Raw genomic sequence first — 71,942 nt, 5'->3', positions numbered from 1 at the left:
CTGGTGTTACATGTGTATTAGGTAACTCAGTTATTGTGCTTTTGGATAAATAAATACCATAATTTCTATTTTGAATCCTGTCTGAAGCAGGGTGTTAAAAGACTTGATATATACTTGGGGTTACCTTGGTATAACTGACTAGTTAAATCTTTATTTACTTATTTATTCATTCATTTGTTTAAGTGATCAGACACCACCAGTAATCTTTTTAATGGTAAGCCGTGTATTTATATCTACTGTCTACATTCTCTTCAATCCACATTTACCTCCATGAGTTTAGTCTTCATTCATTTGCAGCGTCATTTACTTTTAGTGTCAATGTGATGAATGGCATGTTTCAAGGCCTTTTCCTTATTCTTGGCAGGAAAACCTGAATGAACTGCAATTAATTTGCATTTATAACAAGATAATGCAAAAATGAGGTTGTTACAATTACATTTAAATAATATTATTTCTTTCATTTGCTTTATTTCAATAGAGTGATATGGTGAACACTCCCTCCCCCTTCAAAGGAAGATCCTCATCTCTGGAGCAGGCATTCGGGCTGTATGAAGCAGCTTTCTCCGCCACCACAGGACTCTTACCCGATGTTGACTCTGTAAGCGTCGCTCTTCCTCCCACACATGGTCCGGTGAATGTTTTCGAAAAGCAAGACCCGACAACCCAAATAGACTGCGCCACTTCCGCTCCTCCGTTAAAAAGGTCCCGCCGCTGCCCGCAAGCCCCCCCTGAAAACAAAGGTCCTCACCGTCGGCTCGGCCGCCCCCCCAACAGAAGCCCGACCCAGAAAACACCTCCCGGCAAAATACAAAGCGAGCAGTCCCAACAAACTCAAAATAGAGAAAGAAGCTCCTCTGACGTGTCCTACCACAGCAACACGACGCTGCCTTGTGTGTGTGCTGAATCCTAGAAAGTGTTATTACCCTAATACTAAAATAATAATCTGCATTGTGTCGACTTTATTCATGTTCCTGGCGTATTCCTAGGTGTGTACTTTTTTTTTTCACACAGAGCCTTTGTTTTTGTAAATACGGAGATGGAGATTGTAAATGTGTTGCTCTTTCGACTTATTTTTTTTCCCTCTTCTTCTGCCCATCTCTAAAATGTAGTGTCGGCAGAAATTTTACATTTTTAAATGGTTTATCTTACCCTATTTTCATACTTTTAAGTATGTACAGTATATCTAAAAGATGTATTTTGAAGAGAATAGATCACTGCAATCCGACCTAACGCCACTTCACTACAATTATGACCCTTATAATCTTCCACATTTTTACCTGGGTTGTATGACATGCCAGTTTTTCCTTGACTGGGGTTAAAACCTCAAACTAATTGTTCGGAATCCGTCATCTTAGATTAAATGTGCTACTTTTGCATTGTCCGGGTTAGGTTGATGGTTAATTTTGCATGACACGTTGTGGAGTTCCATACTGTAGGGTTCAAGCAGTGGTTTGAGGTAATTATGCGGGTATTAATTTTTGAATCTGTATAGTTTGTATTTATGTGTTTGGGCAATTATGATCACAACTGTTCCTGAGCTCATTGATGACTTTTATACATGGCTTGCAAGGAGGCGGTAAAGGGTCACTTCACTCAGCTCAGAAGAAAATCGCATTATACTGTACATGCTCTCACACTGAGTGGTCTGACCCTTTAATGGTGTTTTCCTTTCTCGACATTTGTATCGTTCCATTCCAAGCGCCTTCATTTCATTATTATTTGTCATCTTGTCATTGAATTGACAGTTTTATGTTATTTTAAAAACCTCGGACCTCTCTAGAAGTACATTTAAGGCGGGAGTAGAGGTTGTTGGCCGTATTGGGTGTCTACGTACTAGAAAAGCTAAGATCAGTACTTATTCACCAGAACTAACACGACTCCAACATGTCTTCCTCTTTCTAGTCATATACTGTATCCTTTGTGTACGATTAACATCCATACCTTGTGTTTTAAACGGCACAGGCAACACTTAATGGTACGTATGTTGAATACAGCAAGTGCCACATTCATGGCGATCAAACTTGTGTTAACATGGCAGCTCAGTTCGTGTTCTACAGCTGACTCGTCGCCTTCTTTTTGCTTAAAACATGTCATGGATGCCTTAGCACAGTTCCACACTGTTTCACACACACTTTCATATTTGGGACCCAAACAGTTGAGGATTTCTGGAATGTGTTGATGCGAGTCCGGCCGTGGCCCGGCCTCGACCGTTTATCATGCACCTTCGCCTCTCACTGCAGCACACTAATCCTGCCCCACGTGGTTGATGTTTTCCAGTTTGCTTTGAGCAGTTTTGTTCATTTTTGTACAGTACGTCAATATGCAATAGAAGTTTGTACAATACATTATTATGCAAAGTGATGGAGTCAGGCATGCTCAGATCTACTCTGTATGTTGTGAAGTTTCCAGGCGTAGTGGATGTTAATGGTGTCTTTTGACAATTACAATACTTTGGACTTTGCATCCACTGCAGCCAGTTTTCAGGACTTACTGTAGGAGTTACATGCTTTGAAAGTTGCAGGAAATACAGTGTCTGTGTGTTGTAATAAAGTTCTCTTCTTTTTTTAAATGGTCCCATCACGTCTGTTGTGGCGTCTGTCATATGACCCGTGACTTCTTTCAGCATGTTTCTGTTTTATAAAGTAACCTGTGGATCAGCTTTGTCATTCACATTATATTCTTTTGGATTATTCTGTAGCTGTAGCGTAGAGGTTTTACATTTGTGTTGGTGCACTGGATGTCTGACTATTTCCAGTAGATGGCAGCAGTGTTAAGGGATGAAACTGTTGCATCTCTACAGCATCTCTTCAATAGACTGTACCAGAAAATGTCAGATTCCACAGGTATGCCAGTAACATAAATAGGCAGACATTATTTTAGTCCGCAAACGCAAAGCCCGAATTACATTTTAATTTTAGTCATACTGCATTTTTGAGACCTAAGAATGTTGGATTTGAGAAAGATCTATCAAGCTCACCATCAAACTCAATGCACGTTCTTAAATGGAAATCAAATATGTACGGTTGCATGAAATTTTTTAAAGCGCAAACGGTTTTGCAGGCAAATGGGAAGCATAAATTATTTCTTAATCGTAAGCTGCACATTCAAATTATTCACAGATCTTTGGACTATTTCAATGTAGACTCTAGAAAAGATGTAAAATGATCATATTTGAAAAAAAAAGACACATATGGCCTCAAATATGTCATATGCATAAAGCTTTCCTCCGATGTCCCTGTGAAATGAACTGTACTTTTACTTCCCCTTACCCATAGTCTGCTCTTGAGACATTGCAGACATCAGATCCATGATAGCTGTGTCTTCACTTGAATATTTCATTGACTGTCAGCACAGCATCTGCTGACCTGCCTGACACGCAACATTCCCCTCTTACTGCAGACAGTCTGTCACTCCACATCAGCGAGCGAAGCGTGAGCACAGTGTCCACATTTCTCGCTGCTGCCCCCCCCCCCCCCCCTTCTTGAATTTCCTACAAATAAGCACTATCACAGCCATCTAAGGAGGAGCCTGGAAAGCAAACCGAATATGACAATACATCTATGGAACAGTCATGCGAAAAAGTAAGAACATCTCTTGGAAAGTGAAACATCAGCTCGCTGAAATATTTAGACCATATTTCTATGCAAAGTCCCTTCACTTGCAAGGTGCTGGGGGATTTTCTTGCATGTACTGACATTCCAAATCCCCCCACAACATCAGTGGGATTCAAATCTGAACAAATTCAAATCTAATCTATCCCGTAACCCTTCTTTGCCTCTTGAGGAGGAAGGATCCTCATTCATTTACTTCACCTCACAGACAGATGGCCTTGTGTTATTTTCGAACACACACTCACTTCATGCAGAATTCTTAGCTGAATCAATCATTGCAATGCCAAACCAGAACATTTTTACCGCCGTGCTTCACAGTTGGAATGAGGTTCTCCTCCTTAAGAGCTGCTTTGATCTGCTCTTGCTGTTGCCAAACAACTCTATCTTTGATTCATCTGTCCAGAGCATGTCATTCCAGAAGGCCCGGTCTTTGCTGTGATGCTCTGTAACGGCAACTGTAGTGTCTCCCTTATGTGCTTTTTGGACGGAAAAGGCTTTTTCCAGGCAGTCATCCCATCCAGGACAAATTTGTACTATCACTCTCTGACTGTAGGCACTTACACTTTGACACCAGCAGTCATCTGAAGATCCCGTGATGAGATTTTTGGATTTTTTTTAGACTTATTTTTGCATCAGATGCTCTGTTGCATTATTCTAAAATCTCTCGCCTCATCCACAAAACTTTTTCTGAGATGTTGGGGAGCTCCTCAGACTTTTTGGAATGAGGACAGCACTGTTGTAACAAAGCAAACAGTAGAGCCCTGTGTGGTGGTATATATATCTTGAGGACGTTCTAATCTGAAATCTTAATTTTATGAATTTAAACATGTAACGTGTGACCAATTTATTCTTTTTTTTTTGTTTACTTGAATTTTAAAAATGCATTTATCCTCTTCATTGAGGAAACAGGATCAAGGCTCAAGTGTTTGCTTGTCCAAATATGTCAAAAAATGTACTTACCTTTTCACTATATGTGCCAACAGTGTAACACGCTTGAGTAGTGTAGGAGGCCACCAAACACCAGTTTATATATCTTCAAAAAACGTGATTTATGCTTCTGTGGTTGGTACTACACTGCAGATACAGCAGTGCTGTGTGCATTGTAACCTGACGTGCACCTCCACTGAAACGCGACTGGTCCACAGCGCCTCTACATCCTTCAGTGGCTGGACATGCACAGAAAATTCCCCCTCCTTCTGCCTCCTGCACATCATCTACTCAGACGTCGTCCCTCTCTTGTGTGTTGCAGTGATTTCAGTAAAAGCAACTGTTGGTCAGTGTTTAGTAGCTCCAGCTGCTTACTTCCAATCCCAGCGGTTTGAAGTATGCAGAGAAACTCAACACAACGCTTGCGGCAGCGTAGGCAGAAGCTAGCTTGTGTCTGACCACACACAGAGGTTGATGTACGTATAATGTTTTCCACACTGTGAATTCTAACACGGTGTTTAATCAAGAAAATTTATTGGCCCTAACTTTTGTCAACTCTGCGTTTGCAGAGATTTGGGATCGAACAATTGGACCAACTTCTTGTTTTTAAGTACAGTCCCCTTTGGCAAAGTATGTTCATTGGCATCCAAGCCATGCTGATGATGTTGTATCGTTGTGGAAAATAAAAAGTACTTCTCTATAGTCCTCTTGGGGTCATATGGTTTAAGAGACACAACAAGTAAATCTGGATCGCTGTCCCCTGTCTCAACTGGTGTTGACAGAAGATGGTCTTCACTGTGGTACACGTTGGTTGTCATTAATATCAGAGCCGTCTATATATTCAATCGCAACATCCCACTGGTTTATTGTTCACTCCTGATCTGTTGTGTTTCAAGTGATCATGATAAATATGATAAATGTCGGCATGCAAATGGTGTGAGAGTATTGTTTTTAGAGGATTGTGTAGATTCAAGCCTTTATTGGGTGAGTATAATTAAATGTGAAGTTAATAGCTGATTTGAGAAGGGTGCAATTTGTATCAAGTAGCGAACACTAAATGAAATGAATTTAACAAACTCAATTAATGTTAATAATACTATATATTCATGTGGTAATAGTTAAGTAGTACTTAAACTGAACAACTTAACTCTAACTCACTATGTTATGTTTACTTAGATGTTTGAGGAAATGAGTTTGCATACTTTTTATAGGTAAAGTCAATTTACTAGATTTTAAAGTGCAGCCAACAGTCACCAACACAGTTTAACACGTTAGACCAGAAGGGAAGCCTTTTTTGTTGGCATGTTGGCTATCTGTTCATAAACCAACATACTGGAATACTGATGAATATGTGGAACAAATTTCACGTCAAGCCCTTCAACGGATGAGATGTTCCATTCAGAATCACGATTGTAACGGTGCTGCTGGTGGAAAATAATGGACGCATAGTGAAGACACTATGGGTCCTTGTACCGTATTCCTTACATTGAGAGTCTGTTGGACTCGAGAAAGATTACAAGATTTCAAGATCGCAAGGTCATGATGTCCCACGAGGAACTACAGGAACAACTATTATACTGTATGCATGGCTCCAATCTATGGTAATGCTTATGATTAGCTGAACTAAGCTTGTGTGCAAGCTTTGTTGTGTTATACCATGATACACAATGACTGATAGATGGTTCTCGTCATTTTCCAAACAGTTTTCAAGGACAAGTTCCTAGATGGTTTTATAGGAAACCCTCTTAGATCAGGTTCCCATATTCCAAGATACTCCAGTTAACATTTGTTGAGATACGTCTGTCTGGAGCAAATTTATAGATTGACTCACTGACTGACCAAAGTTGCCATGCTGTTACATTAAAGAGAAGAAGATAGCTGACTACAAGCCCACTCTTTCATCACCTTAACCATGCTTTCTAGGAAGATCAAGAAAATACAGGTCTCTAATTTAGAAAAAGACTGAGTGTGGATGCATTCATATGTGCAAACTCAAGTTGACACTTCATGTTTTCCTTTAGTCTGCTCCAACTGCTCCTCTCACCATTTCATATGTCAGCATAACTTATACAACAAACCTTTCCATTTCGATTTTTCCGGCCGTGCCACCTCCTCTAAGAGCGTCCCATGAAAGTTCGATGAAATAAATTTGACTGATGCTCATCTGGTGCCTTCACACTCTTAGGATGGGCTGGCGCAGTGAGGGCTGGGAGTGTGTCACAGCCTTCGGTGGAGTCTGTCTCCCTTGTTTCTCTCCTCGTCTCCTGTCTCCTTCTGACAGTATCAGTAGTGTTTCAACAGCCTTTTAATGGCCTGCCCTCTGCCACTCATGGGAGGCTCTAGAGTAAGTGTTAAGAAGAGAAAGACTTCTCCAGATGATAGGACATGACATGCCCTCCTTTTCTCCCCTTGCTCTGACTCAGAGAAGACAGTGATCAAATACTTCTTCTGTGTATATGTTTTTCATTTTCCTCTCTTGTTCAAATTTAGAACAGTTCACCAACAATCCTCCTTTGTTCACCGTGTGTCCTCCTGTAAATGATGTCTGCCTTTCTGGTTCTTCTTTGTATGCTTTGTACAATGAATCAGAATGTTATGTTGATGGCTAAGCTTGACAATATCTGCTGAACAGTGTCTGGCTCCATAGTGAATACCTCATATCTGGATTATCTGCGCTGTTGGCTATGATTGTCATGGATCTTCCCGGCAGACAGGGCACTTCCAGGATGTACTCTTTTGATAAGCCGGGAGTTGCTCATTTAGACGGCATCGTCCCTTTGCATGCACTCACCACCCTCCACTTCTGCTGCGTGACTAGTTCACAATCCAGTGCCTTTGCGCCACGGTTTCTCCACAGTTTCTGTTAAACCCCGTTTCCTGTTAAATCAATCCAGTCACTTCTTCACTACTTTGCTGCCGCTCAAAGTTGAAAGGTGAATGTCCAACAATGGATAACAGTGCTGATTATCTAAATTTTGTTTCTGTGCATTCATTCATCATTCATTCATCTTCTGTAACCGCTTATTCCTGTGAAGGGTCGCGGGGTCTACTGGAGCCTATCCCAGCTGTCATCGGGCGAGAGGCGGGGTAAACCCTGGACAGGTCGCCAGTCTATCGCAGGGCTAACACAGAGAGACAGACACATGCACACCTACGGCCAATTTAGAATCACAAATTAACCTAACCAGCATGTCTTTGGATGGTGGGAGGAAGCCGGAGTACCCGGAGAGAACCCACACAGACACAGGGAGAACATGCAAACTACAGAAAGGCCCAGTCAGCCCACTGATTCGAACCTGGGACCTTCTCGCTGTGAGGCATCAATGCTAACCACCTCGCCACTGTGCCGCCCGTTTCTGTACATTTTAGTAAAAATAATAATAATAATTTATACTGTATTGATCTGTATTGGCCGTGCGTGGGGAGCAATTTGGGGGTTAGGTGTTTGCTCAATTAACCTCAGTCATGGACACAGGGGAAGGCGAACCTGTAGTGTATTGTTGCACACTCTATGAGGTGTTTTAAATCACTCTGACTATTAGAACTCTATTCAAGTTTAGATTGGGTTGGAGCTATACTGCGAATTGCCTGATGTCTTCAGACAAGTGCACCTCTCTAACAGGTGTAAGAAAGCTTGAAGTAGTGAGGGTGGTAATGTCTCCTCCGTTTGATCAGGTGTTATCTAAACCTAATGTAACACCTGGATGTGTGGCCTTTTTACACTTGGTTCCAGTAATCATCGCTGTTTTCTCAACTCTGGCAGAAGCCACAAAAGCTTTTTGTTCTAGGAAAGACTTTGCTGCGGTAAATTGGATTTGGTGAGGCCTGCCCTCCAGCTGTTATAGGCAACTTCTTAGTACGTAAAGGAATGCATTACTGACACTGACACGTGAATAGGAAAACATACCTGACATCCTCACGGATAAAAATAAAAATCTCCAACAAGTAAAATTTTACTGATTTCTCTGAAGCAGCTTGATTTGAAAGATGACGGTTTGCTGCCCTTACATGAGATTCATAAAGACATATACACAAACGGCAGCTTCCTCGGGCTTATTCAACTTTCCAGGAACAACTCTTAGCGTAGATAAGATTTGTCTGTTGATCACTAAATCCATTACACTCTGAGCCAGATCAATGTGCTGAGGTGTCACAACACCAAAGTTAAGGCTCCCTCACATTATGGCCTGACAGGCTTTGGCTGAACTCAAACAAACAGCTTACTGCAGTCGCTAGATTAGTGGGTACAGAATATTGATGAAGAGAAATGTTTTAAACGGAACATCAAATGAAAACTTTACAAAGGCCTGTAATAGTAGTACATCACCACAAAGGACTTTCTCACAGTAGACATTCTGATATGTTGAACACAGGTAATAAATAATAACTACAGCTGCATTACATTTTCACAGTTGTGACGTGCCAAATGTCTCGTGTGAGACAAGTCTACGCTGCTCTTTGAGCGTGTTGTGTTAGACAAGTAAAGACAACTGTTGTGACAAACAAGTGTCAGTTGTGCGCATGTGCCCCATGATTGTATATTCTCATTTTGGAGCTGGATTTAAGAAGTTAACATCCTTGACTGACCTGTGGTTATTTCCATCTAAAATCTATTTGAACACCCCCCCCCCCCCCCCCCCCCGCGAGGGCCTCCACAGGACAAGCGGTTGCAACATCAGTCGGACCTACCATAGCTTGTAAGGCTCTTACTCTAATGAAAACTCTGAAGCTCGGATTGTAATGCCAGAGAGGGTCACCACCGAGAATCTAAGGTGTTGACATTCTCTGTGACAACTGTGCGGCCGTAAGTAATCCAGCTGACCTAATTAAACCGTGCACAAACCTTAATCTCATTAATCAGTGGCTGTGATAGAAAAGTTCTGTTGCAATTTCCAATTTTTGCATGATCCTCATCCTAAATTGAATGTGGCTCTTGTGCCCTAAATATACTGTAGTATTCCAAAAGATGTGGACAAACTCAGTCTTTCTGTTAGCACTGTTGTTGTCACGGCAATAAAGCCATTTTGGCTAGGATTCAAGTCAGCTTGACAATCAACCAGTTAACATTTTCTGGTTTAACCACAGCTCTTTTTTAAGGGTACGCAGTGCTACCGTGCTTTTTATTAATGGCCAGACATTAAGAATTAGGAAACTGAGATGAAGCTAATCCATATTCTAATTTTGTAGATGCACAGAAGAGTGAAATATATTGCAGCATTGCAACTCTTGGTCTTAAAGGAAATGAAAAAGGGAGATTTAGCAGAAGGGTAAATGCAGCCAGGTTCACTGTTACACAGTGAACACTGTTGCACAACCATGCCTAACATTATGACTACCTTCCTAATATTGTGTAGGTCTCCCTTGTGCCTCCAAAACAGTTGTGACTCATCAGAGAATGGACATGGGCCTTCTGAGGGTGTCCTGTGGTGTCTGGCAACAGAATTTTGTTAGTAGGGGTCTTTGGGTCCTATGGGTTGAGGGGAGGGGCCTCTGTGGATCATCCCACAGATACTTGATCAGTTTGGGATCTAGTGAATTTGAAGGCCAGGTCAACACCTTGTGCTGTTCTTCATGTTTTTTGAGTTGTTCCTAAAGTGTTTTTGTGTGTGTGTGCCTGTGTCAGGCTGCATCCTGCTGGGGATGCCTGCTGACATCAAGGAGTGTCATTGCTATGGGGTGGGGGTGCCTGGTCTAGTCTAGGTGGGTGCTACATGTCTAAGTAACATCCACATGAATGCCAGGTCCAAAAGTTTCCCAGCAGGGAACACTGTATTGTCACAAGATGGTCAATGTTATTTACTTCACCTGTCAGTGGTTTTAATGTTGTGGCTGACCAGTGTATACTCTATACTAGGCTACAGTTTGGTATAGTGTAGGAAGGAACTCTAAGAAGCCACTGCTCTTTGTCATCCACTGTTGTGCACAAACACGCAGAATCTCACAGAAGCAAAAAAACACAGAGAGGAGAAATGAAAAGAAACAGCTGACTCATCTAATTCCTAATTTCCTGCTGGCGACGGAGGCCGATCTCGAGTGATGTGAGTTTGTATCTCCACAATGTGTTGTCTTTTCACTTTGGATTACGGTGAGGATGAAGGCAGGAGGATGTGCTTGAAGCCTAGGAGCCGTCCAACACCTCCTCTGTCACTGCCAGTTTGTCTGCTGTTGTTAATACCAACGGTTTCACATCAAAACTCCAAACTGTATAAAACTGACTCAGCTGCACAGAGAAAAACAACATACTTATCCAACCACACATAAAACCTACAGGCCATTAAGAAACTGGAAAAGCTTTTTGCAGATTTGTCAAGTATTTGATTTGCTAATATTATCCAACGTTCCAAAGGATAATTTACAATGTACTTCATTCACTTTCAAACAACTGTTTGAAAGTTGTTGTTACATAATGGACACTTCATGTCTTACCAGGGCTAATTTATGACCTACTGCGACCTACTGCTCCTTGCTGAAGCATGCCCTATAATAAAGAAGGTGGGGGCGGCACAGTGGCGTGGTGGTTAGCACTGTTGCCTCACAGCAAGAAGGTTCCGAGTTCAAATCCATGGCCCTTCTCGCCCAATGACAGGTGGGATAAACCTGTTGTGGATATTGCTAGCACTTGACTGGAGCAGGGTCACCATGGCAGGCGGGATGAGGAGCGAGTCCAATTAGTCAGGACCACAACTTAACATGAGGCAGGCATGGTCACCACCTTTGGCAAGGTTAAGAAGGGTTTACCTGGACTGAAGTCAGTCCGAGGCCACTGATATACTGGCAAGAAGTCTGTGGTCAGCAGTGGTCATTCGACTGAGCCCATGAACCCTGACGTGTGCACACGTTAAAAGTAGCAGTAGGTCGCAGTAGGTCATAAATTAGCCCTGGTAAGACATGAAGTGTCCATTATATGTCCGTTATGTAACAACAATATAGTTAATAGTTAATATAGTTTCTATATTTTATTTTATTTTATTTTATTTTATTTTATTTTAGGCGTAACAACACCAAAGCAAATTCCTTGTATGTACGATCATGCTTGGCAATAAAGTCTTTTCTGACAACTAAATGTTTCCGCTAGGAGCAAAGACAATACACCATTCTCTACCTAGGTATCCTCAAATGAACCTTGTGGATGGCAGGTCATTTCAGTTTACTGAGCTCTTCATCCAATAATAGACAAGGTGCTCAGGAACACAATAAATACATCTACTTTTAACTTGTGTCGGTGATCTTATTACATCCAATCCCAAATAATGTTAACTTGGAAGATGAGGTCCCACTGTGGTCAGCGTCACTGTGCCCCTAATCTGCTACTTTGAATCAATATGAATTGACACCTCAAACTCTTGTTGTGTTTGTAATCTGGTCTGGTCTAGGTGGGTGGTACATGTCTAAGTAACATCCACATGAATGCCAGGTCCAAAGATTTCCCAGCAGACACAAGATGGTCAATGTTGTTTACTTCACCTGTCAGAGGTTCTAATGTCATGCCTGAACGATTTATATTTCTGCTTGCCACGAGGTGTTCAGGTAATTCAATTCAATTCAGTTCAATTCAATTCAATTCAATTCAATTCACCTCAGTTTCATTTATATAATGTCAATAATGTGGCAAAGAAAAACTCCAGCTCATATGGAGGAACCCATCTGCCTAAGGCGGGGAGGGAGATGGAGAGAGCGACACACAGCAGTTAACATGCTATACAGTAGTAGCACACAATTGCATATGTAGTAATGGAGAAGAAATTAGATAAGAAAATTAGAGGACAGGGGTTTGAGAAGAGAAATTAGAGAATAGGTGAATCATCCCCCAGCAGCCTAGGCCTATAGCAGCATAACTAAGGAATAGTTAAGTCCAGCCCTTACAATAAGCTTTATCAAAAAGGAAAGGCTTAAGTCTGACATTTGAGTAACTCTAACATCCTAATAACCCTAATAAGTGTATTCTTCATAGTAATGTGCTGCCCTTTCACTAAGAATCATGCAAGAATAGACAGCAAGTATCTGCATTTGCTGTATGTAACAGAATAGGCAGCATAATCAGAGGCTGTAACATTGTCGCTGTTCTATGAGCTGGAGTGCCAAGCAGCTACTGTCATGTAATATTGAGTATTGTGGAGCCCTCTTGTCCTCTCAAGTCCCATCTACAACTGTCAGATGCCCTCAGGCATGGAGGCAGCCTTATTTAGCTGTGAAAGGTCCCTTCTGCTTTCAGGAAAAAAACCCACACAGAAAGTGTTGAAAGTGCTATGCGCAGAGGACACTTAGGGCCCTCATACCGCTGTAAGGAGTTCCACAGGAACTGAAAGATGATGCGCAAAAAAAAAAAAAGTTTAAGGTGAGGCAGAGTAGAGAGGAGTTTAAAGCCAGCTCTACAAAACGCTCCTGCTGGCTGCCTCTGATGGGATTTCTTACACTTCTGGATCCCGGAAAATGCACAGGAGTGGCAGGATTGGCAAGACAAGGGGTAAATGATTTAACACCTAATGCAGCATAGCGACCAGAGAGCTGCAGCATCCGTCGGATATAAGAATCAAGCTTTGTCACTAATAATGTAATCAGACATGACCTATTTTATTCTCACTCAAAATTATTAACATGTTTTTGTCCCACTCAGTATCCAAAGTTGGCTTTGTGGCTTTACAACTGCATATTCTCATGAATAGTACAACACAATACATTCATTTCAGTATTAAATACTTCCAGCTGTCTGTGTTTAGTTCCATCATTATAAGTTTATACATTTAAAGATAATTAAAAAATACAACAGAAGCAAACAAACAGCATCTGTCTTTCTTTACTCTTTATTATAATTCAACTAAGATGTAATTTGAGATGAAGTGGGATAGTTTTTGGAGTTAAAACACTGACATATTTCTTTGAAAAAGAAAAACAACAACACAAGGAAGCCAAGTCGTCTTGACTGAGACTACATTAAGAACATATGCTTATGCTCAAAACTCCCAAAGTCATACTGTAGATGTTGGTCGCTAGTTATACTTTCAGTCCCACTGAAAGCTCGCTAAATTAATTTGTAGGAAAACACATCTTCCTGTAAATCCAATAAATCTAAGCGAGTAAAGTCAAAGTGGTGCGACAGTGCCTCAGCAGGGAGTCAGCTCTATTAAGAGCTGGGCTTATTTCCAGCATAAGAAGCCTGTCTGCCATGCCAACGAGTTGAGCGCTTAACTTGTTAAGGAAGCAAAAATATTTCTTAATTTCATTAAGTGAACAAAAGATGTGTTTTTTCAATGGCCACTGGACATTTTGCAGTCAGTGCCACTTTGCACGGGGGGCTTGCGAGGATTTAAGATGGTTAGAATTGACTGGCGTCTCTTACGGCGTGTCTATTAGGCCCTGATTAAATTTGGGGATGTATATTTTCAGTCCCTGCAGCAACAACAATGACTTGGCCCTCTCTTTATAATTAGTTGTGTCTCTGCCTCTGTGTCATTAGATTAGGTTGGAATCCCAGACGCTCCTAGTCCATGCTTGAAACACCACTGTAAATGGGTTAATGCAAGCCAAAATTCATTACTACAGCATTAGGTTTATCTGGTAGACACAGCGTCTCGCTGTCTCAAAGGTCAGCTGATGCACACAGAAGCCATTCACACTCAACATGTAGCTGTCAAAGCTTCTGGCTGTTCCTGTCTTTCCCTAAAATATAGGATGATTATCATTTTGGTAAACGTTCATTTTGATCTCATCTCTCTATCGCACATGGCTCCAGACCCTTTCTGTAATTTGATGTCTGCACTCTAGATTGCCATAGATGTCCCTGTTCTGATGATGACACTTAAGGCATCATGAAGTTCTTTAAACTTCAACCTCTAGATAGACTGCCATACAGTCTATCCAAGGGTTTTGAGATGTTTCACTCAAAACCATGAATGTCAACCTCTTGGTTGTATTAGAGGAAAGGTCAAGGGAACGCCGCAGTCAGTGCAACTCATCCTCTGGGAAGCCAGAATGTCCGTAGAAAATGTCATAGTTATCCATGCAATATTTGCTGAGATACTTCCGTCTCGACCAAAAAGGTGGACCAACCAGTACACCTAACAAGGCCACAGTGCTGGCTTAACTGGCTAAACCCTCACGATGTAATAGAAATCCTGTACAACACTTCAGCCTCCAAACTCAAAGCCTGGTTGAGTTGAGTTGCAGGTTGAATCTTTAAAAATAGCCTGTATGTCTTATTTATTACATGAGGATCTTGAGTATTATGCTTGTGGTAACAGAGGATGCTCTAATTCTTCATCCTCTTTTTTTTTTTATCAGAGTAGGTAGAACTAAACAAAACCCTCTGTAATACAGTGCAAAATCACACACTCATTTCTTTACATTCATCCTGCAAGTCATTGTATCATTCAACTTCGCTTTCATTCTGCCATTGAGCAGACTATGTAAAGCTAAAGTGGTGCGTGTAAGGATGCCGGTCAAGTGAGAGTAATAACCTAAGGCCGCTGGGCTTCAGTGTTAATGACTATGGACAGGGCTGATAATAGTGTGCTTCAAGCAGGATGCCCTTTAGTTTAGAACAAAGGTAAGAGTGTGTACATGACTGCGTGTATTCCATGAGTTATCATTGTTGGAGCGTACGTGTAAGAGAGACCTTCACTTCAGTGCATGCTAAGTGAACTCGCTTCTCTTGAAATTGAATGGGTGAGATGTGCGTGAGGCTTGGATAATTAAGCACCCTAAGGGCTTGGCAGATTCAAGAATTATTATTGAAAAAATATGAGTAAAACATTTGTACGACTTTTACGCAGTCAGGCATAGACTTCATTTAGTCATTACTTGACTTGCAGCCACACACAGTTGTGATTAAATGCGCTCTAACAAAATACAGATGGCACAATGGTGAATTGCTGTTTGCATTTATTGAGCAGGTGATTTTTCATGCTTTGCTGCAGAAGACTTCCAGCGCAATGGATATTAAGTCTGACCTGTAACATAGCCTTAGTACAGTTTAAAATCATGCAGCATTTTAATCTTGTAGTCATGTTTGGAGAAAAAATGTAAGTACGGTATACGCACTGCTCCCACCATGATCAGTGGGAACAGTGTGACTGAGATCAGAACTTTATCTTCTTTGTCACTGTTTTTGGATCCAAATATCAATACTTGCCTCCTCCATTGTATTTTAGAGTTGTTGCTGTTTTGATTTTTTTTACTTACAGTAGTTAAGATCTCATTTACAGAATTGCTCTTCATGATAAATCCAGGGTAGACAGCTGAGGGTCCTTCGCAGTATCTCAGCTGTTCTTAGTACTGCACTCTTCTGGACTGAGATCTCAGATGTTGTTCCTGGAGCCATTCTCCCAGTTTGGGGGGTCACAGCCCCTTGTGTTTGGATCACTACAGAGACCACTGTTAACTTCACCTCCACATCTTTTCTAGTTCTTCTTTAAGTTTCTCATGTTCTGTCTTCCTGAAGTATCATCTATTATTATCCTCTTCTGCTGTTTGTCCACCGCTACTATGGTTCGTTAGCTAACACCATCTTGTCATTGTGCGTGTGGAAGTCCCACAGGATCTTGACTTGGTCATTCTCCACTACCTTAGGAGGTGTCTCCGATTTTGACCTTATGGACTGGACTTCTAGTCCATACCCTGCACAGATGTTTCTGTACACTATGCCGGCAACTTAGTTATGGCACTGCATGTACGCCCTGTCTGCTAGCAGCTTGTCACTCTGCTGTTATGTCCTGGATTGTCTCAGGAGCTCCTGGAGTGGTAGACCCAGGCCTCTATTGATCTTGTACTTAGAGGCAGCCCTACAAGGGTTCTGTGTTTATACTGTAGGTCCTTGTAGACTTAACAACAAAAGAATTATATGATCTGCTTTTAATGTATGAAACGCTTTGAAGGTAGTCTATAAGCTAGTTGTACTACTCGTGTAGAAAGTATGAAGTAGTTTTAGAACAAATGCATTAACTGTGTGGATCATCCTATGCTCTTTGTAACATTGACCTGCATTCACATTCCTCTCTGCTGGAGCTCAGGAAGACCACTGAGAAGGTGAGACCATCATGAATCTATCAGACAAGAAGGGGCACACATTTCCATGTAAAAGCACATAATGTGGTTGCATTATGTTCAGTTGTTGTAATGAAAAATACAGTCTGTCAGAGGGTAAAGCAACTCCCTAATCGAATACATATATTAGCTTTTTTACTGTAAGGCAGCTTCCTGCTTTTTGAGCCACTATAACCCCAGGATCTAGATCTTTCAGTCAAGATAAACAGATCCATGTGTCGTGTCTGTTATGTTGCCAACATGATGTCATACTTAAATCAAGACAGTGCAAAGCCCAGACAACACTTGAGGTGACCGATCTGTAGACCTCTCTGCTCAGTTTTAAGTCCACACCTCAGTTATCTTCCTGTCTCCTTCCTCCCGTTAGTCATTGCTCTCCAGCTTTCAGGTGTACTTTACTGCCTTGCCCTTTAGATGACTTGCCAGGAACTCTCAGTGGCCTAACATTCTTCTGAATTTGTCCCAGGTGTGGACTGTGACCAGAGAGGTGAAATTCATGCGCCATCACTCAGATTGATTGCCTCCTTCCTGTTCTGGTGCTCCTCTCATGCCGCCAGCTGGAGCCGCACAAGAGGAAAGTGGGGGCGCATCATAGACCATCCCTCACGATAGTGCTGAGTGAAGGAAAGCAGAGCCAAGCAGCACCACCGCTCCCCTCTTCAAATCACTGTGCTGTTGATGGCCGCGTCAGACAGGCAACCGCAAACTTGCCTTCTCTTTGAATATTTACAGAAAGGAATGGACAATGATGTCTTCCCAACTTTCTTCTCTTAATCATTCCCCTCTGATCTCATCCCAGGGCCATGATTGCGAGTTACCATTCTCTATCTTGGGAGCCGTTCATCATTATTTTGTGGGATCACTTCCTGCTCTCAGCCTTTTCTTCCTTGTAACTGTCAAGCAACACTCCACTTCACCTTGCACTCATTGCAGATTGGCTCAGCACAGAGAAGAGTATTTTTTTAAAAAAAAAGGCTAACATCACAGACAGTGCAAAGACCATCCTATATCTCCATATCTAACTTTTTGTACGTATTAACAAGAGGGTTCATATATATCCACATTAACACATTCTTTTAGGAGGGGAAATGAAAAATACAGGAAAACACTTTGGAAATAGTGCAAATAACACGCTTGCCACCACAACTGCTTTATTTATATGATTGGATTTGAGGATTTAAGATAAATTACTTTATCCTAATTTAATTTAGGTTGTCTACCCACATATTTGACATATTCTGAAATAACCTCTCAAATGGTATTCTTCTGACATTAAGTATGTGTTCAACCCACAACATATAAACATGTAGCCAGCGTTACACATCTAAGTTTGATGGCAACCTAATGCACTTTGCAAAATGAAAATAGACAATAATAAAAAAAAAAAAGTGTGACACGAGAGGAGACGAGAGGCAATAATGTGTTTAGACACATCAGTATTGTCAGGTTTTGTCATGATCAAGAGAAATAAAAAGTGATCTGTAGCTCAAACTACTGTAAAAAAAAAAATAAAAAAAAAAATGTATGTTTAGTGTATTTGAGCAGGTTTTTTTTAATTTATTTTTTTTATGATTCTTATGGTCATAGAATCCTAAAAGGCCAAGGGATAGCCGGGGCCTACTGGTTCATTCATCCATCAGGGCCGGGGACCCACAGTACTGTTGCTGAGGGTTAACAGGCTGCTACGGTCTTATTTCCTCGGTTTATAAAGGTGAAAGCAGGGCAGTCTCTAGGCTACAACGAAAACGGGAACGGGCAACTTGAGGATTTGGAGAGCCTAAATGTGAAGTGACAGGAGAGAGCTCTTGGTTCTTTGTGGGACGCCAGCAAACTGGCGCCAAGTCTGCCTTAATTAATAGAATCACCATACATGTAATATTTATGTGTATTTTGAAGTGAATGTAGTAACTTTTAGATACAAGTAGTTTTGCACTAATACTGATTATTATTGTAATAACAATAATAATCAGTATTGATATTATAATTATTATTACATAATTTAAATTTATAATTTAAAATCTAAACATCTAAATTCAAGGGTTTTCTCTTATTTTCTAATAGGTTATTATCATTATCATAACTTTTATTATAGTTTTTATTATTATTTAAATAATATATACTAGCCGTAAGGTAAAGGAACTTTAGCTATTAAGCCATTCATATGTTCTTCTTATTTATACTATTTATGCATGCTGTCCCCATCTAGCCCTGAAATCCGTCTGTCTTCTTCCCGTCTGAGCCTGAAACCACGCCCAGTGCTCGGCAATTGGCACAGAGAGTGAAACGCTGTCCAAAAATAATTTGTCTCATTAGACTTCCATGTGCAGGGGAGGACAGGCGCGTTACAGTGAAAAAGACATCACTTTGCCTCCCTCTGTCTTTTCTCCTTGGTGCCATTGCATTTTTTTTTTTCTTTTTTCTTTTAAAAAAACAAGTTTTATGCATGATCCTAAAGGGCGCTGGAGGTCCAACCAGCGGATCCTTGATTCTGCCCCAAAATCTGCAGAAATCTGGAAATTTAAATTCCCTCTTTAGACTTTCTTGGTCATGACACAGAACTCACAAACTGGGTATTTTTGGACGTAGACGCCCGTTGCGCCTGCAGCAAGTGCGCTGACTGGTGCTACCTGTCCGATCGGATGTCCCGATGAGAGATCCAGTTGACACAGCGGCTCCCATGGCTTACCACCCTTTCCATCTCCATCGACCGGGTGCCTTGTCATTGTCCGCCTTCCTTGCCAGCCCCCAGCCTTCGCTTTTCCCCGCGCTGACTGTCCCGGACGTCGCCTCGCTCTCAGAGCCTCTGTCGGGGCAGGCTGCCTTGGACGCGGGGCTGCACGCAGCTCTGGGACGCCAGACTCGGCCGGTCCACCCGGACTCCTTGAAGAGCCTGCAGCCGGAGCAGTGGTGCGACGATGACCCGAAAGTTACCCTGGAATCAAAGAATCTATGGAATGAATTTCACAAAATGGGAACTGAGATGGTTATCACAAAATCAGGAAGGTAAGAAGATGTTACCAAGTAGGCTACATCAGTAGGCTATGGATAAATAAATCATTTAGTTGTACCTGTACCTTTTGTGATAATTATGTAATCAGGATTATAGATGCCATACAAAACAACCTAAGACTAACAGTAGCAGGTTACAAACATTTCAGTACAATGGTTATCATGTTCACCAATCCATATTTAGAGGAAGATACCACCAAATCATGGGCAGTGCCAATTCACTTAGTTCCACTAGTCCTCTTTCATCCAATAAAATCTGTTAAAAATCTCACTCTGATTACCTTTTTAAATATATTTCTACAGCACAATAACTGAAACGGACAGCTGAATTCTCCCTGAAAAAATAACTGTCACAAATGTTGACCCATGTTAATTAAGCCTCTCTGCTACAGGAGGATGTTTCCGCCTTTCAAAGTGCGAGTGGACGGCCTGGATGAGACAGCAAAGTACATCCTCCTGATGGACATTGTCGCGGTCGACGACTGCCGCTACAAGTTTCACAACTCCCGCTGGATGGTGGCTGGGAAAGCCGACCCGGAGATGCCAAAGCGCATGTACATCCACCCAGACAGCCCGTCCAAAGGAGAGCAGTGGATGAGCAAGCCAGTTGGCTTTCATAAACTCAAGCTCACCAATAATATTTCGGATAAGCATGGATTCGTAAGTAGCACTCGCTGACAACTGCATCAGGCCTCATGAAATTGTCAATATTCAACTCCAGTATTAATTTTTTTTTGCTTTATTAACCTAAAGGACAGTGGTTCACTTTCAGATTTTGTGTCAGTGTGGTGAAAAATTCATTTATGCTGTTTTTATTTTCCAGACAATCTTGAATTCCATGCACAAGTACCAGCCCAGGTTTCACATTGTGAGAGCCAACGACATCATGAAGCTTCCTTACAGCACCTTCCGCACTTATGTTTTCCCAGAGACGGAGTTTATCGCTGTCACTGCCTATCAGAATGAAAAGGTAAGTCCTCTCTCACACAGGACACCTGTCTAGTCTTATGAATTATACCATACTCGGTATACACTGGACGACTACTTCACACCAATGGGTGGTTTATTTGTGGAGGAAATAGGAGTCTGACACCTGCTGAGCTGATTTACAATGCACATTTTAGAATCATAGGGCCTGACATCTTGCCAAATTATATGGATTAGTCCCACGGTGCTTTATGGCTACTGTGCAAGGAGCAGAATGTTTGCAACTTTGCAACTTGCAACTTTTTTTTTATTTTATTTTGCTTTCTCCATTAAGATCACACAGCTAAAAATTGACAACAATCCATTTGCCAAAGGATTCAGAGACACAGGAAATGGAAGACGAGAAAAAAGGTATCTGCCGGAACACGTCAGAATATCAGGGCGCACCTGAATGGCTTTGTATGTGATGTCTGTGTGTGCTCCGCAGGAACAAACAACCAAACGCTTCGTCGTCGCACGAGAACCAGAGCAAAGCGGACCAGGACTGTGATGACTCTGACGACTCATGTGAACAGCCCAGCACAAGTGAATCTTTTTATTCGCCTCTAGAACTGGTGAGCAGCCCGCTGATGTCCACACCGACCTGTCAAGGTGGGTTAACTTACTTTGTCATTATGCTGCCGTTGTACACTGGAGTGTGTATGAACCCAAATGATGTAACTAAGCGTTGATCTAATTTAAAACTACACACAGGCAAAGTTCATCTGTGCTTTAAGAACTCAGGAAACCTTTGAAACCACAATTTATGATTTAAGCAATTGGTAACAGAATATGACTTAGACTAGCCAGGGACTGTGAGAGAATTACTGTTGTTGGAGGAGTTAAGTCTTATATTCAGAGAAAATTGAAGTTTTCTCTGACAAAAAAAAGAGAATAATAATAATAAATAATAATAATAATTGATACTGTATTGATCCCACATGGGATAAACTTAGTGCAAAACTACTTGTATCTAAACTGGTAGGTAGGTTCATCTCTAGTGTACACTAATCCATCAGGGTGTGACTGTAAGCCAGCATCCTTAATACATAAAACTCTTATACAGAAGCAGCTACATGGGATTTGGCCATCATTCGCCTTATTATTTACATCTTTTATTTCCTACTGTGACATTTCAGACTGTCTAAATAAACTGCAGACAAGGCAGAAATTGTGTTTTTGATTTTGACTATAAACATAAATAATGGTCTACTCCCACAGATGACAACACGATTGGAAGTGATTCAGATATTGATCTACAAGAGGACGCCATCGCCGTAGCCGGCTGCTCCAGGTCTGAGCAGACTTTGAGGCTGAAAGGTGAGGAAATACTGCGGGCCAAGTCTGATCTCAGAGAGGGCGACAACAATCAAGATGCACCGAATGAAAGAACGATATTTATAACTCCAGAGGACAGGTTCCCTGTGGAGATGGACTGCTCAGAGAAGCACATGGATGAAATAAAAGATGGCCCCGTGGTGCTGCCATCTCAGAGCTCGCCATCCCTCAGTTCTGGTCAGCGTCAGACTTTGGATTTTTCAAGCGCATACAGTCAACCGTTTCTTAAGCTTGGGGCACCTTTTTTGTTTCAGCCTGGACAGCTGTCAATGAACCCAGAGGCTTTTTCCACCATGGGTATGGGAAATGTATTCTCCTCTTTGCCTGGAGTAAATGACTTAGAACATGGAGGCCCGTCGTCTCGAAGCATCACAGCTTCATCTCCCTTCATGTTTCGCCTGTCGCAGCACATGCTGGCATCTCAGGTACATCTTCAGCCGAAGCACTGTATGCCAACAGTACACACTGGTTTATACACATAAATATAGTAAGCTGAGGGTGATGTCTCCAATAAGAGCACTACAAAGATTTTGTTGTACCTGTAAGTAAAACATTTATTTGTAATTTGAGAAAACTCAGCCCTTAAAGGTTTCTAGAGATTTTTTCTTCTTTTGTGATGCAATAATACCAACCTCCTACCAAAGACACAAGATCACACTCTTCATTAAGTGTTAAGTACTTCCAATTTAGACTGTGCAGCCTATGGAGGAATCATTAAGTATAGCTGAGTTGATATCCTAACATGACATTTAATAAAGAGATTACTACTACTACTACTGTAGGGTTCAGAGCCCAGGTAAAATCAACTCCTGCTTTATGTGAAGAAGTCACAGTCAGAACAGAGTTTTGATCCCTATCTAGTTTTTCCACTGAAAGACTATTGAATTGTGCAAAAAACAGTTAAAATATATAACATGAATAAGTGCGAAGTGAAAGCTCTTTAAAGTATGCGGGGCAGTGTTTGTTTAGCGTCAAGCATAGTAGGTGCTGATTCCTCGTTACTTAATAGGATTATCCTTACTGGTGTCATTCACTAACCCTTTAGATTCCCGCTGTAAAATCACTTGAACTAAATCAAATGAAAGAAGCATGCGTGAAGCTTTGTGTTTTTATATTTTGGTTAATGTGAGACACTTTTTTATTAGTCAAGGCTGTTTATTCCAATATAAGGAGATAAGAAAATCTGCGGGGTGGTATTAGGAATTCTGACAACTGTCACTTTTCCATACAGGGAATCTCACTGTCACCTTTCGGAGGACTGTTCTCATACCCATACCGCTACATGGCGTCTCCAGGTGCAGTTGCCCCAGCTCTCCCCACCTGCTCTGCAACCTCCTCGCTCTCCAGAAACCACAGGTACAGCAACTCCCAGCCTTGGTTGCATTTCAGCCCTTATCAGGTCCCAGCATCCGTCACCTCAAGCCAAAATGCTCTAGCAAACAGATTAACAGGGAGGTCGCAACCTAAGCCGTCCAAATCTGGGAGCAGAGAGCCAAGTCCCTTGTCTGACAATCACGGTTACAAAACTAAGGCCAAGAAGAGAACTGTTCCGATCACAAGCATTGTTAAGGGTTCCACTGATGAACTGCAAAACATGCATAATCCTGCAGGAGGACTCAATGAACCACTTCCTCCACAATAGACTCTACGGTACCTTGTTTTTATTTAGGAAGTCTCCTAAATGAATATGTAACTTGCCATTATATGAACTTAAACCTGCCTAATAAATACTGATTTGGTCAGACTTGACTATATTTCTTATAGAGTGTGATGTAATAATATACAACTCCCAATTCTTCAACTAAACCTATCCCAGTTTTGATCAGCAGATATGTGAGCGTATTTTGATTTGCAAAAACACCAAATCAGTGCTTACTTACATTAAAGAAAATCCACTGAAATGAAAGCTGCTCATTGGTATTCATTGGTGCTAAATGAGCTATGCAAAACTTAAAGCCCAAAGTGGAACTCTATAGGACAACGATGCGCTTTAAACATAGTTAAAACACTTTTCTTTTTTACTGCTTTATTCTGTACAGTTGTGTATATATTTTACTTCTATTATTCTGGTTTTCACTTACTTTAAATGTGACTATTGAAGCCTTCTGAGACTCAATGCTGTTACTGGTCACTATTAAACCTGCCAATGAGATGCTAGGTAGGTTGTTTAGCCCTCGTGCGCAGTTTCACATTTTGTATGACGTACCAAAGTTGCACAGAAGAAACTCAGGATATATATATATTTTCTCCCCCCTGCACTCATGAGAAGTGTCTTCAGTAAATGTAATCTGACAAGCTGTCTGCCAGACTGTTCAGTAAAATTATTGTTTTTGTGCTCCACAGTTCAAATAAAGATGTTGTTCACGCTTTCTGCAGTTGTCTTCATATTATTAATGTTTTAGTTTCTTCCTTTTTGTAAAGTTGCTGCACAATACACTCTTAAGAGTTCACTGTGCATGGACTCCAGAAGAGGTTAATGCACAGACACAGGTATTTGTCTTAAAGGTGACATCGTACGCCCATTACCACCTAGTCGATATGTATCTTTCATGACTTGGTGGAATCTCTGTTACATGCTTTGGTTAAAAATACTCAATGACTGTCATCAGGGAGATACACCCACACAGATACAACACCACTATAGCTAAACACCATACACACTAACATACAGACACACTGAAAGTGTAAGTTAGCCAAATAACAGTAGCATGTTTAACACGGCCTTAGCATGCTAACTTAGCCCTGTGTTTAGCTTCACTCCACTACAGTAACTGCCATGTTAGCCCTGCTAGTCTCGTTTAATTTTAGGGTCAGTTCAACGTGTCCACAACAACAAATTCATACAACATACAGATAATGTTAGGAAACCATACCGTGGACTGTTAATCTCACAAAGTCTTGTGAAAATCACGTCGTATTGGTCCCAGTTGGTAAAACAGTTTTCGCTTGTGAGCCTTTACAGCCGAGCAGAGCAGTTTACGTGCCAGGACCACTTCTTTGTTGATGTATATCCAATGCTTGCTGAAACGAAATGTGGCTTCACTTTGCTAGCGCCGTCGCTACCTGTGTACACGGAAGGAGGAGGCTGTCCGAAGCCAAGCAGGGACCACTGACCGACAGGGCAGAACGATCTAGTTACGTCACAAATGAGTCAAATTTGAAGTGGCTTGCTGAATGACACATTTTCACTCTCAGACCACTCACAACAAACTGACAGCATGGCTTTTTATCAGCTTTTCTGAGCTGCCACACACCCTAGTAAATGTAGAAAAAGTTTAAAAGGTGAGATTTCCATCCTATGACCCCTTTAAGTTAATTTAACTAAATGCAGCTTTTCATTTATGTAGCCCTATTGTTTTGACACACTTCACCTGTGAGGCTACTCTGACCTGTGAAGTCTCTGTGGTGATTTCTGTGCTTAGAAGTTCTGTGCCTTGGCTTTGTCCTTGGCTGCCTGTCAGACCATATGCTTAAATCAAGCACATTTTACTTAATCACTTGTAAGCTGTCAAACTTTAAATTCAGCTGTCCTTTTGGTTCGGTGGAATTTTGTTACCCACCTTCAGCCCTTCACTGTGGATGGTTGACCCTTTAAAATCAAACCATCCAGTTGGGGATTACCATCACATGAAGAGATCCCATCCTCAAGCTCCATTCCTCACCACCACTTTAGATGATACCGGGAGCACCATATTTACAGGACTACTCCCCATGGTGACCTTCTACCTGGTTATACACACCAATACTCAGTTCAATATTTTCTCATTCCCTTTACATCTCCCTTTGTTGCAATGCATTGGGAGGAATTTTTTTCTTAATTCTGAAGCTATTGTTTTGGCAGCAGTCTTACAGTACCCTGTCCACAGACAAAAACAACACACTTTAATACAAATGTAATGTAATACAAAGGTTAAATATCACTGCTTCATTTTACTGTCTGTGTAATTTTCAAAGCTTCACAAAAACAAAACAAAAAAAGTAAAAGCGTTTCTGTACTACAGCTGCCGCTCCCGTGCTTGAGGTAGAGGAGTGCTAAAGGTGAACGAGCAAGGCTGCTGTCGTCTGCACTTCGTTCAGTATGCATGAGTGCAGCTCACTGCTTGCTAGGGCAATTCCCAAAACGCCTTCTTCTTGTGACAGCAAAGCTGCTCTTGAGTTGCTAATCTCTTATGCTCAGTATGTTTCCCCCAAAAACTGAAACACAATTTTTTAGGGAATGTAGTGTAACAAACTGCTGTAAAATCACGGCCAAATTTCGATAGTATGTTACTGTAAACGTTGCATTCTGGGTAATAATTACAGTTTCCTACAAAATATTGTATTATACTGTAAATTGCTTTGTATCAACAAAAAAAAAGGTCTTGCAAATACAGAATTCTACTGTATTCCATGAGGAGACACGTGGACCAACACTGGAAGGCCACAACCCGACTTTCTGTCAGCGATCATCTATTAAGAACTTACAATTTACGAGAAAATTAGAAGTTTTGACACATATTTCTTTGGATACATCTGTTTCTTATTATCATCTTTTTTGCTGCGTCTGTTCTGTAGTAAATATCTAGCTATTAGCTAGATTACAGCATTTTCAAATGCTTATTTTCTAAAACTAAAGCTACTATTATTACTAAAACTACGATTATTGACTACTTTTGGTTTTTGCTTGTTTAGCTTGCTGCTGGAAGCTTTACTGAGCTCACATATTTGGTGGTTTATCTTCTCCTACACTTTGTGCATTATTACCTGCATGATTAAAAAGATGAACAATCATAACGCAAAGACCACATCACAAAGTAACAGACTGTGTTTATGTCTGTCCTCTGTGTTGTGCTTTTCAGGTGCTTCTTGGGGATCAATCCAGCAATAGGGCAGGATTATCCCAAAAAAGACAAGGAAAGTTGTTCAGAAGAAGTCCTGCACTTTCCACATCTCCTCTTTTCTGAGGAATCTTATTGGTGTTAAATGGCATTTCATAGGTCAGTGAGATCATCACTAGTACGTTTGTCATTTTTGTGTCATATTGTTGTTCTCTTGTTATATTCCATTTAAAAATTAGACATTTCCTGTACAGTGCTGCAGATAGAACTATATTATGTGAGCAAAAATGAACTGTAAACTAAAAATATGATTTATCTTAAATAAATGTTGGTATTTGTAAGTGTGTCATCTGTCTGTGTTGTAGTAACCTATAAATCATTATAATAAATGTTGAAGAATGTCATCGTAAATGTGCCAAGTAATAATAAAGGGCACCAGTGTGTTAGTAATTTTACGCAAAATATATGCTGCATATTTAAATTTAGTGTTCAGTTAAAAAAATGTAATTTGCTGTAGAATACTGTAAAATAGAAAAATCATAGGAATTTACTGTAATTCATTGCACGGTGTTATTACAGTGTAACAGTTGTTTACGTTAGGCATAAAGTAAATTTACAGTAAAATGCTGGCAACCCTGCTGCCAGTAGTTTACTTTGTTACAGTGATATGGGACCCCCAAAGCTGGGAGAGTGGCTGCAGCATATTCCAGGCACAACACCTGCACACACAGCCCTCTAAGAGGAGCAGACAGTAGACTGTGTATTGTTGTATAGATGTACACCTTTCGAATATGTAGAAGAACAGAGGGCTCTTTAGTATCCTAAAATAAAAACTAAAATATGTGAGTCGCCATGGCTGTAACAAGAACACCAGGCACATGGAAAAATAAGGAAAAACTCACCATTTTAGCTGCACTTGAAAATACTGGCACAGTGTAATCTGGCAACAGTTCACACATTAGACTGGACAGTATAGCATTGTTCATAGATGACAGTGAGAAAAATTAGCTCCTTGAATATCTTCAGAGGGAGAGCAGTGAAATCCTGCTGTAAAGCTGAGGACATTAGCATGGTGGTACTTGATGACAAAAAGTCATCAGTAATTCATGCAGGCATACAAATATAAGTAGCGTTACACAAAAGAAACGATTCACTCTTCACTCCCTGGCAGAGGATGAAATCTGTCATGGTAGCATGGGAAACTTTCTATGGTCGCTAGTTTTCTTGTACTGTGTCATGCGTCTGGCAGGGATGGGCCAGTGAGTGGGAGTATTTTACTCAAGAGGTTTTTTTAGGGGTCCATGGAAACTAAGTTGCAGGATCCCTATTGATTTTGTCGTGATTTTTCTTTTTCTTCTTATAATAATGATTTATCTTTTTCTGCGTAGCTAAAGTGTCTGTCCAGCACAAACTGAAAGCGCGAAAGGCATCAAACCTGGTAACTTGGTAGAAGTCCTAGCATGTCACTTTGCCAAGGTGTCAATACACATGCCTGCAGCTAGGTGGCGCCAATTTGCGTTTTGCCTCATATCTCGAGAACCGTGTGCCCTAGAAACAAAATTCTTTCTCCCTCTCATTCCTTACATAGCCCTGGTTCTAATGGAACCTAGGCCACGTCCATTTCCGCCTGTTATTTTTTTTCCTCCATTTTGAAAACATTGCACCTCAAAGCAAAATCAACTCCTCCTAGCCCGTTCATCCAGTTCTCACCAAACTTGGCATGTATCATTTATGGACAAAGATAATGAAACGTTCTCAAAAGAACTTTAGCAGGGTTATTGATTACAAAGTTAATGGCTACTTAATTTTTTATGCCGTGCAACAGTATAACTCAAAAGCTAATATTTTGTGAAGTATATACCCAAACTTAATCAAACTTCATATCATTGATAATAATATGATTCTGTACAAGCACCTAAACTTTTGTGACCCTTGGTCTCTAGGGGACGCTACACAAGCAACATGTCAATATCTCAAAAACTGCAACAGCTAACTTAATGAAATTTGGCATACACAATCTGTAACATATTGTGTAGACGCCCATCAAGTTGCGTGACATTACGTCTACAGGGGGCGCTACAGGTAACATGGAAACATTTCATATGATTTTAAGGGCTATAACTTTTGACGTATTCACCCAATCCTTTTAAAAATTGGCGACCATCATTGTAATATGCTTGTGTACAATCATACCAAGTTTCGTGAAAGTCGGGCAGTAGGGGGCGCTACAACGACTACATGTTTATATCGCACAAACCACCACAGTAAACTGCTTGAAATTTGACAACAATAATCTGTGGATGACTCCTTACAAGCCCACCAAGTTTCGTGCAATACGGTCTATAGGGTCGCTACTGGTGACTTATAACTCTGTGTTAGCTACATAAAAATATGTAACACAGAATGGTTTATTTTACACTTGACTATTTGCTGTCATTAAAAATCTAAATGATTCCGTTACAATATCCTGACTAAATAGTGACATATAGGAGTCTGTCTCTCTGATCATAATAGCGAAAATAATTCAGAATTTCTGCTTATTTTTTACTCAAAATTGAATTGTAAGTTTAGGTAAATTAGGTCTATCATACAATACATTACAAAAATAAATGTGAAATATATGTTAATGTACTGTTCACTAAAAAGGTGAAACAAAAAAAAGTGGTGATCCTCATGCTTCATAAACAATCAAAACTGATCAAGTACATTATTTTAGAAATCCTGTTTTATGTATGAAGAAGAAACTCATTAGCAGGATTAGCTATATATATATATATATATATATATATATATATATATATATATATATATATATATATATATATATTTGTTGTGTTAATGCATTATTTGTGCAAAATGAAATTTAATGGTGCGCACTTACAAAGCTACTTTCTACTTTAGAAGAACCAAAAGTGCTTTACAATAATCATTTAGCCATGAAAGCTGCTCACTTGCCTTTGGAAGCTACTTTGGTTACACAGCATGCAGAATCAGTGGACAATCCGCTCTAACAGGCAGTAGTATGTGTCTTATGAAGAAAGATGGATAAATATCTGTCTCTCAAATATAGGGCAGTATGACTGTAGCATAAAGTGGCTTATGATTTGACCAAATAAATAGACATTTATAGCATTTGATGCATTTTTGTTGTGATGTATTTATTTGCAGTTTATGAAAAGAAAAAAATAGATAATCTGGCCTGTTAAAATGATCTGACACTCATTGCTAAAGTGTTTCTTTTCCACTCCAAAAGTCTGCTCTCTCAGGAGGACAATTGATCTGAAAAGCACTCCCCCTGCGCTAGGCTCCTCTCAAACCTCTGTTGTCTGCATTTTCTCCTTGGCTTCACACTGAAAGAACATCTCCACTGACTCAAAAATGTGGAGAGGAGGTCAACTGCAAAGTTTTATAGTCTGAGGGAAACTTCCCTCCCTGCAGTTGTGAAGAGCCCTAGGAGGTTGGTGGGAGAAAGGCCATCAGCCCAATTAGAAAATAATACTCCAGTCAACAACATCCTGCCTCACCCACTCTTCTGCCTCCTCTTCAGGCCCATTTGGCAGGGAAGAAATTGTACGGACATGGGCTGAAAGCAGCTCCACACCAAGAGAAGGCAGTATACTTTCTCTGGACTTTTAAATGAATTAAGCAACATGATGCATCAAGGATATACTGGAAGAATCCACAGTATCTTGGTACTCGCTGGTCCTGAGATAAAAATATTTACACAGATGGCTTAAATAAATGAAATAGTCAACTGCAGCGCATAGTATGAATATTTTCACTAAGAGAGATACCATATGAAAGCCTGTTATTGTGGGTAAAGTAACATGTATCTGATAAAGAAATGTGCATAGATGTTTCAGAGGTCTCACAAATCCAACTATTAATAAATATCAAGGATGATTATATGTAAAACCTATATTAATTTGGAGACAATATAAATATTATCCAAAAGGTATTTTTAAGAAGAAAGGGATGGAACATGGTGAATGATTTACTGTGATGCTGAACAGAAAAGTAGCAATATTCTGGAATATATGTTCATATTATATATGTTTTTATGTCGTCTGTACTTCACAGGTTGTTCAGTTGAAACTTAATTCATGGCAAATGCTTACCTATTATAAAAATGTGATTTACAACCAAAGAACAAGGAGGTGTTTATCCAGGCCTCTGAAGCCATCTAGTGGATCCCAATTGTAATAACACCAAATTCCTCTGAATGTTTTGGGGGTTAGAGTTAGAAACTGGGATTGACAGGTTAATCCACTAAATTGAACACTTTATGGTTTATGTCACAGATCTGGTTCATCATGTACCACCACTTTTTTGTATGAGTTTGCCAGCAGGTGAAAATGCACCTTAAATGCGCCAAAGTATCTTCTGACTGACACGTTTACTTCCTGCAGCTCTACAATAAGAGATGTTGGTGCAAAATCATGACTGTAAAATACTGCAGTGACTGCAGTTATTATAAACATAACAAGCCAGTAACATAAGGCAATGCTCTAAGAAAGGATTTTACATGAATGTGTTCTATATAATTTGGTTTTACTAAATTATAGCTACATTTTTGGAATTTTTAAATTCTGGAACAAATGACCTCATGCCTCCATGTCAGCAGAAACCTCCTGGAGTTTCTAGTTTACCTGTTCTGCAGGTAAATCTGGCCTCCTTTCTGTCCTACACCAGATAAATGTTCAAATGAATAAACCATACTTTCATTTCGAATATAAACAAATTGCATGACTCATTTGTATCCAAAGTGTAGCATTGCAGTTAGTGCTGATTAAGAAGAAGAACTGCAGTTGGAAATAATATGAAGGCTTCTAAAATAATGTTTGAATTCCTGCCTCTTGGTAATTTATCTTTTAGGTGGCAAGCCAGGAAGATGAATTCTGACAACATCCTTCCAACTTGTGTTTTTTTTATCACGCAAACTACGAGTGTTTCCAACTGCTTTCATCCACCAGCGGCCCATCTATGAAAACAAAGACCTGAAACTGTGAAGTTGTTCTTCACGAGACACCAAAACACGCGTGTATTATCGGCTCTTTTCCAGGCATTCGCACGTGTGCGTTCCGCAGACTGCACATGCGGGAGTGCAAGCCTCTTCCGGGTCCCGCCCCTCTCGGTCATTAGGCGCGTTCGACTTGATGCAGATCTGTCTGAGTCTGACTTGACGTGATGCATGCTGGGTTGTCATGCTCATAGATCTCGAATATGATTGGTTAAAATGAACTTGTTCTACCCAGCATGCATCACGTCAAGTCAGACTCAGACAGATCTGCATCAAGTCGAACGCGCCTAATGACTGGATCTCTCGGTGCCTTCCTAAACCCGCCCCCAAACCCTTTCTCTAATTTGATTGGCCCTTTACGAGGAAAACCTTCCTAGATCTAGTTCCAATAGATTAGAAAACATGCACAATGTTTTGAATCTATACCAATATCAAACCTATAGTTTGATGGAACAACTTGTCATGGAACTATTTTATTATTTGACTACACTGTCAAAACAGCAAATTGACAGACTGATGGATAGATGGATTATCTATTGAAATTCAGTATCCAATAGCATCAGTACAAAGACAAAAAGCACGAATCAGTATGCATTCAAGTACAACGTATGGACATAAAAAATATAAATAAATAAGCATATAAATACAGAATATGTAGAAAAAAATAAGGTAAAAATATAAGATAAGATAAGATAAAAATAAGATATCACAAGCAGATTTAAACTTAATTCTCTTCTGATATTCAAAATTTAAATTATTATTATTTTATATTATTCCACAAAAATCTGAGCATTTTGACTGTGATACATGTTGAGAAGTAGGTGTCATTATTATTAATGTAACTAACTGAACACACAATCCACTAAAATTATATGTAATTTTTTAAGTATCTTAATTCCACGCGCACCTTTTGCTGCGGGAACGTCGCGCGTCTTTTCTAGCTAAACTATTTCTATAGCGGAAGCTGCCGTCAGAGGTCAACGTCCAGGAGTAACCTGCCTGCGCATCATCACATCACCCCACTCTCTGCTGTTGAAGCGTCTGTCTGAGCTTTGTGACCTCATCATGATGTGATTTTTTTTTTTTTTTCATCATCACTGGAAACAGAGATGTCTGACAGACACGGTTAATTTATTGATCTGGCTTGAATCAACTTTTTCAGGATTACGTGTCAGTTTATCTCCACCGGTGAGTTTACCTAAGATGTTTATCTCAGATCATGCTAGAGGAGTGTGGGACGAGTGTGTATCCCATGCTGCAGCAGAGTACAGTACGCCGGTGTCGGCAGTACGCTCAGCACTACTGTATTAGTGTCGTATTATAATTGTATTAGCTGCTGCCGATAAGCTAGCTTTATTAGCCCCCGCGCCTCAGCTTGTGTGTGGAGCTAGCTTTGACTTGACAGGTAACGTTAGCTAGCCGACTCGGTGTTTATTTGACAGAAAACCCCATTGGCGGCTACGGTTTATAGTTAGTTGCACAAGTTTCGGTTTGTTGACGAGCTAAATGCGGTCGTTGCTGTCGTTCAGTGATGTTCCCCTGGCTCACCTTTGCAGCGTGCCTGTCAGTGCTGGGCTTGTTTTTCTGGTCCCGCAAGCAGCTATCGATAGGTAAGGTGTGCCTTACCTGAGAGCCTGCTCCATTCACTTACTCGAGTATGTAAGAATTTCGCGGTTGTAGAAGCTAAAGAGGAAAGGTGACAACAAAATGGTAGTTAACCGTGGTCTTATTGTCTACAGGTTTGGCACTTATTAACGGTTTTGGTAACTTGATAAGTAAACTAAATATTAAAGAGTGGTCTGATATTATAGAAATAGGATGGTTTTTTGTTTTTTTTTTAAAGTTAAAATGCAATTAGAAATGAATTTATGCAACCTATAGTTGTAGTCAAACAATTAACTACGTCGGCTGACACTGTATCACTGGCACAAAGTGTAACTCACAGGACAACAGGGCAGAATTTCTAACAAAGGGCTAGAGTTCAACTTGACATTGCTTCACTGGCCTCTAAGCATATAACTGTATGGCCTCTTTAAAATACAAATACCACCATCATATGTCTGTATTTTCTAATTATATATGTAAATACACACATATATTTGTTAATTCTTTTCCCTTTATTAGGCGATTTGAACCCTATGGTCCCAACCCCCCACCTCACTACACAGTACAGTGGTTTTGGATCTTTCTGTACTGTTGGCACCTGCACAGAATGTAATGAAGATCCCCGTACAGTGTTGCAATATTGGTTGTCTTATCAAGAAACTTATGTTTATGTAACACACTTTTGCAATGGGGACAAATAGCATCCCATTCCAGCCAAGCAATCCCGTGTCAGGGCAAATGGTACACCCTGATATTTGGACTCTGCACCACCTCTATAACTGTCGCCGCCGCCGTTCTCTGTCTTGTCAGTGTTCGCAGCCTGTTCGTGTCGCCCGGCCATGGCACAGCAGGATGGTGCTGCCAAGAAGAACCCCGCTGTCGCGGCGCTGCACTCTCACTTCCTCGTGGGATCGGTGTCGGAGGAAAACTCAGAGGATGAGACCCAAGGGAAGCTGGACCTGCAGCTGGAGGAAAAGGAGATTCGCTCCTTGTCACCGTCCTCTGGTAGCTCCGACAGCACCTTTGAAATGGGCTTCGACCACATTGATGGCCCCATGCACAATTTAAGGTTAGAATCCACTTGAGGTTAATTTCTGTCGATGTTCATTAACAATTTTTGTACACATCACACAGGAATAACTGTATCTTAAGATTTCAATTATGGTGTGAGTTATAAGTGGGCACAGGTTTCAAGAATATCCCAAGTCGATGGAAATTTTTGGACAATTTAATCAAAAAAAATTATATGGCAATGTATTAAATAAAGACATGAAGTGAATCTGTGGCCCAAAGTGACACGGAGCATGCTCTGTCCAAACTGTGCGCCATGACTGGCCCCTTCTTTGCAGCAAACGTGAAAGATGTGGTTTCTGCAGTTGCACACTGCTGAAAGCTTTCTCTGTGTCCTGAGTGTGTGGGGTTGTCCTGGAGAGCAGGCGAAGACTTCAAACTGGTTTGGAGAAGCTGTAAAATGTTCACACACAGACACTCAGCTATTCAGTGCTTATAGAACTTGGGTAAAAGCTTTCGGCAGTTAATCTCTCTGCCAACCCCTAGTCTTTAACTGGGCGCCCTCAATGTATCAGTTTTGTCATTTGCATAGACATAGGCTTGCAAATTATGTTCTCCTCCAAAGTCTTATTTGAAAGTTAGGCTTAAGGGCTTGAAAAGCCAAATAAGTTAGGCCTGATTATGGACATCACATGTAATTATCTATCTATCTATCTATCTATCTATCTATCTATCTATCTCTCTGTCTGTCTGTCTAATTACACACTTCTTCCTTTCAGCTGAGTTTAAAGTTTTGTCAAATATAACTTCTACATATTGCTATAATTTGCAATTGTCCCCAGGGAGATTTCTTTTTCCTTTTTGCCTGCTTACTTACTCTGTGTCCTAGTCAGGAGGTCAGGAAAGAGAGGAGTTGGGGGTTGACTGAAAGAAGACGGGGTGGCAGTTTTAAAACTAGAAAAACCGGATGAGGTTGTCTGACTTCCCCACCCCCTGAATATCGCCTCTCACAGGGCAGAGCAAGCTCTCACAGCTTCGCATCTGGACTGAAATTAGATTCTCCCATTCAGTAGAAAACTAATTTGACCCATCATGGTAAGCACTACAGCGATGTAACGTTGCAGTATGAGGCCACAGAAGCCAGCCAGTCAAACAAGCCCAGGCTGTGCCACACCCTGCAGCCGATAGTCATATCCCTCCCCTTTTACCACCCTCTTTCCTCATGGTTCCTTTTGGGGCAGAGCTTAAGTCACAGAGCTCTGTTGGAGGTGCTTACCTAAACATGTAACATGTTCAAGGACTCATTATGCTCAAAATGTTCTACAGTTTCACTACTTATATTATTATATTATTGTCTTAATTTCCACTATTGGTATGTTTTTATGTTTTGTTTGACATCTAACATTATCATAGTTTCTTACTCATAATTAGAAATGTATGGTAATTTCTGCAACTCACCCAGATACTTTAAAATTTAAGATACAAGACAGTAATCAAGTCCTAAGTTAGATAGGTTTCTTTTCAGTCCGAGTAAAAGGTGAGTATGATGTAATTTTACGTTTACTGATTTTAAGCTGATGTCAGATTTTATGTGATTGTAATTTCTATCAAGAGCAGCAATCAAAAGCATTGACACATAATCTGGGTTTTAGATCAATTTGAATAGCTTTTAAGAATACCCATACCGCAGGCAAGTGCTGGTTTTGGGATGTTTACTTTGCATTTATATCTTTCATACATTTGTAACTTCTATAACGATCATTGTCCACTTTTTACATTCATGTATACTGAATAAATATGTGTAATTTTCATCAATACACGGGCCCTGAAACAATAAGTGTTATGTGTTGGGGTGATGTGTTCTTGCTTCGTTATGTGTTGATGAGGTCTGGGTCCCCAGTGGGGGAGTTATGTGGTAGATTCATGGATGCAAAATTACTCCAACAGTCTGGAGTCTTGAAATGAACTGTGACAATGTGTAGACATGTTGTACTTTAACCACGACTTTGTGAGAACTGTGAGTGTCTCTAAAATGTCAAGATATCAGAACAGGAAAAAGGTCAGTATGTGCCAGTGTCCCTGTGATAATATCACTGTTTACGTCAAGGTACGTCAGTGGGGACTATAACTATTGTGGCTTGAACTGTTCTTTAGTTTGGTCCAGTACACTCTGAACTCACAAATCTACTTTTCTGTCCTGAGCAGAAAAAAACGATTTGTTGAAACACTCATGTGGCAGTTAAAGAGCTAATGCACCCAACACTTCCTTTTCTTTGTAAATCTTTAGGTGTTACAAAATGGCCATTATATGCAATCTTTGTATTTCTTAAATCAGATCAAGCATGTCAGGACTGCACCTGGTGAAACAAGGAAGAGATCGCCGGCGGATTGATCTCCAGAGGGACTTCACTGTCGCTTCTCCTGCTGAGTTTGTCACCCGCTTCGGTGGCAACAAGGTCATTGAAAAGGTAACAGTTGTTTTTTACTGCTTTCTTAAAAAAGATGCAGACAGAAGTACAGTCTGTGTTTTTTGGACTTGAATACCAACATTCAGTGCAACCTATTTGATAATAAAAAAACAAAACAAAAAAAAAAAAACACACCACAGCCATGAGATGTAACAACTAGTATAGTATCAAGTAATTATTCACATAGATACCACATTATCTCACTTTATCTCAGTGCAGAAACAAAGGGAACTGGACTTGCTTGAATTTCAAGAAGTTCTGAACTGAAGGAACCTTTCAGATGAGAGGTGAAACATATCAAGAAACTCAAGTTTTGTTTTAGCAAATAGATATACCAAGACCTGGTCTAAGAATCTTCACAAACATACACCAATACCTCACTATTATGTTGAGACAAATTTGCAAAATGCTCCACTTTGGAAATGACAAGTCCTGCTAAATAGCCTTGAAAGAATGATTATAGTTCCAGCTTGTGCTGCCATGACGAGCAAAAGAGACAACATAATTACATTCTGTGACTTCACCACTGTGATGTGATTAGTATAACCTTAACAATAGTAACTCAATAGTAACTTTATTTTTATCCAGGTGCTTATTGCCAACAATGGCATTGCCGCGGTCAAATGCATGCGCTCCATCCGCCGCTGGGCCTATGAGATGTTTCGCAATGAAAGGGCAATCCGTTTTGTCGTCATGGTGACTCCTGAAGACCTGAAAGCCAATGCAGGTGAGCTTTAGCATGATTTCCCTGAACATAGTAACCGAAAGTAGCAGACTTGGCTAAGGATCCTGAGACTGACACAAGATGTGTGCATCGGATTTGTGCAGAACATCCATCATGGCCTTCTTTGTGTACATTAAACAATGGCGACTGGAACTGAGCAGCTCATGTCGAAGTTGGAGCTAATAAATGCTGAACAACACTTATTTGTAGTAAAATAAGTGCAATGCAGAAAAGAAAACAGATGCCAGAGTAGATGTGTGTATGACCATTAAACTGACTGTGGCAGAAGCTGGGTGATTTTCTGAATTGTCTGTGTTTTTACATGGAGAATTTCTCTTTACTGGAGAATATGATATTTTGTTCAGTGCCTCAAGTAATCAGAACACAAGAGACTGAGTTGTTGCAATATAGCAAATGTGAATATGATTTGTGGAAAATAGGATGTGTTTGCTTGAAAGGTAAATCAATGTCTCTCAGTGTTAACGGTAACTTAACAGCCTAGTCCTGTTGTTTGGAATTGTTTGGAGTGAATTACATGCACTCCAATTGGAAAATTGGAAAACTATCCACGCTCAAGCAAGGTTTAGATGACTGTATGTTTTAAAGTAATTTTCTTTTCTTTTGTGTTTCACAGAGTACATCAAAATGGCAGATCATTATGTGCCTGTACCCGGAGGGACCAATAACAACAACTATGCCAACGTGGAGCTCATTCTTGACATTGCAAAACGCATACCTGTGCAGGTACCCCATACTATCACCTAGTCCACCATTCTATACGGATTCCACTGTGATCATAATTTTAGTATTGACTGAATGCCTCCTGTTGTACTGTTTTATGTATTATAGGCAGTGTGGGCTGGATGGGGCCATGCCTCAGAGAACCCCAAACTCCCAGAGCTCCTTCATAAGAATGGCATTGCTTTCATGGGTAAGAGAAACTGGTCATGTTTTTGACCTACCTACCGACCTACCTATTTTACTTAAAGGATTGAAAGTTTAAACATTTATTTTTATTTATTTATTTTGTTTAAGGTCCCCCAAGCCAGGCTATGTGGGCTCTTGGAGACAAGATTGCTTCCTCAATTGTGGCTCAGACAGCTGGCATTCCAACCCTGCCATGGAGCGGAAGAGGTAGGTCATAGGTTGTGTGCTCCAAAGGCTGTTTAGGGTGGGCTTTAAAAAACAAAACAAAAAACAAAACACATTTTCTGTATTTCTCCACAATCCATATCTCTCCTTTTCTTCTGCATTTCGTGACATGTGCGCACTACATATTGGTTTGAACAATGTCCCCTAGATCTTTCTTCCTTTGTCTTTGTTGCAAATGGCCAGTGTTTCAAGTCAGATTCCTGAGATATCAGAAAATCTTCTGTGCTGAGTATGTTATCTGTTTGTCTCACTCAGGCCTTACAGTGGAATGGACAGAGAGCAACCAAAAGAAGAAAATCATCAACGTTCCTCGTGACGTGTATGAGCTTGGCTGCATCCATGATGTAGAGGATGGGATGAAAGTAAGCAAGTCATGTAATAATGTTCATTAATGGCATTAACGTTCATAATGCCAAATAAATGTCGCTTCTGTTTTTGGTATACTGTGTGTACTTGGATGTTTGCTGGAAGCCTTGTATGTTTATATTCCCAGGCTGCGGAAAAAGTTGGCTACCCCGTAATGGTGAAGGCCTCAGAAGGTGGAGGTGGAAAAGGTATCCGTAAAGTCAACTCTGTTGATGACTTCCCTAACCTTTTCAGACAGGTAAGTGCTCATTTGAGGACCTAATTTGTTTTGCCGATACTTTTTCTTTGTATTTTGTGACACCGTGGTTTTCCATTTTCTTTCATGGTCTAGGTCCAGGCAGAAGTTCCAGGATCTCCCATTTTTGTCATGCAGCTAGCCAAGCATGCCCGACACTTGGAGGTTCAGATCTTGGCTGATCAATACGGCAATGCCATTTCCCTGTTTGGCAGAGACTGTTCTGTGCAGAGGCGTCATCAGAAAATTATAGAGGAGGCTCCTGCTACCATCGCCACTTCTGATGTGTTTGAGGATATGGAAAAGGTAAACCCCATCTAGTACTGTTTGTACTTATGTAGCTAATAATTAGAGATCAAGACCAACAAATTTCAACTTTGATTTGAACAATTGCTCTCTTTCCTTTCCTCAGTGTGCAGTGAAGCTGGCTAAGATGGTGGGTTACGTCAGTGCAGGCACAGTGGAGTACCTCTACAGCCAGGATGGCAGCTTCTACTTCTTGGAGCTCAACCCTCGTCTGCAGGTGGAACACCCCTGTACTGAGATGGTGGCTGATGTCAACTTGCCTGCCGCCCAACTGCAGGTCAGTTTTACTCACAAGCTTGCACTGCAACAAAAAGAACACTCACATCCAGTGTGCTGGAGTCTGAGGGTGTAATGCAGCAGACGAGGTTAGCATGCTTCACTGCTATCGCCTCTCTGACGGCCCCGTGTCTCCATGGCAACAGACGGCAAAAGGAGGAGGCAGCATGCACATTGTAGTTGAGTCAGGGGTTGTAGCACAGATGGGTCACGTGGTCTGTACCACAGTGTTTAGGACTGTGTGTAAATAGGTCAGTGGCAGTCAGGCTAAAGGGGTTGGGAAGCTGTAGACAAGCTGATTGGGTGTTACTGTGGGAGTGACACAGTCTGGCTCAGAGGTTGTGGGTATCTTTTCATGGCAGCACTCACTTGTTTGATTGATGTCTAGAAAACTGTAAATGTGATATTGATAATCTTTGGATAAACCATGATAAACTTATGGAGTTCTTTCAATACTAATGCATTCATAATCCATAAATGTGCTCTTTATTCAGCCTCTTTCCATGTTATTTTATGATCATATATTGTGCTAATACCACTGTCTCTTGTCAGATTGCTATGGGTATTCCTCTTCACCGGATCAAAGACATCAGGATGCTTTATGGGGTCCAGCCCTGGGGAGACTGTCCCATTGACTTTGAGGGTCTGTCAACTACACCTTCCCCCCGGGGCCATGTCATCGCAGCTCGTATTACCAGTGAAAATCCTGATGAGGTACGATTCACCAACCTGGTGCATTAAATATTTGCAGCTAAAAGTTACACCAACACTATAATTTTATGGATCTGTTCTTTTATTGTGCAGTTTACTTGGCAATTGTGTTGTACAATAAATAAAGACAGACATAAACTCTCACTAGGCTTGCCCACTGACAACAGAAGCTGACACACTGCTCGCCCCCAAAGTTAAGGCTAGACAGTCAGCATTCAGTTAGCTGTTTAGTATTAATATTAATGGTCATTATCTGCTTCCACTGTCTTGCTTTCTTTTCCCCTCTTTCTCCCCACACACACATGTAATGAGGTCAGCTAGGGGCCCCTTAAGGTGGTCTCTTACTGTCATTGAAAGCTTAGCACATTGCTATTGCTGTAGTTTAAAGGGCCTTGGGGTGCTACTGGCCTGGGGCTCCAAGGAGTTGCCTGCCTTCCCTGTTGACTGGCTGCGCCTCTCTTTCAAAATGTTGCCCTTATCTAAATGTCATATTGGCCGTTTTCAGTTTTGGGTCAGCCAATGAAAAGGTCAAATTCTGTGTGTGATTGCAGGGCTTCAAGCCAAGCTCTGGAACGGTGCAAGAGCTGAATTTCCGCAGCAATAAGAACGTTTGGGGCTACTTCAGTGTTGCAGCCGCTGGAGGGCTGCACGAGTTTGCTGACTCCCAGTTTGGGCACTGCTTTTCTTGGGGAGAGAATCGTGAGGAAGCCATCTCGTGAGTAAACACCTTACCATGTCCAAATGCTCACTCAAAAATACGAATTAATTGTGTAATCACAAGTTACGTCTTGATGTTTTTCTAGCAACATGGTGGTCGCTCTTAAGGAGCTGTCCATCAGGGGAGACTTCAGGACCACAGTAGAATACCTCATTAAGCTGCTGGAGACAGAAAGCTTCCAGCACAACAGCATTGACACAGGCTGGCTGGACAGGCTCATCTCAGAGAAGATGCAGGTATGCAGATGTTTTCCAGCTGTGGCTACTTAATGCTCTTTAAATAAAAGTATAACAACAAGATGTGTTTACTGACATATCTTACATATTATCATTATCAGTTTGCAGTTTGTATTGAAGCTTCAATGTCTGATGTTTTCAATGTATGTGCATGTTACATGCAGGCGGAGCGTCCTGATACCATGCTGGGAATTGTGAGCGGCGCTTTGCACGTGGCGGATGTCAATCTAAGAAACAGCGTGTCCAACTTTCTGCATTCTCTGGAAAGGTAAAAATAAGACATGTAATTCATATCAAACAGTAGAAAAACAACAACAATCGCCTTTGGATAAACACTCTACTGTCTGACTAGGGGCCAAGTGCTGCCAGCACACACACTACTCAACACTGTGGACGTGGAGCTGATCTATGAAGGTACTAAGTACGTCTTGACAGTGACACGTCAGTCTCCCAACTCCTACGTGGTCATCATGAACAACACTTCTGCTGAGGTGGATGTTCATCGGCTCAGCGATGGAGGCCTTTTGCTCTCTTATGATGGAAGCAGCTACACTACCTACATGAAAGAGGAAGTGGACAGGTAAGAAATTAATTGCCCGGAAATATCTTGACGCTGTTAACCGCTTTACATGCAGTAAATATATGCATATAAATCTTGATTTTCGGTTGTGTTAAGAGTAAGCATATTTTTGTCTCCTTGCAGGTATCGCATCACTATTGGGAACAAGACTTGTGTTTTTGAAAAGGAGAATGATCCCTCGCTGCTGCGGTCTCCGTCCGCGGGAAAATTAATTCAGTACACGGTTGAGGATGGCGGGCATGTGTTCTCTGGCCAGTGCTATGCTGAAATCGAGGTACGGCATGTTAAAACTTTTGTGTGTGCACTGCATGAGAAAGATGTGGTCGGTTCAAATATACAACATTTTATTTACTGTTTTGTATAGGTGTAAACTCTGTTGTTCTAAATGTCAGGTAATGAAGATGGTGATGACCCTTACTGCTGCAGAGTCTGGTTGTATTCACTATGTGAAGAGGGCTGGAGCAGCATTGGAGCCTGGCTGTGTCATTGCCAAACTGCAACTGGATGACCCAAGCAGAGTGCAACAGGTACTCTAATTTCTGACTAAAGCAGTCTGCACAGGTATACAAGTAGGGCATCATTTTTATTTCAGTCAGATCTACTCTCCGCTGCACTCTACGAGCATTGTGTTATTTGGATGTATTTATGATATATCACTTCATGGAGTCAAAGCATCAGTGATGCAGGAAATGAAGGCTGTCAGCAAAGATGAAGGATTAGTTATCTGAGGGGAAGATACTGTATGTCTGCTGCTAAATGTCACTTGTGGTTAGCTAATGCCAACAGCTTTCTTGGACACTTTTAGAGTAGCTTGTTTATTTCTAAGTATGTCCTTTACTTGCTGCTAGACCAACCATTAATCTGTCAGGAAAACATGAGTATAAGCACAACAATGCTCTAACATTTGTATTCGTGATTGTCTTATAGGCAGAGTTGCACACAGGGGCCCTGCCTATTATCCAGGCAGTAGCACTGAGAGGGGAAAAGCTACACAGAGTCTTCCACAACACACTGGATCATCTCGTTCACATAATGAACGGTTTCTGTCTTCCTGAGCCTTTTTTCAGTGTTAAGGTAAGAGTTCATAAGAACCTGGTCGCACGCCCGCATTAGCTCTTCCGTCTGCAAGCTCCGCCTGATAAATATGTGCTTCTTGTGTCTGTCCAAGTTGAAAGAGTGGGTGGAAAGGTTAATGAAAACCATGCGTGATCCCTCTTTGCCGCTGCTGGAGCTTCAAGACATCATGACTAGTGTCTCAGGTCGCATCCCCCCTGCTGTGGAGAAGTCCATCAAGAAGGAAATGGCTCAGTATGCCAGCAACATAACTTCTGTGCTCTGCCAGTTCCCCAGCCAGCAGGTGCCAACAACACACACACACACAGCCACAGCCACAGAATTCCACTCCACACATGTACTGTACCTTATCAATTACTGTTAAACCCCTGTTAAACATTGCACTGTCCATTTGTCTTTATCAACAATACAAATGTTCGCTTTCTCCTGCAGCAAAGTTGTTTGTTAAATATACAACATTTGAGATGGCGCCAAATCAAATAATCTGTCAAAGCAATATTAAAATTATGTTATATTTTTTTCATTTTTACTGATTCATGTCTCTTGATAGTTTTGTCAGTTTGGCAGCAGGATTTCTCAACTGTTGCTTTCCAATTTTCTCACCAGCTTGAAAAACACGGTTTCAACTTCTGATGACTTTTAACACAGTTTCTTTTGCTAACAAGTAATTTCACAATACACATCCAAGTGGCGGCGTGTTTGTCTAAGAAAGCACGCAAGTGGCTTTCTTTCTAATGTCAGTCTTTCTAATTCTGTCTGTAATAAAAATACAATGTCTGCCCTAAAAGGATGTGATGTGATGTGCTGGTGTATTACCTGGGAACACAAATGTCATGCCCAGGATCTCATGTTCTTTCTTCTGGTCCCTGTGCAAAGTTTGGATATAACACAAACACAGTGGCTGAGGGATCAGCCGTGCCACAGGGATTAAATGCTTATGTTGTCTATCTTCCTTGTTTCCAGATTGCAAACATCTTGGACAGCCATGCTGCTACTCTAAACAAGAAGTCAGAGAGAGAGGTGTTTTTTATGAACACACAAAGCATTGTTCAGCTGGTGCAGAAGTAAGCAACTACTCTATATCACAGTATAATGATTTTATATTGTCCATGTGTTTATTAAGCAGTTTGCACATGTGTAATTAGCACAATAGGTACATTTTTCTTTGTGTAAGACCAGACTGTTTTTATTTGTCTTCAACAGGTATCGTAGTGGAATTAGAGGTCACATGAAGGCAGTGGTGATGGATTTGCTCAGACAGTATCTGAAAGTAGAGATCCAGTTCCAGAATGGTGAGAAACAGCAAAAAAATAAATAATAAATATGTTATTTCTGCTTTCAGGGGTTTGTTGGGGTAACATGCTACCACATACAGGGGTAAAACAGCTGTGATTTTGCAGAAACATATTTTAGAATGATTGCATTGACTTTTTCTCTCCATTTGGTGGTGCTCTTTCACCCCATTTCTGCTGCTCAAGTGCACTAATCTTTTGGCGTGTTGACAGGACACTACGACAAGTGTGTGTTTGCACTGCGTGAGGAAAACAAAGTCGACATGGCCAACGTTCTCAACTATATCTTCTCCCATGCGCAAGTCACCAAGAAGAATCTGCTGGTCACTATGCTGATTGTAAGTATCTTTCTAAATGTAAATGATATACTGATTGAGACGGATATACACCTTCATCATATTCGTATTACTGTCTTTGCTTAGAGACAGTACAGTAAACATCATCTTGCACATAAGTCAAAGTGTGTATGCATTAGTATTGTGCAAAAGTAATTGTGGCAGTAAAAGTATCTCTTTAATAATTACTTAGTACACTTTCTAAGATGCAATTTATTCTCTTTAAAAAAAAAAAAAAGTAACTCAGTAATGCAGTAGTCATCAGGCTGCTGATGCTGATTTAGTCCTGAAAAGAAAACCAATATATGCTACACCATTTTATACCACTGTACACTGTAAAACAAACTAAAATGTTCAAAGCTTTTTTTTGATTTTGTGTTATGTTGTGTCTTTCCCTGTGTCTAGGACCAGCTCTGCGGCCGTGATCCCACACTGACAGATGAACTGATGACCATTCTGACTGAACTGACCCAGCTCAGTAAGACGACCAACGCCAAGGTGGCTCTGCGTGCTCGGCAGGTCAGACTTAAACTCTTACATTTTCAACAAATTCAACAAATTAGTTTTATGATCTGTTTTATATCGTTCTTTTGCAAAAGAACGATTTAAAAATGTGCCTGTTTTAAAGACAAGACATGAGCCATGGTGAGAAACTCACCAGCAGATGTCACTGTGTACCCTTTAATATGGAACAGGGTAGACAGTGAAAAGCAAAATAACTGCAAAATTAAATAGCTTTTAACACTTAAAAGCTGCAACAAAGTATGTATCTGTAAACATGGAGGTAGACATTGTCACAAGGGAAATCTTTGTGGCCCATGTAATACTTCAAGGAACACATTCATCTTTTTCACCCAGGTGTTGATAGCTTCCCACCTTCCCTCTTACGAGCTACGACACAACCAGGTGGAGTCCATCTTCCTCTCTGCCATTGATATGTATGGGCACCAGTTCTGCATTGAGAACTTGCAGGTATGCAGTATAAAAAAACAGGAGAAGCACTCTATAAATAGACAAATGAACAATACCGCAATTAACACAATTATTCCCTTTTTTCCCTAGAAACTCATCCTTTCTGAGACATCCATCTTCGATGTTCTGCCCAACTTCTTCTACCACAGCAATCAGGTGGTCAGGATGGCCGCCCTCGAGGTGAGAGGAATAACAGCCCCAGTCAGATTGCCTGAACTCAAAGCCTACAAACAATTTACACATCTGGCTAACACTGTCTGCGGCTCTATAATTTCAGGTGTACGTTCGCAGAGCATACATTGCCTACGAGCTCAACAGCGTTCAGCATCGACAGCTGAAGGACAACACGTGTATAGTAGAGTTCCAATTCATGCTTCCCTCATCACATCCCAACAGGTATCGCACAAGAACATGCCTGCAATGCTCTCATGCTGTGCATTACTTTCCCACCCTTCTGCTCCCCCCCTTCAATGGCGCTCTGGAGTTAATAATTGTATCAGTCCTCATTAATGAATTTTCCCATAATGGCAGAGATGCAGCAAGTTGACAGCACCATTATATGTATTGGCCACAGCTTGATGTTAATATGACATAGATATTAGCAACAGCACATTCAACTATCTCCTGTTGTTCCTGCTCACTGCTGTCTTATAATATCCATCCAGATCTGCCTTTTTCCTGTACACTGTTACAATCATTCCATTGTGTATGGGTTTTTTTAGACACTGTGATGCATAGAAATAACTTACTTTTGGAACTATTATAAGATGAATATAAAAGGCACTGATTATAAACAAGGTAATTTTAATCATCCATGGTGCCACGGTCCTCCATCATTCCCAGCTACACGTCATTGTTCATCGTTGTTCTCCATGTAAATGCTACTCATGTGCAGAAGAAGGGATTTTGCAGTTCTTTTCTTGTTAAAAGTGTGAGTGCCATGAGCAACAACGCTCCCGGCCTCAAGAGCCTCACATCACCTGGTCCCTCTTGTAAGTTCCCAGAAGAGAACTTGTGCCACGAAAAAACAGAGACAAAGTCCAGATTTGTCTTGTACATGCTCAGCATTTGAAAAAGCTTGTAACAGACTCCGTACAGTGGCATTACTGTTGCGCTCATGTTTTGCATCCTGTCTTTGTGATTGTGTTTGATTTGTCTGCGTGTGGTTGCGTGTATGTTTTGGTGTGTTTGTTTGCTGTCGCTACGCTGTGCTCGTATTTTTCTTTGCTGCGCTGCGTTCAGTGTGTTTACACAGTTAGTTGTTGGAACCCTGTGAATGCCATCATACGCTCATTCTGGTGCATGCCTGTGATTTACCGAGTTTGAATTAACCTCCGCGTTTGGCTCACTACTGTGAACTGATCCTCTCTTTGTTCAGAGTTTACCTCAGGACAAGGAAGCCTTAGGATCTCATAATGCATGTTATAAAGGGAGCAGTCAGGAAGTGAAATGTGTGTTTATTGCTAGAGTGATATCTTCTATTTACTTTATCCTCCATTTTTCATTCATTCATTTAGATACTGATAAATACACATTATACATATTACACAACACTCAGCCATTCACATCCTCATGCATTGCCACACCTTGACTGTCTTCCTTTCCTGATGCCTGACACTAACCACTTAGTAATCAATGTTGTTTGATTGCAGAGGGAACATCCCCACTCTAAACAGGTATTGTAAACATTCTTTTCATTGCATAAACTACTAGTGACTGTAGACTAGCTAGCTGCATGGTCGAAGCTGTAATTCGGGCGGAAATTACATCATCAAGTTGTTGTTTATGCTGCTTTGAAATGATCCAAAATGAACGATTTAGTAGCACAAGTGTAGTCTGGTTGATACGTGTGACGTTTCTTAATTCTTCTGAAAACAGCATGGCCCATGGCATTCAACCTTTGTGTCAAATATCTTGTTTGTGTCTGTGTGTTTGTGTCTTGTGGAACAAGTGTTCTAACTATCGGTGCGTGTGTATGCTTCAGTATTATAGAGGTTTTGAGTAACTTGGAGGCAAAATATGGCATTAGATGATCTAATTGTTTAGGGGGAAAATGTTGTTTTGCACCAGTGCAAAACATCAGAACTGAAACTTCTGACTGTCCTACCAGGAAAATGTCAGCCCCAATCCCGGACAATAAGAGAGCCAAGGACACTAAATTAAAGGAAACTGAACCCCACAAACTTAAAGCACCAGATAGTGAATCTAAGGATGATAATGCTGAGAAGAAAAATCCCTCAGATTTGGAATCAGTTGACAGGTTTGACACATAAAACCTCTTGAGTGCTTACTATGGGTGAAGTTTCTGGGACGTCTTAAAATCAAAGGACTAACGCACCAAAGAAAAACTAATTAAACACGACTATTTGAAGGGTCTTTCTGGTGGTTTTATGTTTTTTTTGTTCTCATGAAAGGAATATGTTATTTGTTTTAATTTAACTAACATGTCCTTGCATACTGTATAGCTGCGTTCACTGTGTTCACTGGTCATGGTGGAAGTTTGTTACTATTTGCTTTTTACAAGTGAACCTCATTCAGTTTTCTAAGGAGTCCCTTAAAATTAACACACGAGGCGTTCACATGGCAATTGTATCTCACCATCTTAAACTGCCAAAAAGTTGACGGATCAAAAAACTGTTGTGAGGTTCTTAAATGTGGCCTGGGGAAATATTCACAAAGTCAGTCTAGGTGTATGCCAGATTTCCACTGATTGTATTTGTTCTTTGTCTACACCCCAGGATGTCCTTCTCATCCAACCTGAATCACTATGGCATGGTGCATGTTGCCAGTGTGAGTGATGTTCTGCTTGACACATCTTTTACTCCACCTTGTCAGCGCATGGGAGCCATGGTCTCTTTCCGCTCCTTCCAGGAGTTCACAAGGTCAGTCCCAGTGTAAAAGAACGTGGCTATTTTTCATCAGAAGGTGAAATGCAGTAATGATACAAGTGTGATTGGGTGACTTCTGTCCTTTACAGGAACATTCCAGACGTGTTGAGCTGCTTCTCTGACTCACCTCCACCAAGTCCAACCTTTCCTGAGGGAGGCAGTCCCGTCCTGTATTGTGAAGAGGACAACAAGGTGACGAGAACAGACTGCTGCTTGTCACAGGCCCGGCATTAACCTGCATGACTGTGTAACTTAGAATTACATTAGTATTTGCTTTGTCATTCAGAGTGTACAGGATGAGCCTATCCATATCCTGAATGTGGCTATAAAGACCGACAGCGACATTGACGATGATGGACTGGCAGCCATGTTCCGGGAGTTCACTCAGTCAAAGGTGAGAGCTGTCTACAGCAAGGGCTTTGAGTCTCAGGATTTCAGAGGAGAGATTTATTAGTTTGAGATTGCTAAGGAAAAAAATCTAATTGGGCTTTTTTTTCTCCCCTCACTCTTTTCCCTGTTCCAGAAGTCTCTGTTGTTTGAGCATGGCATCAGAAGGCTGACTTTCCTCGTGGCTCAGAAGGTGAGGATTCTAATTGTTATTTACTTAAACAACCTTTTCTCTTCACACTCTGTTGCCTTGCATGTCACCAATTGAGTACTTCTGAATGGCATGCAACAAGATGTCAGAAATTAACGCATTGCATCTTAATTTTTACGTTACTATTTTGTCAGTATTCAGACGGAATGAGATTACTATTGTAATTGTAACAATAATTAACATGATTTGCATTTGCATTTAGCTTGTTTTCCTGTGTGTCTCTATATCTCTTTCTGCATGCCTTGCTTTCGCTACACTTTTGATGGCAGGATTTCAGGAAACAAGTCAACTGTGAGGTGGACCAAAGGTTTCATGTAAGTAGAGGAGGACAAAAGAAATCTGGTCGAGTATCAGTGCATGTGTTTGAAAACAGTCCAGACACGCCCTCGACAAAGGGACCGCGCATTGATTAGAAAAATATGTTTCTCTACAGGAGGTAGATCTAACAATAGTGTATTAACATAACTAAGTCGATTTTATCCCGAAGTGACGGCTTGATCTTACAAAAGAATCTCATTTAGCTCTGCTGTACAACCTTAAATTAACAAAATATAACCTCAGCCTGAATCAATAAAAGTTTGGGTTTGCAGCTTTTTGTTTTTTGAGCTACATTAAAGCCCCACTAGTGTGAACTCACTACGTTGTCAGTTATAGGTGCCCTTCAGTAACGTGAAGACACACTTGTATGAACAGCCAGGTAGGCATTGAAACCCCAGTCATTGCAGTTTTGTGATGTCCCCTCCCTGCTGTGCCATAACACGCAAAGCAGCAGTCATCTTTTCACGTTTGACCCATTATCAAGAAAACAGCCACTAACATTCAGATGACAGGCAATAATGACAGGGATTTAGGGCAGGATTAGATTTTGAGAAATGCCCAAATCCCTCTCCTCTGCTGTCGTGTTCACAATAGGCTTTGATTTGTCTTTTGATGGCACCATGGTCTCTGATGAAGGCTAATCATGCTAACTAATATTGCCGTCATTATGCGGGCCCTGTTACATGGAGAGTTTGCGCGATTATGCACGCTCACCCTAAAGAAGATTGTTTTGCCCCAGTTCAGCATATCGTGGAGGGTGAATACGATATATAATCACACTGTCAAATCATGGCTGCGGTGGTTTCCAGCGTGTTGTATACTATTGCAGCTCACTCATTATCACGTAGGCTGTGAGTTGATGAGAGTGTCTCCAATCGGACTGGCATTGTTTTGCAAGTGGGACACTTGATCATCTGATACTGTCAAATGGGGCTACCAGGCATTATTCAGAGGATCAAATGTCTCTGAAAAAGGAGATGTTTTATTCATTAGCATAGTGAGGGGTGCTTGTACGTGTAGTCTTATTATTACCTTTCTGTGGTAGCCAATACACAGTGATTCCTTGATAGATAAATTACAGCAGTAAAGGAGCACTGGACCCACTACATGTAGAATAAGGTGCTGATCGTCACCCTTTGTGTAGCAATTTAAGGAGAACCAGAGTAGCAGGATAGCTTAGTTTTGCCGGCTGCATTAAGCTTTGTCTAACTGATTTGTCATTCTTAAAACTGAAATGTTATCTTTACAGCCAAGTTTTTTTGTTTCATGTTGATTTATTTTGTTTTCTCTCTTTATTCTCACAGAGGGAATTCCCTAAATTTTTCACATTCCGCGCAAGAGACAAGGTAGGTGTCGACATATTACAGCCAAATCACCATTCTTACATTAAATGTTTTTCTCTCAGCGTCCTCATCGGTTTTGGCCACACACAAACGTGTGTTGAAAAGATGACGGGATGTACTTTGAGGAAGATAGATGCATATTATTATTGCGGCTTTGAAAATGAATCCACAAATTTGACCACGAAACAAAACCACCACCATCCCTCATCCTGGCAGTGCTGAATTTCCTTCCATCACAGTCAGCAACAGCTCTTCTATTCTGCTTTTCCGTCCCTGATAGTTTCACTACAATGACACCACTAAAACTCATTAAAGTAATGGACTCTTTAATTATGTCTCCCATTTAAGAGAAATGACACCCATTAGTAGCCCTCTGAGATTGAGATTGCCCCTGATTTCATTTACTTAATACAGTGTGTGGCTCGCAAGCGCTATATCAACTCAGTACTTGTGAAATTGCCAATTTGAATTACCTCTCTTGATGTAAGAAATGTTGGCATGAACTTGAGAGGAAATGTTTTTTCGGGGAAGTCTTATAACAAACATCTTTTAAGCAGTATAGTGTTGCTTTTTGTAATTTTCCCCTCCTGTTTTTTCACCAGTTTGAGGAGGATAGAATCTATCGTCACTTGGAGCCAGCACTAGCATTCCAGTTGGAGCTCAACCGCATGCGTAATTTTGCCCTGACTGCCATCCCATGTGCAAATCACAAGATGCACCTGTACTTGGGTGCAGCCCGTGTGGAGGTGGGCACAGAGGTTACAGACTACCGTTTCTTTGTCCGAGCCATCATCCGTCACTCTGATCTGGTCACTAAGGTAAGAATACAGAAGGACAATGAACTTTTGCATGAGTCGTGGGCATTATTCTTTGTATTCCTGATAGATTCTGAGTATGTTTGCACCTTTTTTGTTTATTTTTAAAGGGAACATCGCATGCATTTCTCACTTTTGGGGCTTTTTCTAAATTTAGTAGGGTGTGTGGCATGTCTGCCAGCTCAGAAAAGCTGATAAAAATCCTTACAGTCAGTTTATTATGAGTGGCCTTAGAGTCGAAATGTGTGATTCAGCGAGCGGTTTCAAATTTGTGAAGTAGATCATTTGTTCTGAACATAAGACCGCCCCTGAGCCCTGTCCCTACACGGCTTCAGGGTAGCCTTCAATTAACTGTACTGAAGTAAACATTGCATTTATTCCATCCTCGAGGGATAGGGCCCTGTTTAACACAATTGAGAATTTTTAACCAAAGCATGTAACAGAGATTCCATCAAGTCATGAAAGAAACATGTCAACTTGTAGAAATGGGCATCCAATGTCCCTTTTAAGGTTTTCTACAGTTCTTTAATGCCAGCCCCACTTCATCTTTTTGTTGTTCCATCAATAGGAGGCCTCCTTTGAATACCTCCACAATGAAGCAGAGCGTCTGCTGCTGGAAGCCATGGATGAACTGGAGGTTGCCTTCAACAACACGACTGTGCGAACTGACTGTAACCATATCTTCCTCAATTTTGTCCCTACGGTCATCATGGACCCATCAAAGGTTTGTGAAATAATCTCATACACACCTACGCACACATCACATTATCATTAATGAGCTTTATTAATCTTTCACTACATATTTCAGATTGAGGAGTCTGTGCGCTCCATGGTGATGCGTTACGGCAGCCGCCTGTGGAAGCTGCGTGTCCTGCAGGCAGAACTCAAAATCAACATCCGTCTGACCCCGACTGGAAAACAAATTCCCATCCGCCTCTTCCTTACTAATGAGTCAGGTTACTACCTGGACATCAGTCTGTACAAGGAGGTCACTGATTCCCGAACGGGACAGGTGGGGCCCAAAGATCGACAGGTGGGGCACTCATACATCATCCATCTCATCCGCTTATTGTCCGCTCACTGCTAAGGGCTTCAGCTCCATCCTGGAAACCTCAACTCCTGCAAAAAAATTCACTCTTGTAAAGATAAATGTAGAATTTGTTATGTTCATAAATAAATAGACGATTTATTGTTTATATATTGTTTATTTATAAAGTTGGAGGAGAGATCCAGTATGGTGTCTTGCTCTTAGCCCGGTGGACAGGTCTTTTAGTAATATGTTCTTCTCACAGCGGATCAGGTAAGATTTGTCCGTCCATCCAGCCACCCATTCATCCATCCATCCATCCATCCATCATCACTATCACTTCCATCCATTCAATATTAAGTGGATGTGGAGTACATGAAATATACAGCAAGCAATAAAGGGAAGACATCTTGGCACACATTTCATATGTTTTTTTATTTTTTACTCTGTTCACCCCTTTTTTTTTTCTTTTTTTTTTGCTGGGAGGTTGCTTTGTTAGTTCCATGACAGCAAATGTGAGGTGTCTAATTAGTTTTCTGTTTTAAGATTTGTTTTACCTTAATGTGAAGGTTGTCAAAGAGGTCAGTATGTTTGTAAAGTGACTCTCTTTATCCCTTTCTCCAGATTATGTTCCAAGCCTACGGAGACAAGCAAGGCCCGCTGCATGGCATGCTCATCAATACCCCTTACGTCACCAAGGACCTGTTGCAGTCGAAGCGCTTCCAAGCACAGTCCCTGGGCACCACCTACGTCTATGACTTCCCAGAAATGTTCAGACAGGTACCGTAAAGGGACATACTTCTTCAATATTGTGTGGAAAATTACTGAAAATACTGAATAATTAATCATTTCTATTTAATTTCATCTCCCAGGCTCTGAAAAAGCAGTGGCACGCTATTCAGACCTACGCCCACTTACCCAAATGCCCTCTGCCGTCTGAGCTGCTCACCTTCACAGAGCTGGTTCTCGACGCCCAAGGACAGCTGGTGCAGATGAACCGACTGCCGGGGGGTAATGAGGTCAGTGTTTTAAGCTTCACACATAAATACAGACACCAGAAGATTGCAATTACACCTAGCGCCATGCCTTTTTTCCCTTATCTATCCACTTTCTATTACATTGTGTGCAATTTCTCTTTCTCTCTGTAGGGGTCTCTGTGCTTCTTTGGCTGTGTTTTTGTGTGCTTGTTAAACACTTATTGTTTTACAACAAAGACTAATGAATCACTGAAATTGTGCTTTGAGAAATAATACTTATATTTAATCTATTATGTTTCCTAAATTTCCCCACGAGGATCGATAAAGTTTCATCTTATCTTAGAATAAATAAATGCTTATGTATAAAACATGACATACGAAAAACCTCATTTAATCTCATTCGCAACAAACAAATTCCTTTACCCTCAAATTGTATATTTCTCATACAGTTTTTATGAGCATGCTGTACTGATTGTGTTTATGCTTTTGTCCAGATTGGTATGGTGGCGTGGCGGATGACCCTGCGAACTCCAGAGTACCCAGCGGGACGTGAGATCATCGTCATAAGCAATGACATCACACACAAGATAGGCTCATTTGGGCCCCAGGAGGACGTTTTGTTCCTGAGAGCCTCTGAGATGGCGCGAGAGAGCGGCATCCCTCGGATCTACATCGCGGCCAACAGCGGTGCCCGCATCGGCCTGGCAGAGGAAATCAGACACATGTTCCACGTGGCCTGGCAGGATCCAGTCGACCCTTACAAGGTCAGCCAGCAGATTCCTGTACATGTGTTCTACTTGTGGACTTCTTTCACTTCAGATTTGATATAACTGTTTTTTTTTTGTTGTTTGTTTTTTGATTTTATCAACTTAACATTCAAATATTTTGAGCGTATTTTCCCTCTTTAATAATACACCCAACTTTAATTTTCTTTATAATGCCTGACCTTAATTCAGACGTCTACCTGGTGGCTGTTTGATTTATTGTACTTGTACCGTACATATTCATTTATTTATTAACTTACGGAATGAAATTAGGTGCTCTGCCTGTTTTTTGGGGGTTTTTTTTTGGTCTTTTGTAGCCTTTCAAATTATTTCTCGCGATTTGTCTTCTGCCTCTCTTGTGATGAAGCTGTCGTCGTTATATCTCCTGCAGGGTTTCAAGTACCTCTACCTCACACCTCAGGACTACAAGAAAGTTTCAGCCCTAAACTCTGTGCACTGCGAACACGTAGAGGATGAAGGAGAATCCAGGTAAAAAGTTTCAAAATACATGTTAGCTTAAAGATTAATTTCCTCACTTACGAAGAAGTGAGGAAATTAATCTTTAAGCTGCTGCAGTATCTGTCTAGTATGCAGCCCTCTGCAGTCTTGTGAGCGTCAAACGTGACAAGTGGAAAGAAACTGGGAGTGGTCACATCTGGCTTTGGGTGAACAAATGTGTTTTCATGCAGGTACAAGATCACTGACATTATAGGAAAAGATGAAGGGCTGGGTGTGGAGAATCTGAAAGGTTCGGGAATGATTGCCGGAGAATCCTCTCTGGCTTATGAGGAGATCATCACCATGAATCTGGTAAGACTGAAGTGGACTCTAGTGTGCAAAAACACATTTACAAACGTAGTCTGTTCCTTGGCCTGGGGCTGCATGGATTTGATAAGCTAGGATTTGATAAGCTGGCATGCGCTTCCCCTTGCTGAAGCCTTAAGATGCTTGTCTTGTCCTGTAGGTCACATGTCGAGCCATAGGTATTGGGGCCTATCTGGTGAGGCTTGGGCAGAGAACCATCCAAGTGGACAACTCCCACATTATCCTTACTGGGGCCGGAGCCCTCAACAAGGTAAAATAGTCGACTACAAAAATTTTATTTCACTGTTTTCATTGAAAACTGACTGTTATATGCATGTACAATGTAACACAGAAAGAGCATCAAATGAGCCGTCCTTTAATTCACACAATTAATGCAGCAGCCTTTTTAATGAGCAAATCTTTCAAAATATCCATTAATAGCCTATTAAAATATTCAGCTAATTTAAAATGAATGTCAAAAAGGCATTCTGAACGAGGAAATAAACAGTGAAAGATTTGTGTACCGTAGATCAACGAAAATAAAGTATAATAAAAGTCTACTGTGATTTTTGAGGCTTGTTCCAACTCGCTGATCAGGCAATTTTGTGGCTCGTTCCTTCTGCCTTGCTCTATTCTGCTAGGTTTCCTTTTCCGATCCCAGCTACAGGCCTGCCTGCCACTCAAAGTGGAATAATTGAAAGCGAACCATGAAGTTGTATTTGCATAGAAATAGAGTGACATGCCAGAGGCTGCAGTGCAGAGGACACCCATATCATTTGTTTTTAATCAAAATGAAAAGTTTTGCTGATGCAGATTGTTTTCTGCGCACGGTTGATTGGTGTAAGCTTGTATACGTGTGTGTGTGTGTGCGTCTTTGTGTGTGCATCTTCGTGTATGTGTGCCTGCACGCTTCACTACCTCTTGCTTTCCATTTTCTGTCCTTGTCAGTGCTTTAAGATGACTCCATTTCAAATTACATGACAGATCGCAACCCATGCAAATGGCCCAATGATGGTATACCTATTTGCTGGAAGCTCAATTGTCTTTAAATGACCCACCGCCGTTTAGCTTCATTTGTGGGATCAGTATCATAGTAACTGACAAATGTGGAGGAGATGTGTTGCAATATGTAATTTGTTTACAATAATTGTGTTTATTTTAAAATACTGAAAAACAGAGTTGATCTAGCAACACGGGAAAGGAGCAGGGTCGGTTTTCATTCTGCTCTGCTATCATATGGTTTGTGGCTATTAACTGAAACCTAATGGAGAGCAGGAGGCTGCCACCCAGAGATCATCATTTCATTAGCTGCTGGAAAGCACTCATATTTTCATGGGAACTGGATAGTAACTACTAGCACAAATACCCCAGTGAGCTGTTACTACCAGTTGGCCCCTCGTTTTCTTCCTTCCAGTCATCTCCCTCTGTTCCTCCTCCTATATCTCCTTCTTTTCTCTCCGCTGTGGAATCCTAATGAAGCCGGCAATGGCCGGAGGCACAAGGGTTTTGTGTATGTCAAGGTGACTGCAATGTTTCTTGGGGCTGCCGGCTTCTCTGACAGCTTTAGGAGAGTGCCCTAGATTTGTTGCCAGATACATAACCATTAATGGTAATAAAGAAAGTAAATGATGGCTGAAAAGGTGAGAGCTTAGGGTAGGGATTGAGCTCCTCTCTGATTTTTATGGAACCATGGCAGGGCCCTGCCACCTGTTCTCTGCTGCTTATGAAAATAGGGTGGGCTGAGAGTCAGTTTTTATGGCTTCAGGTTGGCATAAGAGCAACGTGAAATAAATTCAGTTTGGTGGTTTCCATCTTACACTTACAACAGTGACTACTACAGCTCACACCTGGATGATTCAGAATACTTGACAACAAAAATGGATGTAACCGGTTAAATTGATTAGATTGTTAACTAAAATGAGTGTTTGGTTAGTTTTGAAGAAAATCCCTCAGGAAGTAAAGTAGTTGCTCGCCACAAAGTGTTACCACTGCAATGGTAAGATTTCTGGTTGCTGATTACATGTATTGACAAGGCTGCTGATGTGAGTCTGTGTGACTTTGTCACTAACTCGCCTACACAGTGGTGACAATACCTCCTGTTAGCCAGCGTTGCGCAGCATTGTTTTCTGCCTCAATTTTTAGGCCAGAGAGAGCACCTTTTTAAAGGGCAAATCCACAGCCGATTAAACTGAGCAGTAGACTGTTGCTTCAGTTTAAGAGCAGGTTTCAAGAGTAAGTGATTCAGCAGTTTTCGGATGTACTTCATTCTGTGTAATATACCCACAAATGCCTTGTTTACTCCCATTCGTATGCCTAAAAAAACAGCCAGATAAGATTATCATCATTGCCCTCTGATATGAAATCCTCACCTTTGTGTTTTTCCTGTGTTAGGTGCTCGGCAGAGAAGTGTACACATCGAACAACCAGCTCGGTGGAATTCAAATCATGCACAACAACGGTGTGACCCACTGCACGGTGTGCGATGACTTTGAGGGAGTCTTCACTCTTTTGCAGTGGCTGTCGTATATGCCCATGGTAACATTTTGCTGTTCAATACAAAATGCTCCGTCACTTTGATAAATTCACCCATCCAGATGTTTTGAGCTGCTCTAAGGGGTGGATTTTAATGATTATAATGTCATTTTGCTGTCTTCAGTGTAAATCTAGTCCGGGGCCGATCCTCCACGCCAAGGATCCCGTAGACCGGCTGGTAGAGTTTGTGCCTACCAAGGCTCCTTATGACCCACGCTGGATGTTAGCAGGACGTCCCAGCCAGAGTGAGTGTCCATTCAGGCTGCTCAGAGAATTTATTTTTAAGAACACACTCTGATAGTGTAATACCTTATCGTGGGTATAGAGGGCATCTTGCCCAGGTGCATAATCGTGTAGCGAACTAACAGTTGTGGTAGATGCTGATTGACTGGTAATTATGTAATTCCAGATTTCATTAAGCAAGCAACTATGAATTATGCAGATGTTTGTAATTATTTTGACAGTTAAATGGATCCTGTATAACAAAAACATCTTAATTAGCTTGTTGTCTCTCTCACTTGCATGCATACTATTTAGTTGCTAGTTCCAGCTTGTCATATGCATCATTTTTTTTTTTTTTTATGTAAAGTGTCTTTGAGTATCTTGAAAAGCGCTTTTAAATAAAATGTATTATTATTATTATTATTATTATTATTATATGCGATACCTTAAATGAAATGCCTCCCTTTTATATATATATACACTATGTATATATATATATATATATACGTTGATTATAGTTTAAATGTTCACTTTTAATGAAAATTTGTTTTGTTACAAAAGTAGCGTGGCCTTTCACAGGCAATGCCTTTTATAGAGATAATTTATTCACTTTCCCATACTACTCATCAATAATGCTTTGTCAGTAGTTGTAAGTCACACTCTCAATTTTTTATGCGTTATGTAAAGTATAAATAAAGATTTATTATTTCAGCGTGATATCCCTAGAGTTAAAGGTTGAAATAATTAATTACAAGAGAGAGGTTATTGATACTATTGGCAATCTAAGAAAGAAACAGTAAAGCTTAACATCTTGCTGCTAAAGGTTACATCAGCACCAAAACTCAGCACCTGCAGCGTGTTTTACACTGCGGGTCAGGACTGAGCAGGTTCCACATCAGTGTAATTACAGCCTGAGATGGCAAAGAGATCGGGGGACCGTGTGGGAAGTCAGTCAACGTCTCTGGTTGTGATGAGTGGCAAGGCTTAATTGAATGGTAACCACAGGCTGGGCATGTTTCTCAGGGTGCACAGGCAGAAAAAGAGCTGAGCAAGCCTGCTTATACAGTCATCCATCACAGCTGCTGCCAAGATTACAGATTCTGAAGAAGAAGAGAAAATATACAAGCTCAGACTGTGTGCAGAAAAAAAGCCAAGGGTTTCAAAAGTAGCATGGGAAGAGAGAATGGTTTCAAAATGGATTTAGTTCCTTTTTTGCATTTCCAATTTGGAATAAGTAGCTCCAAATTCTCACCTCTTTCATTACCATTTTAACTTCTACTCTCTTACTACTCTTTTTCTGTCTCTTTTTAAAGGTCCAAAGGGCTCCTGGCAGAGTGGTTTCTTTGACCAAGGCTCTTTCATGGAGATCATGCAGCCATGGGCTCAGAGTGTTGTAGTAGGCAGAGCCAGGTAAGTTCCAAATAACACACTGAACCAGCTCCCACACTGATTAAAGTCAATCTGATAAACATCTTTTTCTGACACTTAGTCAAGGTATTTTGTAGACATTGAATGGCCTCTCTTTACAGACTGGGAGGGATACCTACTGGAGTGGTTTCTGTGGAAACCAGGTCAGTGGAGCTGTCAATTCCAGCTGATCCAGCCAATTTAGACTCAGAGGCAAAGGTAAGGGTTCTCCATTTTATATATACACGTGCAAACAGGCACACAAATGTCAAGATATATACAGACATTTACTTTGGTGCTGATTTTCATTTTCTGATTTGATGTTTAGATCATCCAGCAGGCGGGACAGGTCTGGTTCCCGGATTCTGCTTTCAAAACAGCCCAGGCCATTAAGGACATGAACAGGGAGGGGTTGCCTCTCATTGTGTTTGCCAACTGGAGGGGCTTTTCTGGAGGAATGAAAGGTACCCCTGCTTCAATGGCAACAGATGAATATTGGATTTGAATCCATTCCTTTTTCTCATATGAAGTTATTCTTTTTAGATATGTACGACCAGGTGTTGAAGTTTGGGGCCTACATTGTGGACGGGCTGAGGGAGTACAAGCAGCCAGTACTGGTGTATATTCCCCCTCAGGCCGAACTGAGAGGAGGCTCCTGGGTGGTTATAGATCCCACCATCAACCCCCGTCACATGGAGATGTACGCCGACAAGGACAGCCGGTGAGTTTGACAGAAAAAGGACACATTAATTGTCATTTCTATAAAACCACCTTTTTTCACTTAAATCCTCCCTGTCTCCAGAGGTGGAGTGTTGGAGCCTGAAGGAACGGTGGAGATCAAGTTTAGGAGGAAGGATCTGGTGAAGACTATGAGAAGAGTAGATCCAGTCTACATGGGCTTGGCTGAAAAATTGGGTGAGCCCTGCACTTCAATTCTAATTATAGCTCTTTACAAGAGCACTCCCTCGGGAGACGTGTCAATCACAGGCTTCTTGGATCAATCACTAGACTTTCCTGTCTCTCCTGTGCAGACTATTGATTTCACTTTGGTCCATTGCTGCATTGGCTTGGCGCTTTGGGCAAACTGATGGAATGGAGGTTTACTGTGGAGGGTTTGGGAGCTTACAGATTGGAATTGAAAGAAATCAGTTTTTGGTAACAGCAGCAAGGGGACTGGGGGGCAGCTCCAAACAAAATGCTGTTAGCAGGATGGTAATGGGAATTTAAGGCCAATGTTTGGATAGAATTTGGTTTTCACAGCTGAACCTCATTGTATATCCTGTATTTGTTAGAATTAATTCACAGAACTTGAAAAAAACTGCACAAATAACAAATGCAGCAGTTTAATCGCAACCATTCTTTTTTTTTTTTGGTATTATTTTGATACTCCAACAGGAACTCCAGAGCTGAGCCCTCCTGATCGAAAAGAGCTGGAGACCAAGCTTAAGGAGCGTGAGGAGTTTCTGTTGCCCATCTACCATCAGGTGGCTGTACAGTTCGCAGACCTGCACGACACCCCAGGCCGTATGCAAGAGAAGGGCGTTATCACGGTGAGAATTAATGCTATCTTGTGTGCAGGTACTGCTACAGTAAGAATGTGAAGTATGTGGATAAGCTGAAATGCCCACAGGGGACTATCTGTCTAGCTGCTGCTGCACCTGCCTGGTGAATAATGTTTGGTCTCACCAGGCTGCGAGATTCGTCCTCATAATTATCTTCTGATGACCCTGGTCAATCACCTTAGCAACTACAGAGCAGCCTCGGGCAGGCCCCATCTCATTCAGCCCCATCTTTCACATACAAATACACACATACACACATGACCAGAAGGGTGTTTCACAGATGGATGGCAGTCGGGATGCTTTTTTTTTTTTTTTTTTTTTTTCCTCTTTAGACACAGTATGCACTGAAAAGGATCGCTAAGTGTACTGGACCCTAGGTTTACCTCAAGTGCACCAGCCGAGAAATCTTGTGATAGTGGGTTTCTAAAGGAACATCATCATAACTTAATTTCACTGTATTCAGTCAGTCCTCTGTGACAGATTGAGGATGTTCATTTCAGTGTTATTTGTCAAAGCCAACTGTTTCATATTCAGTCACACATATTGTCTAGGACTATGTAATAGATGTGGCAAACTAAAGCTCTGATTTTCAATACGTACAAAGCAAGATATTTTTTGCGAGCTAGAAGGTTTTGTTTCTTCTAGTTCTAACTAACTGTGACAAACTAGGAATGGGTTAGGACAGGCTGAACATGAGCCGCATTCTCCCTTACATTCACATATTGGCATTTAATACTATGATGAGCTGCTTTTTATAACAGTATCTGCTTGTCTTTTGCCTTTCTCAGGACATCCTGGAATGGCCGACGTCCCGTCAGTTCTTCTACTGGCGTCTACGCCGTCTGCTGCTGGAGGACACAGTGAAGAGGAAGATCCAAGCGGCCAACAGCGAGCTGACAGATGGCCAGGTCCAGGCAATGCTGCGCCGCTGGTTTGTGGAGGCCGAGGGGGCTGTTAAGGTAAAACCCATTGTACCTGTTTTTTTTTTTTTTGTTTTGTTTTTTTTAATGTTGTCTCTTAGTATTCAGTGTGAAAAGCGCATTAACATAGTATTTCTCGAAGAATTCGGCAGCTTATAACAACATTCAGTAACACTGATAATTACACTTCACAACTCAAGCTGACAGTGAAAATTTCACCATTCCCTGACATAGCTGACATGGCCGGTTCTGTTAAGTTCCAAAAAGGACAAATGACTTTCCTTTGGTCCAGACCTTAGAAACCGTTCACTCCACTGATTTGTTACATAAAACAACTGCTTCTTAGTTGAAAAAACAATCAGTCCAGTGAACACCACAGGGGGACTAGCTATTAGCTAACCAAGGAGGAGTAATCCCAACACTGGGTTGCCTTTGCCCTGACAAAATCAGTATGTCGTCATGGCTACCGGTGTTGAACTATAATGGTGTTAGATTCAGGCAAATACCTTGGTCATTTGTCACTGGTTATGGAATATCAGTTCCATTCCCACATGGAAACTGAATAGAGCTGAGTCATCATCAAATTGGATAATACAACCGATGACTATAAAATGACTTTACAAAGAGATGATGAAAGCCCGTTGTTGACTGAATGTGGTCAACAACCTTATTTTGTTTGATGATTTATTTCACAGGGACAGCACACATTAATAAACATCTCTGTATATATGCCAGAGTTAGCCAAGAGGCTTATTTCCCATCTTCAATCCCTGTAGAAGGACACAGCATCTTTCCTGTAGTATACATTCTTATCATCTCCCCACAACCACAAATATTTTTTTCCGATGCTGTTTCTCATTTGTTTTTACGTTGGGTATCCATCTCATATCCAAAGTGATGAGTAATTTATTGAGGCCCATAGATCGGTATGACTTTTACTCGTTTCGGGGAAGTGTGTGGAAGCGTTAAAGTAAATGACTTATTAGCTCCTGGCCTTGGGGATGATGGGAGATGGTGTTTATTTATTTATTTTTATTTATTTATCTATATTCTCATCCCTACAAGGTGTACCAGATAAAGAAGTAGTAAGCATTCCTATTAAATCATCCTGATTAAATACAGATGGAGGAGATAACTGGCAGTTAAAGCAAATAAACATCCCTCAAAGATACATAAATGTGGTTTCTTCCTGGCCCAGTCTCGGGCTCAGAGGACCAGCCGCAGGGGTGACAGGAGCCGGCTCAGTGTTTGAGATCTCTTAAGAAGTGGCCTTCTTGTTAGCTAATACATTAGCCCAATCAGGACTGGCTGTCTTAAGCCACAATTAATCACAGCCCTGGCACGTGCAGATAGGAGAGCAACACGCTGTTTCTTAATTAAAAGCAAACAGATTAAAAATGATTAATAAGGGCATTAAATGTTCTTGTGGACCTCAAGCAGGACTGTTCATAAAAAGGCAAAGAGCCCATTAAACCCCTCTACCCCCAAATCTTTGCTAAGCCCTCCAGCCTGGCTTTGTTTCGGATCAGAAATGCCAGCACTCATGAATACTAATTTTCCCGTCGGGTCCAGTCAACAAGACAGCAAGCCCCCACTCTGTGCATGTCCGTCTCTTTTGTTGTTGATATGTATCTGTTGACTTGGGATGGTTTATATATATATATATATATATTTCATGGTATGCAGGTTGTAATTGTGTGCTGTATCTTTTTAATTGCCAATAACATTTATACACACTCACACTTAGAAAAAGTGGGATTTCTATTTATTTATTCATCAGTAAATGCTATTTATTTTTTTAACTCTGTCTGCATTATTCAGGCCTATCTGTGGGATAACAATGAGGAGGTGGTGGCATGGCTGGAGAGACAGCTAGCTGAAGAGGAGGGCGCAAGGTCCGTCGTCGATGAGAACATCAAGTACATCCGCCGAGATCACATTCTCAAGCATATTCGCAGGTGATAACTCTAAACAATGCAGGTCTAATGTGGTGAGGAGTTGAACAGTCAAACTACTGAAATAAACGTCATCTTTACCTCCCTTCGTCCATCTGACACACATATATTCTTTTGTTTCCCCCTCTGTGTCCAGCCTTGTTCAAGCCAACCCAGAGGTTGCCATGGATTCTATCGTGCACATGACCCAGCACATCTCACCCACACAGAGAGCTGAGGTGGTGCGTATCCTGTCCACTATGGAGACCGCCTCCTCCTAGCGGGGGCCTGGCCTCTCCCCCCAGCTCAGGCCACAACCACAGGCGAAAGGAGCCTGGATCAGAAGCAGAGCTTCTCCTAACCGAGGCTAGGCTTCCAAAACTGAGGCTGGAAGAGCCAACACGATGGCCCTCGGCAGGTGCCAGGTTACTGATGAATTGTTGGCAATGATTCTCACTATGAGTTTAGACGACTGACATCAATTATAACATTTTGTGAATGGTCTTAGGTGTACGCTAGTGTTTAGAAAAATCCACGTATTTTGTATTAAAGTGCAATTAAAACAGAGACAACATAGAAATTTCTAATATTTAATATGGTTGGAGTTTACAGTTTGCTCAAGATGCTCATGCTTCCATGATAATCAGTGGCCTCCGTCGTTTTAAACTGGAGTGCGCACAACCGTAAATTAAAAATGTTGTCCTGTTAACATGCACGTTGGTTTGTGACATATGCTTGTTAAGATTTGCAAGTGTTTTGATGACCAGCTCGACAATGACAACACATTGCTGGGGGAGTCAGCAAGAACAGGGAGTTTTGCTCCCCTAAGTAAGGAGCACTTAGTTACTGAACAAAGACAGGGAACGCTGTAACAGATTTGGACAGGGGAGCCCAGCAGGGAGCAGGGACGAGGTTTCTTTTTAGAGCCTGACTGTTTCACAGTTACCCTGCAGTGAGCAATGGGCATCTCACCTCATAACAAAACCACAGCTGTCCCTTCTGTTCTTACCTACACGGTACATGCTGCTTTAGAGGCACTTTAGTGCTTACTGTTCCCTTACAATGCATACAGATCAAATCTGTTGCATACAAACATACATACATAGACGAAGAATGAATGAAATTAACATTAACGCGCACACGGTGGATTTTACTTTAAATAAGAGGTTGATGATGGCAATTTACACTGAATAATACCATACTTGTTTAAAAAAGATTGCACCCTAGCGTTACTAACTAAAGGAATATATCTGAATTTACAACTGGTTAAATGTCTGTGAAAGAACAAACACTACTGTTCACTTGACTAACATGTTTCACATCAGATATGCTGTATAATCTTAACTGTAATCGTCGGAAACTGTCCTATTTAAAGTTTGTATGTCCTGTACATGAGATGTTACTTATTTTTAATATTAATTTTTTGGAATCTCATACTACTCCTCTACTTGAGTTTGTTACCAGCAGACATTATGGAAACCGCATCATAAAGAGAAGAGTACATAATAATAGCGTCATTGTGTCATGTGCTCTGCTGAAAAGCCAATGCTAGCAACGTGTCGTGGCTTCATGGTCAGTGCTGTGCCTTTTATGTGCCCGGACAGACATACGCCGTCCAGTTGCTTCATAAGTAACTGGACGTTTCCAGTGCAGGAGTGGAGAATATGCCGTGATGAGCTCTAAATGTGTGTGCAAATTTAATAAAGCTTACCCAACTTAAAGTGTGTTCGTGTGAAAACTTTAAAGTCTCGACGTAACAGAAATATGTTGTCTAACAAAAGTTTCCAAGAATTTCCACTAATTTAATTTGTGGGTTATTTTTCCTATATTGATGATCCTGAGGACAGATAATCACATCACTGGAAGCCTCATTAATTTCAGTAGTCAGAACAAAGTCTATTACTCTGGAGAGACATTTTCTGATTACTTGAAAATGATAGTCTTCCCATTCCTCAATCCACACATGATTAAAGTGGCGTTTTCTTTCTGGCTTTTTAACTTCAACAGTATTAAAGAGGATGAAGCAGATCAAACAAATATTGAGGGATCTATCTCGTCCTCTCTATTATTTTTTTTTTTTTTCCTCTTCTTATTTTGTCTCATTCAGTCATATCATCCCCATGGCTCTGTCAACTCTATTACCATCCTACCAACAAATATGTAAGACAAATTGAGTTGCATGCACCCAATACCCACCACAATTATACGAGGCCCAATAAGAAAATGAGTCATTTGGCAGTATAATTGGAAATGTGCCTTGCTCGGTCTCTCATGGTCTCCCAGAGGGGTTTGCTCATTTGTGGTGGCATGCTAGGCTGGCTAATTCTGCTTTTAATCACTGACAAACTGCACAATCAGGTTCCTGCTCAACCACTGGAGTGGAGGGAAGAGGATTGGTTGGTGAAAGTTGCAGCAAACTTAATGTTTTAGTTAACAATATGCACCGGGGCGTACTGATTTATTGCAAAATATAAAGTTACACCACGAGTCAAAGACGAAAACTTCAAATGAATTCATGTTAGAATTGAACGAAGGAGTTTCTAATTCTTTATTTCCAGACTTCCGAGTTCCACTGGCTGCTTGTTCCAGGCAGAGCTGTGGCAACACTGGAAGAGGGAACGGCACAAAATGGTAAAGAAAAAAAAAAAAAAGAAGGAAAATCAGTGTCTGTGATGAGACTGAAATGGAGGCATTAAGATGAGCGCAGAGGGGAGACTCAATCATGCATCTGAGGCAACCATAATTCCACATTCACGCGTCTCAATGACTTGACAGCACTTGAGAGACAATGCCAGTGACCCAGTTGCAGGATTCCAATTAGCAGGGTGTATGCAACAGTTGAGATGAAAAGAGAACAGGGTCTTTACAGATCCTCGGGGCTGCCTGATTACTGCCTGAAAACAAGAGTCTTTTGCCCGTGACAAAGAGTGGAGCGACACAGAGGGAGTGCCAGGCCCCAGCTGTTCTCCCTCTCTCCAGGCTGAGGATTTTGAAGAGCTCATCTCTGCCTGCCTGCCAGCCTTTTTTTTTTTTTTTTTTTTTTTTTTTTAACAATACAGCCGCACTGCAAGTTTGCAGCAGCCCAGTCTCAGTAAGCTTCATTTCAATCCTGTATTAAGCCAGCACAGGGTGTAAAAAGATCACATTCTGGTCAAAACCCTGGCTCTTTTACATCAAGGTATACAGAACGACTGTCAACATCATCACTTGTGACCCTATACTCGGCTATACTAAACAATATGCAGTCCCCAATTACACATTTCCATACCTGTGTGAAATGTTTGATCAAGCCTGTGCATGTAATAGTATAATTTAATTTTGCACCTTATTGTATTTTGGAACACCTATTAATAATATAGTGAATGAAAAAAAAAAATGAATGAATCGTGTGTAATTGTATTAATGTAAAGGTAGTTTATGTTAAATGTGAATGTTATATTCTCAGTATGATTGTAAATGTACTTAAAAGTAATATCTAATGTGTCAGAGTTAAAACTGATTTTAAAAAGAAATCTGAACTCAATGAAATCACATCAAATAAAGGTAAAAATAAGCTGGATTTCTAATAGGGAGTAAAACACTGTTGTCACACTACAGGCTTTGTTTCAGTTAATAATTATCATCTCTTGATGGTGCTGCTCTTGAGCATGATTTCCCCAACGCGCTCCAGACTTTGCGCTCCAGCCTTTGCGCTCCAGACTTCCTTGATGTACGATGTTTGATATACATATCTAACGGGTTTCTGAAATGCAATTTTCATGTTAAGATAAAAAAATTGAAATGAATGTTCTGTTGTGTCTTCAGTGAAAGCAAGCCAGACTGCAGAGTTAGGCAGTGAGCGTGTCAGCCGGACACAGGGGTCAGAGATTACGGCACCCTGCGATCATTGTCACGTAATGCATACATTTCCAATCTGTCGGGGACTGGTAAATATTTGGTTGCAGGCTAGGATGCAAATTCACATGCAGGAAACCTTTACGCAAACAGAAGAGGAAGAAGTCGTGAGAGAAAGATGTGAACTTTGAAGCCCATCAGCTGCTAAATATTTTAATCTTCTCTTTTTTATTTTGAACAAAATAATGAGATCCACCCCATCACTGAGCCCCTCATCACGTTCTCTCCTTTAAAGCAAAATAATATTACATAGCTGAGTACACAACAGCTAACTTGTGATTTGTCTTAATACTGCTGTCACACACATTAAAACAAGAGAAAGAGATTCAATATGAAGAATAATATGCAAAAAGCTCCTTATGTGCATTGCAGACCAGGTGACGCTGCTGCCGCTCTCTGTACCACACAGCAGCTCCCTGCCTCCCCGACCCCCCCAAACATTAACATTCATAGAGCCAGTGGAGTGTGGCGAGCCGCGTACATCGAGCCAACTACGAGACGCAGGATGAGGATGTGGGGAGGGGAGAGGGAGGACTGAGAATGAGGGTGGTGGATGAAGGGGAAGGGTGGGACGTGATGGTGAAGGTTGCCCAGTATGGGACTGCGGAAAGGTCAGCAAGCACGGTGCCACACCTTTGGTCATACATCACGATTATGAGTGTAGGTCAATGACTGGTGTAGGAATTATACGAGCAGCGGCATGTCTGCTGGAAGAGAGGCTCTGTTAGAAGACGCCACTGCCCACTGCTACTGCGTGTCCCAGTAAATGTCAGCAAACATACAGTTCAAGCCATGCTGGCCCTAGGGATGGCCTGTTGGTTTGTCACTTTGGGCCAAACTGAAATATCTCGACAATTACTGGGTTGATTGCGAATGAAGTTTGTGCAGGCGCTGTCGGTCTCCAGAGGTATGAGCGCTTCTGACTTCGGTGGACCCCTGACTTTCTTTTCACACAGTGAGACTGACATTTGTGTTCATATTAAATTATATTTGGAGAGAATGTCAGGGAAATTGCCTGAGTGGGTGGACGGTCACAACTTTGTGAGCGTGTAAGAATCACAAAACAGCCCGAGTCATGCGCTAGAATGCGACGGCTACACCAAGAAACACCGGCATTGGTGAAAATGGAGGAGGATACAGATGGCAACGCAACAGCCAAAGAATTTCAAGGAGCCAGAGCACAAGGGAAAAGAAATTTTTATTTCTGTGTGAATTGTAACCTTAGATGTTCTACAAAAAACTGTCATGAGGATGTTATCACATACTTGACAAAACTAGGCCTGAGTCTATCTCTGATAGCAAAAAGAACACAAACAAAAGGTATGTTTCATCTTTAAAAAAGGTTTTAAAAAAGTCGTATACGGTATGAACGTATGGCGTAAAGGGGTATCCCAACTTATCCAATGAAGCTTAGGTGAAAGTTCTATAAGGAAGTTCTGTCCCCTCTCGATCTGTTCCTCTCCGGTGAATGCGTACCATCACTCTGCTTCCCCATCTCTTCCATTTTCCCACGCTGTCAAAATCAGCCTCTCCACAGTTTAAACCTCACAAGTTTCTTCCAACTAAACTATTTGCCCTCCTTACCATTGCCCTCGTCCCTGTGCTTTAAATTCACTGTCGTTCTGCAGGGCGTCTATGGTGCAACGCTCCATAGGTCCATCAGCCCTGTCTGTATCTGCCCTCATTGTTTCAGCTTCAACTCCTCAACCGCCACACTGTTACCTTGTGTGTTCAAGTTTCCTTCATAAATGTTCATCCTGCACCCACTTCTCTCCTAACGGAATTGTCCGGAATGCATGCAAACAAACAGCTCACGCAGGTTAACAGCAGTGGAGCAAACAAAGAAACATAACAGCTGTACTTCTATGGACTGCACCTCCTCTTTTGAAAGCAAGACTGTTGGACGTGCTGTGGCTGTTGCCGGTTTCATCTTTATATTGATTGGAAAAACTCATCCTGTGCAGTCCAGTTCAACGTAGCATGCCAAGGAAACTAGAAACTAGACTGATGACTTCAAGAGCCACGCCACAAAGCATCTACTGAACATACACGTACTGTAGGCTGCACTCATTATGAGTTATGGTATGTACAGAGTTGCTGACTATAATGCAAACACCGGTTCAGCGGTGGCTCGTTTTGGGAGGTGCGCCACATTAAAATGCGTGTGTCACAGGCATAACGGTGGAGCGTGGAAAGCCAACCCCACGTGGAACTGCCGGTTTGCTGCTTCTCGCGGCGGCTGTGAAAGGTTTGGATTTGTGACCGGTGTCCTCTGGGTCTGAAGGACAAAGGCAGCCAAGCGAGGAAATCACTGCGCTCTGACAACATGGCTTTTAGTCGCGTCATGTAGCAGCACTGGTTTAAAGTCTAAATCAAGCCGATTAAAAAAGCTCCACGGGAATCTGCCCCACTTCGAGATGGATGCTGGGGAAATCAGAGAAGTCTCTAGATTCTAGAGAGATTGACAATTTAGAAGCTAAATAGCAAAGCATTGTCAAGCAGTAGTCTTATAGAGTGGTGTTGGAACATTCTGGACTTAAAATACGTGCCAGCTGAATGTGCTTCTATTGAAGCTCCTCAGATTCAACCAAGCTTGTGCAAATGTTATCTCCCTCAGCGAGCTGCTCACAGTCAAAATGAAAGTATTTTGAGCTTTTATCAAGCACACACGATCAAACACTGCATCCGAATTTATTGTGGTGGCACAACGAAAAAAGATCAGAGGAGTAACAAAAAAAAAAAGCAGAGGAGATGTGGACTACGGACGACGGAGCCCCCCCACCTCCTCCTCCTCCGCCGTCACCTCCACCTTGCTCGTGCACCCCATTACACACACGTATGCACGGCTACGTTTTGCAGAGCAGAGCCTTTTCACACTTGAACGTTACACGCTCCACTGCAAATGAGAGAAGCATCAACCTTCTGCGTGTCATGTCTTTGTCTCAGTGCTCCCGCTACAGCCACAACATAATACAGTACACAGTGATCTGAAGGAATTCATTGCGGGGAAACGTGCGGATTCCTCTGCATGGCCTAAATGGTGTCAGATTGCAGAAGGTTATTTTTCCGTGTAGGCTTTTGGATCCTTTGCTGTGTAAAGCACTTTGACAAAAAGCAAGATCACAAATTGTTGACCGTATAAAGCTGTTTGCCAATGTACAATGTTACAATTGTGGAATATCTTAGGACTTGAGACTGAAGCACAACACATAATTTGAATACAAGGATAATTGACATTGGTGTTGCTCTGACTAAAAGCGCACGATGAGTAAAAATTTCAATCTAAAATCGGCTTTGTTTTTTTTTTTTGTGAATGAAGCATGCTTAAATCTTCTCAGCTCTCGGCCCCACCGATTAAACACGGCAGGAAAAAAAGAAAGAAAGAAAGTAGGTGGGGAACACTCATGATTCTGTCCTCCTCAACTTTAATCAAAAGTACACTGACGTGCCGCAGCCCCCTCCATGTCTTTCATAATAATGGGCCGCTAAAAATTCAGGAGGCAGGCTCCACATCAATCACTCGCCAGATTTGAGTCCAATGCAATAAATATGTAAATGAGGAGAAGCCAATGTCTCGTAGCTTTGAGATCAGCGCAAGGAGGGAGGGGAAAAAAAAGGAGGTGGTGGTGGTGGTGGTGGTGGTAGGGGGGGTGGGACTGTATTAATTGCCCATGGCCAGAGGAATCCTATTACTGTGGGCATTGATTATAAAATTGTATGTGTGAATGATTTTCATGCAGAAAGTGGACTACTAAGCCTGGAGCACCCAAAAAAAAAAAAAAGTGAAGAAAACGAGTCAAATTAGTGAAGTGGGCCAGATTGTGCAAGGGACTAAAAGGAAACAGCGATGACAAAAAGGCCAAATCTAAGTTCAAATAAGATTTAGATTAGAGAATGAATCTATAAAGAAGGACCCTGTCACATCTTTTGTCCTATTGTATTATTATTTTTTAAGATTAGCTGAGATTTCTTCCACACTATATCATGGCGTAAGGGTCGTGAAAAGGGCTCAGGGATTAGTGTATAATTCTCCAGCTTCCACGCCAGTTTAGCAAAATTACAATTAAACAGAGAGCAAACATTATTTGGGGAGAGAAATTGGTCTGACATAAAGCTCTAATTCTGTTTCCAGAGAGAAAGAACAATGTG

The 71,942-nt window shown here is 41.2% G+C and overlaps 3 protein-coding genes across 6 annotated transcripts in view; all 3 read left to right on the top strand.

Annotated features, from left to right (window-relative positions):
- Positions 1 to 3,018, top strand: part of LOC311502079 (protein phosphatase 1D-like) — an 8,743-nt gene extending 5,725 nt beyond the window's left edge. The window contains exon 6 of the mRNA XM_084564191.1: positions 479 to 3,018. Coding sequence (XP_084420317.1) covers positions 479 to 910 — 432 coding nt within the window. The 3' untranslated portion in view covers positions 911 to 3,018. The remainder of the gene's footprint in view (positions 1 to 478) is intronic.
- A 16,206-nt stretch (positions 3,019 to 19,224) lies between these two features.
- LOC311502610 (T-box transcription factor TBX2b-like) lies at positions 19,225 to 23,916 on the top strand (the record flags this gene model as incomplete). The annotated part of the gene is made up of 7 exons (XM_084564922.1): positions 19,225 to 19,580; positions 19,979 to 20,246; positions 20,410 to 20,556; positions 20,848 to 20,924; positions 21,001 to 21,164; positions 21,774 to 22,315; positions 23,122 to 23,916. 7 exons carry the CDS (start codon positions 19,225 to 19,227, stop codon positions 23,530 to 23,532), a joined length of 1,965 nt encoding a protein of 654 aa, XP_084421048.1. The 3' UTR covers positions 23,533 to 23,916.
- An 8,862-nt stretch (positions 23,917 to 32,778) lies between these two features.
- On the top strand, positions 32,779 to 65,671 carry acaca (acetyl-CoA carboxylase alpha). 4 transcript variants are annotated; one of them, XM_084564389.1, is made up of 55 exons: positions 32,779 to 32,915; positions 34,143 to 34,401; positions 36,679 to 36,811; positions 37,400 to 37,538; positions 38,170 to 38,279; positions 38,385 to 38,466; positions 38,571 to 38,669; positions 38,943 to 39,049; positions 39,181 to 39,291; positions 39,385 to 39,594; positions 39,701 to 39,871; positions 40,423 to 40,584; positions 41,133 to 41,296; positions 41,385 to 41,535; positions 41,700 to 41,803; positions 41,888 to 42,115; positions 42,239 to 42,389; positions 42,508 to 42,642; positions 43,043 to 43,189; positions 43,284 to 43,472; positions 44,153 to 44,253; positions 44,393 to 44,481; positions 44,695 to 44,819; positions 45,222 to 45,335; positions 45,675 to 45,788; positions 45,879 to 45,968; positions 46,066 to 46,184; positions 47,441 to 47,464; positions 47,899 to 48,048; positions 48,527 to 48,670; positions 48,766 to 48,868; positions 48,963 to 49,070; positions 49,200 to 49,256; positions 49,544 to 49,588; positions 50,897 to 50,938; positions 51,538 to 51,753; positions 52,319 to 52,474; positions 52,559 to 52,783; positions 53,402 to 53,557; positions 53,650 to 53,796; positions 54,249 to 54,518; positions 54,910 to 55,007; positions 55,208 to 55,328; positions 55,483 to 55,593; positions 57,714 to 57,857; positions 57,979 to 58,099; positions 59,390 to 59,486; positions 59,606 to 59,702; positions 59,812 to 59,947; positions 60,027 to 60,204; positions 60,286 to 60,398; positions 60,879 to 61,033; positions 61,834 to 62,004; positions 63,787 to 63,923; positions 64,057 to 65,671. In XM_084564389.1, exons 2-55 carry the CDS (start codon positions 34,172 to 34,174, stop codon positions 64,178 to 64,180), a joined length of 7,221 nt encoding a protein of 2,406 aa, XP_084420515.1. In that variant the 5' UTR covers positions 32,779 to 32,915; positions 34,143 to 34,171; the 3' UTR covers positions 64,181 to 65,671. The 4 variants fall into 4 exon arrangements, 3 of the variants coding, with proteins under 3 accessions (XP_084420515.1, XP_084420516.1, XP_084420517.1); XM_084564390.1 differs by lacking the exon at positions 49,544 to 49,588; XM_084564391.1 differs by lacking the exon at positions 47,899 to 48,048 and having other exon boundaries at positions 64,057 to 65,670.
- The last annotated feature ends 6,271 nt before the right edge of the window (positions 65,672 to 71,942 follow it).

Source organism: Chelon labrosus (genome assembly GCF_963514085.1).
Source record: "Chelon labrosus genome assembly, chromosome: 17".
NCBI lineage: Eukaryota > Metazoa > Chordata > Actinopteri > Mugiliformes > Mugilidae > Chelon > Chelon labrosus.
This window is presented reverse-complemented; position numbering and strand designations above follow the sequence as displayed.

Excerpts from the sequence above, each read along its gene's own strand:
- acaca (XM_084564389.1), top strand. The coding sequence starts at position 34,172 with ATGGCACAGCAGGATGGTGCTGCCAAGAAGAACCCCGCTGTCGCGGCG. Across the intron at positions 49,589-50,896 it reads AGGTGGACCAAAGGTTTCAT|AGGGAATTCCCTAAATTTTT; the intron begins GTAAGTAGAGGA and ends TTATTCTCACAG. Across the intron at positions 55,329-55,482 it reads AGATCATCACCATGAATCTG|GTCACATGTCGAGCCATAGG; the intron begins GTAAGACTGAAG and ends CTTGTCCTGTAG.